At 41.7% G+C, this 72,089-nt stretch overlaps 1 protein-coding gene across 2 annotated transcripts; it reads left to right on the top strand.

Annotated features, from left to right (window-relative positions):
* Positions 1–38,524: 38,524 nt before the first annotated feature.
* On the top strand, positions 38,525–66,119 carry LOC115105364 (galactosylgalactosylxylosylprotein 3-beta-glucuronosyltransferase 1-like). 2 transcript variants are annotated; one of them, XM_065007261.1, is made up of 7 exons: positions 38,525–38,731; positions 38,821–38,933; positions 63,007–63,155; positions 63,841–64,361; positions 64,731–65,027; positions 65,500–65,605; positions 66,034–66,119. In XM_065007261.1, exons 3-6 carry the CDS (start codon positions 63,038–63,040, stop codon positions 65,584–65,586), a joined length of 1,023 nt encoding a protein of 340 aa, XP_064863333.1. In that variant the 5' UTR covers positions 38,525–38,731; positions 38,821–38,933; positions 63,007–63,037; the 3' UTR covers positions 65,587–65,605; positions 66,034–66,119. The 2 variants fall into 2 exon arrangements, with proteins under 2 accessions (XP_064863333.1, XP_029483180.1); XM_029627320.2 differs by having other exon boundaries at positions 38,525–38,933.
* The last annotated feature ends 5,970 nt before the right edge of the window (positions 66,120–72,089 follow it).

The following is a 72,089-nucleotide window of genomic DNA, read 5'->3' as shown; positions in this document are numbered from 1 at the left end:
CTGCAGTGCTAGCTAGCTTTAGCTTATGCTTTTAGTGCTCAATACATTCTCTGATCAATTGATGTCAGTTCATGCTGTAAGAGCTCTGATAGGCTGGAGGACGTCCTCCGGAAGTTGTCATAATTACTGTGTAAAACCATGAGCCTCCTAGGTTTTGTATTGAAGTCAATGTACCCAGAGGAGGATGGAAACTACCTGTCCTCCAGCTATGCCATGGCTTGCGTAGACCTTAATTGCAATACAGTGTGTTTTAATCAATAATTTGGTAACGTGAATATATTTAGTATAGTTTTATCTAAAAAGGAAACTTTTTTCATGTTTTACTATTTTTATTATTATTCCTCCTCTGAGGAGCTTCCACTGATCAATAACCTTATTCCGCTTGACCCGTTTTCTGTCTTCTATGCTACTGACGACAATGCGATTCAGTTCATAAAAAATGACTTTGGTTTCTCTTGAGTGCTTTACTGATGCTGTGGCCTCTGCTGGTTTTGGGGGTTATCATCAAAATCAATGGTTTTTCCACCAATAGCCTTTTGAAATACAATTCTTGTTGAAATCTACAGCCTTTTATGAATTGTACCCCATTGTTCCAGTTTGTTTACTTTGGTGCAGCCAGTGGTCCAAGAAGCCACTGTCTGTGTTCTGTGACAACAAAACTTGTCACGCCCTGGTCTAAGTATTTTGTGTTTTCTTCATGTATTGGGTCAGGCCAGGGTGTGGCATAGAGTTTTTGTATTGTGGTGTGTTTTGTCTTGGGATTTTGGAATGTGTGTATAGTGGGATTGTAGCTTAGTGGGGTGTTCTAGGAGAGTCTATGGCTGTCTGAAGTGGTTCTCAATCAGAGGCAGGTGTTTACCGTTGTCTCTGATTGGGAACCATATTTAGGCAGCCATATTCTTTGGTTGTATTGTGGGTGATTGTCCTGTGTGTCTTGATGTCCTGGTTAGAGGTTAGTAGACACTTGTATAGGCTGTTTTCGGTTTTCGTTTTGTAGTGTTAGTGTTTTGTTGTGTGTTACGTTTGTTTATTAAAGATGAATCACAATAGACACGCTGCAGTTTGGTCCGACTCTCCTTCACCATTAGAAAGCCGTTACAAAACTATTGTTAATATCCTTAATAAGAGTTGTTCCTTGGTTCTCTTTAATACATTTTTAAGGTGTTTCATTTAGACATGCTTCACAAATCATTTTTGGCTAAAAACCATTCATATTTCTGATCTGCAGGAGTTCCAGAAATTGAGCCCTGAGGCATTGCAAAAACGGTTTTACCTGTCCAGACTTCAAGCTCACAGTGCTAGATTAGACCCTACCCTGCAGATCTTACCTTACCGAAATGGGTTTGTCAAAAATGACATTAAAAACCTATGATTCTGCCTGGTCATATTTCTCCTCCTTTTGTGCTGCATTTTCCGTTCATGTTCTCCCTCTCAATATACAGTTAATGTTGGAAGTTAACATACACCTTAGCCAAATACATGTAAACTCAGTTTTTCACAATGCCTGACATTCAATCCTAGTAAAAATTCCCTGTTTTAGGAAAGTTAGGATCACCACTTCATTTTAAGAATGTGAAATGTCCTAATAATAGTAAAGTGAATGATTTATTTCAGCTTTTTATTTATTTCATCACATTCCCAGTGGGTCAGTTTACAGTACACTCAATTAGTATTTGCTAGCTTTGCCTTTAAAATGTTTAACTTGGGTCAAACGTTTCGGGTAGCCTTCCACAAGCTTCCCACAATAAGTTGGGTGATTTTTGTCCCATTCCTCCTGACAGAGCTGGTGTAACTGAGTCAGGTTTGTAGGCCTCGCTCGCACACATTTTTTCAGTTCTACCAACACATTTTCTATAGGATTGAGTTCAGGGTTTTGTGATGGCCCCTCCAATACCTTGCCACAACTTTGGAAGAATGCTTGGGGTCATTGTCCAGTTGGAAGACCCATTTGCGACCAAGTTTTAACTTCCTGACTGATGTCTTGAGATGTTGCTTCAATATATACAAATCATTTTCTCCCCTCTTGATGCCATCTATTTTGTAAAGTGCACCAGTCTCTCCTGCAGCAAAGCACCCCCACAACATGATGCTGCCACCCCCGTGCTTCACGGTTGGGATGGTGTTCTTCAGCTTGCAAGTCTCCCCCTTTTCCTCTGAACATAACGATGGTCATTATGGCCAAAACGTTATATTTTTGTTTCATCAGACCAGAGGACATTTCCCCGAAAAGTATGATCTTTGTCCCCATGTGCAGTTGCAAACCGTACTCTGGCTTTTTTAATGGCTTTGGAGCTGTGGCTTCTTCCTTGCTGAGTGGCCTTTCAGGTTATGTTGATATAGGACTCGCTTTATTGTGGATATAGATATATTTGTACCGGTTTCCTGCAGCATCTTCACAAGGTCCTTTGCTGGTGTTCTGGGATTGATTTGCACATTGACCTCTAGGAGACAGAACGTGTTTCCTTCCTGAGCCGTATGGCGGCTGTGTGGTCCCATGGTATTTATTCTTGCATACTATTGTTTGTACAGATGAACGTGGTACCTTCAGGCATTTGGAAATTGCTCCCAAGGATGAACCAGACTTGTGGAGGTCTACAATTGTTTTTCAGAGGTCTTGGCTGATTTCTTTTGATTTTCCCATGATGTAAAGCAAAGAGGCACTGAGTTTGAAGGTAGGCCTTGAAATACATCCATTGGTCCACCTCCAAATGACTCAAATTATGTCAATTAGCCTATCAGAAGCTTCTAAAGCCATGACATTTTTTTTCTTTTTTTGAGGCTGTTTAAAGTCATAGTCAACTTAGTGTATGTAAACTTCTGACCCGCTGGAATTGTGATACAGTGAATTCTAAGTGAAATATTCTGTCTGTAAACAATTGTTGGAAAAATGACTTGTATCATGCACAAAGTAGATGTCCTAACCATGACACTATCTCTGTTGCATGAATGAGTTTCTATGTTAAGAAAAAGTTGTTACAATTACTCTCATGTCCATTACTCATATTAAAGAATTTACTTTTTTATTGTAAACTTTTCTTGAATTTAAACTCTTCTTGAATTTTCTGAATGTAAATACCTTCCAATAATAATTACGGACTACAGCCCATTATCCTTTACCTTTAACCTCAAACCTCTTATGCCAATAACAAAGAAATGGCGATTTAACACAATGTTACTTGGAGGTAAGGAGTTTACCTCATATCTCAACATGGACATGTTTTGGGAAATAAATGTAGATAATGAAGTATGCCCAACTGTTGTCTGAGAAGCTCTTATAGCATAAATGAAAGATTATCATGTCTTACTCTTCACATTAGAAAAAGACCCATAAAGAATTAGAAAGAAAACACTGTTTAAATAGTCATGTAGACACCCTTAAACCAAAAAATTTAAGCTTGAATATAAGCACCCGATTTGCAAAGATTGCTGCCATGAAATCCAAGCAACAATATGCTGAGCAAGATGAAATTGCAGGGAAAATGTTTTCTTGGCAAATTAAGAAAGAGGAAGAGGAACGTACTATCCACAACATTTAAACCCCAGATGGTAACATAACAATGGATCCTCTGAAATTAACTCAGTCTTTAAAACATTATATCACTAACTTTATCAATCCAAAAACCAAAGTTTAAAGGAGCATATAGACAATTTCCTTAAAACCTCAACAGGATCGGTGTCCCCCAAGCAGGACGGTTGAGCTAACGTAGGCTAATGTGATTAGCATGAGGCTGTAAGTAACAAAAAAATTCCCAGGACATAGACATATAGACACAGACATGGGCAGAAAGCTTAAATTCTTGTTAATCTAACTGCACTGTCCAATTTACAGTAGCTACCGTGCAAAAGTTTGGGGTCACTTAGAAATGTCCTTGTTTTTTAAAGAAAAGCACATTTTTGGTCCATTAATATAACATCAAATTGATCAGAAATACCGTGTAGACATTGTTAATGTTGTAAATGACTATTGTAGCTGGAAACGGCAGATTTTTTTATGGAATATCTACATAGGCGTACAGAGGCCCATTATCAGCAACCATCACTCCTGTGTTCCAATGGCACGTTGTGTTAGCTAATCCAAGTTTATCATTTTAAAAGGCACATTTATGTTATATTTATGTTATGCAATTATGTTAGCACAGCTGAAAACTCTTGTCCTGATTAAAGAAGCAATAAAACTGGCCTTCTTTAGACTAGTTGAGAATCTGGAGCTTCAGCATTTGTGGGTTCGAATACAGGCTCAAAATGGCCAGAAACAAAGGACTTCCTTCTGAGAAATGAGGCCTTCCACAGGGCCTCCCACTCCTCTTTCTATTCTGGTTAGAGCAAGAGTATCTATAGCCACAGTAAAACGAGTCCTATATAGACATAACCAGAAAGGCCACTAGGAAGGAAGAAGCCACTGCTCCAAACCCGCCATAAAAAAGCCAGACTACGGTTTGCAACTGCACATGGCGACAAAGATTGTACTTTTTGGAGAAATGTCCTCTGGTCTGATGAAACAAAAATAGAACTGTTTGGCCATAATGACCATTGTTATGTTTGGAGGAAAAAGGGGGAGGCTTGCAAGCCGAAGAACACCATCCTAACCGTGAAGCATGGGGTGGCAGCATCATGTTGTTGCAGCTTTGCTGCAGAGGGACTGGTGCACTTCACAAATTAGATGGCATCATGAGGAGGAAAATTATGTGGATATATTGAAGCAACATCTCAAGACAGCAGTCCGGAAGTTAAAGCTTGGTCGCAAATGGGTCTTCCAAATGGACAATGACCCCAAGCAAACTTCCAAAGTTGTGGCAAAATGGCAACAAAGTCAAGGTATTGGAGGAGCCATCACAAAGCCCTGACCCCAATCCTACAGAAAATCTGTGGGCAGAACAAACCTGACTCAGTTACACCAGCTCTGTCAGGAGGAATGGGCCAAAATTCACCCAATTTATTGTGGGAAGCTTGTGGAAGGCTACCTGAAATGTTTGACCCAAATTCAACAATTTAAAGCCACCAAATACTAATTGAGTGTATGTAAACTTCTGACCCACTGGGAATGTGATGAAAGAAATAAAAGCTGAAATAAATCATTCTCTCTACTATTATACTGACATTTCACATTCTTAAAATAAAGTGGTGATCCTAACTGACCTAAAACAGGGAATTTTTACTGGGATTAAATGTCAGGAATTGTGGAAAACCGAGTTTAAATGTATTTGGCAAAGGTGTATGTAAACGTCTGACTTCAACTGTACATACACCTTTGCCAAATACATACACACACACACACACACACACACACACACACACACACACACACACACACACACACACATATATATGTGTGTGTGTGTGTACTGTAGCATTAACGTTCTACTTATGTACGTTCTACTTATGTTCGCTGAAACTGTCGCGGCATAATGCTACTACAGTATATGTAATGTTAGGTGTACGCGCAATGCCGTCAGGGGGGTATGTACATTTATATTTTCTAACGGTGCTATACGTTTGAGTGAGTTTTTTTTCTCGCCTGAGTTGCCTTGTTTCACTGCCACAAATAAAATTCAACCATCTAGTGTTCAGCAAAATAACATCACAACGTCAAATACAGGTAGCCTAGTCAAATAATTAACATCCAGTCACATTAACCGTTACTCTCTCGCAGGAAACCTTCACTCTTGCGCAGACATTTAGAAACGAAACATGACCATTTGAAATTTAAGCCACAGGAGTTTTTTGAGCGAGAATAAAGACATCTTTTGAGTAGTAAGACATGTATAAAAGCAACAGATACGATTAATAAGAAGGGTCCTAGAAGCGTCTTATATGGTGAGCTACCGAGTGGCTAGGACAGGCAAGCCCCATACTAATTGTGGAAGATTTAATTCTTCCTGCTGCCACGGATATGGCTGGGACAATGCTGGGGGAAAAGGACAAAAAAACTATACAGATAATGCCTTCATCAAACAACACTGTTTCATGACGCAACAATTACTGCTTCGCATACAAGCCAGTGAATTATATGCGTTACAGCTGGATGAGTCAACAGACGTGGCGGGCTTGGCACAGCTCCTGCTATATGTCCGTTACGTTTATGGGGGTCAATTAAGGAAGACATCTTCTTCTGCAAATCACTGGAAACCAGGACAATATGAGGGGATATTTGTAAAGTACTGGACAGCTTTGTGACATCAAATGGACTTTGGTGGTCAAGATGTGTTGGTATCTGTACTGATGGTGCAAAAGCCATGACATGGAGAGTTTTTTTTTAGAAAACAGTCCTCAACTGGCAGCTTCATTAAATAGTACCCGCAAAACACCAAGCTCAACGTCAACAGTGAATAGGCAACTCTGGGAGGCTGGCCTTCAAGGCAGAGTTCCTCTGTCCAGTGTCTGTGTTCTTTTGCCCATCTTCATCTTTTCTTTTTTATTGGCCAGTCTGAGATATGGCTTTTTCTTTGTAACTCTGCCTGGAAGGCGAGCATCCCGGAGTTGCCTTTTCACTGTTGAAGTTGAGACTGTTGTCTATTGAAATTATGCATTTGTTTATGCGGATACATAAATGATCAGATAATGACTACAGATCACAGGAGGTTAGTGGCACATTAATTGGGGAGGATGGGCTCGTGGTAATGGCTGGAGCAGAATAAGTGGAATGGTATTAAATACATCAAATACATGGTTTCCATGTGTTTGATGACATTCCATTTGCTACTTTCCAGCCATTATTATAAGCCGTCCTCCCTTCAGCAGCCTCCACTTCTACAGATATAATATATTTCTGAAAATATGTGGATTCGTTCATGCCTAAGTATAAAAGCTTAGATATGTCAGCATCTTAACACATACACTTTCTGGAGTTAGAATATTCTACAAATATGTAAGTGGGCGCAGCCGCATTAGGTGAGTGTCTTGAACGTACACTATAATAAAGTATGTGAACACCCCTTCAAATTAGTTGATTTGGCTATTTCAACCACACCTGTTGCTGGCAGTTGTATAAAATCAAGCACACAGCCATGCAATCTCCATAGACAAACTTTGGAAGTAGAATGGCCTTACAGAATTTTCAACGTGACACCGTCATAGGATTCCATACTTCCAACAGGGCAGTTCGTCAAATTTCTACCCTAATGGAGCTGCCACAGTCAACTGTAAATGCTGTTATTGTGAAGTGGAAACGTCTAGGAGCAATAACGGCTCAGCCATTTAGTGATAAGCTCACAGAACAGGACAACTGAATGCTGAAGCGCGAAGCGCATAAAAATCATCTGTCCTCAGTTACAACACTCACTACCGAGTTCCAAACTGCCTCCTGGAAGCAACGTCAGCACAAATACTGTTTGTCGGGAGCTTCATGAAATGGGTTTCCATGGCCGGTTTGTCAAGATCGGTGTGGAATAACTTGACTGGCCTGCACAGAGCCCTGACCTCAACTCCATTGAACACCTTTGGGATGAACTGGAACACCGACTGCAAGCCAGACCCGACCTCACTAATGCTCTTGTGACAGAATGGAATGAAGTTCCTGAGCAATGTTCCAATATCTAGTGGAAATCCTTCCCAGAAGAGTGGAGGCTGTTATAGCAGCAAAGCAGGAACCAACTCCATATTAATACCCATGATTTTTTAAATGAGATATACGATGAGCAGGTGTCCACATACTTTTGGTCATGTAGTGTATATCACCCCAGATATCTCTCTGGACTCATACAGTAGCAGGTAGATTTCATAGGTTCAGATTGCATGCATGTAGAACCTGTCCCATTACTGAGAATATCCTAGCTCCATATATTAAATTAAGGACATGCATATTTGGAGCATATCTACTCCTTATAAAAAAAAAAAATGTCAGCTATCCAGAAATACAGTACCAGTCAAAAGTTTGGACACACCTATTCATTCACCTACTCATTGTTCTTGACTGGCCTACCTGGTTAAATAAAGGTGAATTTTTAAAAAATATATAAAATTCTACAATTTTTATGTTGTAGAATAATAGTGGACACATCAAAACTATGAAATAACACTTATGGAATCATGTAGCAACCAAAAAAAACTGTTAAACAAATCAAAATATATTTCAGATTCTTCAAAGTAGCCACCCTTTGCCTTGATGACAGGTTTGCATACTCTTGGCATTCTCTCAACCAGCTTCACCTGGAATGCTTTTCCAACAGTCTTGAAGGAGTTCCCAAATTTGGGTTTCTAGCCGATGCTTGGCATTGCGCATGGTGATCTAGGCTTGTGTTCGGCTGCTCGGCCATGGAAACCCTAACTTGTTTGAAAGGTAGACATTTTTGCAAATGTATCAAAAATAAGAAACTTAAATATAACATTTACATAAGTATTCAGACCCTTTACTTAGTACTTTGTTGAAGCACCTTTGGCAGCGATTATAGCCTCAAGTCTCAAGTCTTCTTGGGTATGACGCTTCAAGCTTGGCACACCTGTATTTGGGGAGTTTCTCCCATTCTTCTCTGCAGATCCTCTCAAGCTCTGTCATGTTGGATGGGGAGTGTCGTTGAACAGCTATTTTCAGGTCTCTCCAGAGATGTTCGATCGGGTTCAAGTCCGGGCTCTAGGCTGGGCCACTCAAAGACATTAATAGACTTGTCACGATGCCACTCCTGCGTTGTGTTGGCTGAGTGGTCTGGAGCAGGTTTTCATCAAGTATCTCTCTGTACTCTGTACTTTGCTCTGTTCATTTTTCCCTCGATCCTGACTAGTCTCCCAGTCCCTGCCGCTGAAAAACATACCCACATCATGATGCTGCCACCACCATGCTTCACCGTAGGGATGGTGCCAGATTTCCTCAAGACGCCACGCTTGGAATTCAGGCCAAATAGTTCAATCTTGGTTTCATCAGACCGGAAAATGTTGTTTCTCATGATCTGAGTGTCACACCCTGACCATAGAGAGCCATTGTTTCTCTATGGTGTAGTAGGTCAGGGCGTGACTAGGGGGTGATCTAGTATTTCTATGTCTATGTTGAGTTCTAGTTTATTTTCTATGTTGGTGTTTTGTATGATTCCCAATTAGAGGCAGCTGGTAATCTTTGTCTCTAATTGGGGATCATATTTAAGTAGTTATTTTTCCCACCTGTGTTTGTGAGATCTTGTTTATGTGTAGTTGCCTGTGAGCACTACATTGTCTTCACGTTTCGTTCATTTTTTTGTTGTTGGTGCGTTTCAGTTAATAAACAAGTGGAAACCATATCACGCTGCACCTTGATCCGATAATTCTTACGATGAACGTGACAGAAGATCCCACCATAACAGGACCGAGCAGCGTGCCAAGGAGGAGAAGGGATCCTGGACTTGGGAGGAGGTCTTGGATGGGAAGGTATCCTGGACTTGGGAGGAGATCTTGGATGGGAAAGGATCCTGGACTTGGGAGGAGATCTTGGATGGGAAAGGATCCTGGACTTGGGAGGAAATCATGGCAGGACAGGATAGCCTTCCTTGGCGGCAGATGCAAGGAGAGAAGGAAGGACAGCAACGACGCCGGGGTTCGCGGCCACAAAGAAAGCCCAAAAAACAGCCCAAAAATATTTTGGAGGGGGGCACAAGGGGTGGTCAGCGGAGCCGAGGAGTGAACCAGAGCCAGTCTGGGAGAACAGGGAGAAACTGGAGGAGAGTGAACGGAGAAAGTCAGAGACTGTCAGTGAGTGGATGGAGAGAAGAGGGAGAAACTGGAGGAGAGAGAACGGAGAGAGTTGTTGAGTTGGTTGAAGATGCACAACATTTGCCCTAAGGAGCGTGTTATCAGTTTAATGCCACCTGAGTCAGCTCTCAGTACTTTACCTGAGGAGCGTGCTATCAGTCTGGTAAAACCTGTGCCGGCTCCACGCACCAGGTCTCCAGTACGCCTGCCCAGCCCTGTACGTCCTGTGCCAGCTCTCCAAACTCGCCTTGAGGAGCGTGTCATTTGTCCGGTACCATTTGTACATCCTGTGCCAGCGCCTTGCACTAGGCCTCAAGTGCGCCTTCCCAGTCTGGTACGTCCTGTGCCTGCTCCCCGCACTCGCCCTGAAGTGTGTGTCCCCAGTCCGGTACCACCTGTGCCGGCTCCATGCATCAGGCCTCCAGTGCGTATTCACAGTCCAGAGCTCCCGGCGACGGTTCCCAGTCCAGAGCTTCCGGTGACGGTTCACAGTCCAGAGCTCCCGGCGACGGTTCACAGTCCAGAGCTCCCGGCGACGGTTCACAGTCCAGAGCTTCCGGTGACGGTTTCCAGTCCAGAGCTTCCGGTGACAGTTCCCAGTCCAGAGCTTCCGGCGACGGTTCACAGTCCAGAGCTTCCGGTGACGGTTCACAGTCCAGAGCTTCCGGTGACGGTTCACAGTCCAGAGCTTCCGGTGACAGTTCCCAGTCCAGAGCTCCCGGCGACGGTTCACAGTCCAGAGCTTCCGGCCACGGTTCACAGTCCAGAGCTCCCGGCGACGGTTCACAGTCCAGAGCTTCCGGTGACGGTTTCCAGTCCAGAGCTTCCGGTGACAGTTCCCAGTCCAGAGCTTCCGGCAAAGGTCCACAGTTCAGAACCTTCTACGACGGTCCACAGTCCGGAATCTCCTACGACGGTCAACGGTTCAGAACTTCTAGACACGTCGTCCAGTCCCGCTCCATGGCAGGAGCCTTCCTCTGCGCCGATGCCCAGTCCAGGTACGGTGTTCAGTCCTTTTCCATGTTCAGAGCCTTATTCTGTGCCGGTGCCCAGTCCAGGTACGGTGTTCAGTCCAGCTCCATGGCCGGAGCCCTCCTCTGCGCCGGTGTCCAGTCCAAACACGGAGTCCAGTCCTGCTCCATGGCCCGGAGTCTTCTTCTGCGCCGGTGCTCAGTCCAGATACGGCGTCCAGTCCCGCTCCATAGCAGGAGCCTTCCTCTGCACCGATGTCCAGGTCAGGGTTGGTGTCCAGTCCCTCTCCATGGCAGGAGCCTTCCTTGACACTGAGGTCCAGTCCAGGCACAGTGTTCAGCCTGGGTCCATGGCTGGATCCGCGGGATGAGCGGGTTATTCGGCCCGCACCAGAGCCGCCACCAAAGCTGGTGGATCCGCGAGCTGAGTGGGTACTTCGCTCCGCACCGGAACCACAACCGACACTAATCACCCCCCTACCCTCCCCATTTGGTTTCAGGTTTTGCAGCCGGAGTCCGCACCTCTGGGGGGGGGGTACTATCACGCCCTGGCCATAGAGAGCCATTAGTACGTCAGGGCGGTGTAAACACTCCATTGTCTTCACGTTTCGTTCATATAAATAAATAAAACAATTCTTTATTGTTTTTTTGTGCGTTTCGGTTAATAAACATGAGGAAACCATATCACGCTGCACCTTGGTCCGATAATTCTTACGACGAACGTGACACAGAGTCTTTAGGTGCCTTTTGGCAAACTCTAGGCGGGCTGTCATGAGCCTTTTACTGAGGAGTGGCTTCCGTCTTGGCCACTCTACCATAAAGGCGTATTGGTGGAGTGCTGCAGAGATGGTTATCCTTCTGGAAGGTTCTCCCATCTCCAGAGAGGAACTCTGGAGCGCTGTCAGAGTGACCATTGGGTTCTTGGTCACCTCTGTGACCAAGGCCCTTCTTCGATTGCTCAGTTTAGCCGGACGGCCAGCTCTTGGAAGAGTCTTGATTGTTCCAATCTGCTTTCGTTTAAGAATGATGGAGGCCACTGTGTTTTTGGGGACCTTCAATGCTGCAGACATTTTTTTGTACACTTCCCCAGATCTTTGCCTCGACACAATCCTGTCTCAGAGCTCTACAGACAATTCCTTTGACCTCATGGCTATGTTTTTGCTCTGACATGCACTGTCAACTGTCAACCTTATATAGACAGGTGTGTGCCTTTCCAAATCCTATCCAATCAATTGAATTAACCACAAGTGGACTCTAATCAAGTTGTAGAAACATCTCAAGGATTATCAATGGAAACAGGATGCACCTGAGCTCCATTTCATGTCTCATAGCAAAGGGTCTGAATACTTCTGTAAATAAGGTACAGTATTTCTGTTTTTTTCATTGAATACATTTGCAAAACATTCTAAAAACCTGTTTTCGCTTAGTCATTATGGGGTATTGTGATAAATGTTTTTATTCGATCAATTTTAGAAAAAGGCTGTAACATAACAGAATGTGGAAAAGGTCAATGGGTCCGAATACTTCCTGAATGCACTGTAACTTATAGATGCCCCATGAGCTTAGTTCAAACTTCATACCCCACCAGAACCTACATTTTGTTTTACACATCTGTTTGTAAACAATGTAATTGTAAACAAACACTCTATAGCCTCAAAACATGGTTAAGACTATAATTTGTATATCATGGATGGTCAGTCCTTGTATCCGTAGCTCTCTCTATTCATTTTTGGAAACATTTACCCAGCACCATCCTTCAGCTGTTTGCCAAAACATTAGCAGGGTAACCGCTTTGTTATTGTTTGATCTCCAGATTGCCCCTTTAACATTTTGGTATTTTTTCCTTGATAATTTTAGTATTTGTAGATGTGCAACAATATTTGACATCATCCACCAGAATTATATTAATTTCACCTATTGGTAAAGTTTTGCATGGGTGTGCTTACTTCACTGCTTTCAAATGCTTGTTAACCGTCCAAGGAGCAAAACGTTTAACAACATTGAAGTAAAGAAATCAGTCATTCACACAGTATAGACTGTGGTCTTTTCTGCAATGGGGAACTGCATTGTGATTCAGATTTTTTTTCTTCTTATCAGTGTAAACCTGCTAGCACGTATCATTGATGCTGAAACATTTGAAAGAAAACCCACAGAAGAGCAATGTTGAAAAATGTTAGCAATACTTACACAATTATTTGAATTAGACACAAAGCCTTAACGTTGACCTGGAATGCCTTAATACTGGAGCCTATAACATTAATCCTTCCCATTGTAAAGCATTAGTAAGCCTTCTGTGGGGGTGTGTAATTTAAAGTTATAGTGTCAGAAGGGGAACACAACACAAGGTCACCTAAGTGTGAGCGGGTGGGGAAATGATTTACAGTAAAAGCCATAAGGTCTCTGAATCATAAAGAGGATTATGCTTGTTTGTCGTGAGAGAAGATCAATGCTGGTGTCTTGTCTTCAGATCCTCACTAAGTATGCTATAGCAATTCATTAGTGTATGATGAATTACTGTAATGCACCCTGAAAAACAACATCCTCTTGGCTCTTTAAAACATACATTTAATTACATTGGAGTAGCACAGCACTCCTCTGCATTTTCTGTCCCCATTGTCCTCTCTCAAGTACAAATATTGTCCTTTCACTCCACAGCAGAAAGTGCATTACCAGGGAGAATAAACGTCAGCAGATTCCTTACATCGTTACTACATGGCCGTCTTTTCCACCATGCTCCCTCTAGCATTGCGGCATCGGGAACGTAGCCATGTCCTTTTAAGTAGAGGTCTTTACCTTTCGGACACCACAGACTTGCATAGCTTAGTCTCTCAAAACATACTGTTAACGTAGTCAGCCAGCTATGTGTAGTTACAGTATGTGTAGTTGTATAGTATGTTATGAATCCTTTATGGACTCCATACTTCCATACTTTGTTGAAACTAATGTTGTTATTTAGGAGTCACATCGAGCCCTGCTGACAAGCAAACATCGACCATGCTGTTTTCCCCTGCTATTCATAGTCATTAAATAATGAAGGAAGGCCATTTGGTTTGTCAATAATTCATAACACGATACAAGTCATCTGTGGGCCAGAACCTTGAAGGTAGAGATGACTAAGAGCTGAAAGTCAGGTCTACCCTGGACCCACAAAAGATGGTGTGAAGACAATTACAAACTGCTGGAGTGTAAATACCCCAATCTCAAAACGAGTTTGGAAAGGGACAAAACAATAATAAGCTGTTTCGTCTAATTCTCTCTCAAGTCAGTTCACCCACGTCCTCCTCAAATGTTAAGGGCAGAATTGCTGATCCAACAAACAGCTAAATTTGATAACAGCTCAAATGGGATATGCAGACTCACAAGAGTCTTTGTATTGTCTTGCCACTGCAGTATCTTATCATACCAAAAGTGCCGCAATGCTGGCAGAGTAGATGATGCACCACTTTCCTGCCTTTACATGACATAAATCAGTGTGTGTGTGTGTGCGTGTGTGTGTGTGTGTGTGTGTGCGTGCGTGCGTAGGTGCGTGTGTGACTGACTGACTGAGTGAGTGAGTGAATGAATGAGGCCATCCCCTGAGACACCCAAAGACAAAATATCAAAGCTTCCAGGTCGGCTGAGCTTCTTATCCCTCTCATTACAATGTACCCTGCCTTGATCTCTGTCTTCTATTCCTTTTCCCTACCACTGTTTTCACCGCTCCCTTGGTAACTGGGGAATGACAAGGTGCATGATGGGTATCCCAAAAGTGACACCGTTGAACTAAGGAAAGTAAAGATAAAGATTCCTTGCCTTGAACATGCTTTCACATTACAAATAAACAATGGATACACAACTGAAACGGATACACAATCATTTCCACCATAACTTCTGCTTCTTAGCCATTAGCTGATCATAATCAAAGCTATAGCATTAAAAAGCCATTCTTCCCTCACAATCTTTAGCTACTGTATGAGAATAACTCAGTACTGATATGGGTAAAAATATATATTTCACCATCCTTAAATGAATCAAGGGATTGGCTGCTGCCAAATGCTTAACATGTGTCTCTTATCTTTCCTTTGGTTCCATGGTTTCTATTGAAAGGAGTGAGATCACTGTGTATTTGTATGGCCTTGGCCTAAATAATTCCATCACCTCTCTAGAGAGCCACATCTAGGAGATGTGTGGGTCTGTTTGCCCCCAAAACACTTACAAGATCCCTGGGAGCTTTGACCTACTTGTCGTGCTCCTGGTAAGGCAAGCTGTTCAACCATAGCCAATCCGCATATAGAGGGATTCTCTAACAATGAAGCTCTCCGTCAAAAGAAACATGCAATATTCAAGTCATAGAGCATGCCACCTTCGTGGAACTGTCATTTGCTAAATTTCAATAGCCTGCACATTGCTTTCAGAGACTATCCCCAGTGTATTGTGATATCCCCAAAAGCTATTTAGATAAGCCAATGTTTTGTGATGTTGTCTACAGCTACACCGATTGTGTAAATTACGATACCCAAATTAGTCTGATGAGGTTTCTTTCCTCTCATTTACTGACCCTTAGTACGACCATGTTTTCGCACACATCATTGTGATTTGTGTCAAAAATTGGTCCCTGGCAACACAGAGAACACAGCATTGCCTTCTGTTAATTTACAATGCAGAAACTACCATACGACCTCACATCACTCCGGATATACAGTAGTACGAAATACCTCACTCGCTCCCAGGAATGGCTAATTCTTGAAATCCCCTTTGTCACTACTGACCTAGTTAAAATAGTTTTGAGATTGTTTACGTGCCACATACCTGGAATGAATTTGAATATACTCTCAAATTAGACTCCTTAGTGCCGTTCGATCACTTCAAGACATTAGTAGACACCTGTTCAAAGAGGAATGTATGTGTTCTTATAATTGACTTCTGATGACACATATGGCTGTCATCAGAAGTCAATTATAGTGTTTTATTTGGATTGTTGTATGTTCTTGTACGTGTTTTCTTTATCTATATGCATTTTGTTTGTTGTTTATCAGGCTCACTTGAAAAAGAGACCTGGGTTTTATTGTTCGCTCCCTGTATAAATAAAGGTTAAATAAATGAAAAATACCAAAAATGTAGGGCATGTTCAGAGAACTTCAGACTGGCTTCAACAGGAAAGCTGACAGACAGCCTGCCATCATTTGTAAAGATCAATTTGCGACACATTGGTGGTCCTCTAAGGTCCCACCCAAGGATGGTATTGCAAAATATTTGAATACCTTGAGACCTTTCCCAATTCATGTGAGTCTCTTGATGCATGGCCACTGTACATGATTACTCAATGTTATACATGAAATGCATGTGTCACTTTCTTTGTTGCTGTATGATATATTGTAAGTATTATCATTATATATTATGTATCTGTTTTAACACACGTTATAAAGGCAAGTGGTTCTGAAATTATTTATGGAACAAAAACCCTCTTAAATCTCTCTCTTTTTCTCTCTCTCTCTCGCCAGGCTACCCACCCTGCTCCGTGAGCAAGTGGTACATGCCAACAGCCAACCCATTCTACAAGGGGTGGTGGTTGGTTATTGCTTCGAAGGAGAGACTCCCATATAAACACAATCACAGATGTCTTCGTCCAAGCTGTCTGCCTCTCTCTCTCCCTCTGCCAGATTCTAATCACTAGCACCAGCACTGAGAGAGATGGAGAGAGAGCAGAGAGAAAGAGGGGAGGAAGAGAGAGAAAGATAGGGGAGTGAGAGCAAGAAAGAAAGCTGAGAGAGAGCTGAGAAAGGGGGAAGAGAGAGCAAGCAAAAGAGGGAGAGAGCTAAGAGAGAGGGAGAGAGAGAGCGATAGCTGTGAAGAGAGAACAAGCAAGAGAGAGTATGTATACTACAGAATCCACTGCCTTCTCTACTATTCCCACATCTCTGTGCTTGTGAACTGGAGCAAGGAGTGAATCTCAGGAGCATGTTTTGCAGGTGTATTTTGGGACTGTCAGCTACAATGTTGGCATGAAATTAAATGAAAAAAGGCTTTGAATCTGTCTGTCTTGGAGGTGGAAAAGAGCGTGGAAACATAGCAAATGCAAACTATTTCATAGACTGAATTGGATTTAACGTAACAAGGGAAATGCTGTCAAACTGGAGTTACAATTAAACCTTAAGGTAAGTTCTAATCTCAACTTCAACAGTCGCAGTGAAGAGGGATACAGCCATGTACAGGTGTTGAACTCCTCTGTGTGTTCTGTGTTATTTTGGTGCTGTCACAAAGGGACATGTTGCAGACCAAAGTATTATGTGTCAATGGTCCAATGAGTCTGCAGGGTCAGCCTGGCCTCAAAGACAAGACGTAACATAGTAATTGTAAATCTGTGACACTCAAATTAGTATGATATGTTACATTTAGTATGGTAGAAGGGTAGAATTTACATAAACTTGTTACAAATTATGGAGTGAGCCATGATTCACCAAATAATATTTTGAAATAGGAAGCAAAGTACTTTAAACATATATTTTCATTCCAGTCTCTTCCATCTTCACTACCTGAAGTTAATTGTAAGGATTTTTTTCTAATAATAGTGTAAAATTAACAGCTATACAGAAACACTAATGTCAAGGCCTAATTACAGAGGAGGAGCTTTTAGATGCAATTAAAGTTTTCAAATCCGGGAAAACTCCAGGGCTGGAAGGCATACCAGTTCAGGTATATCAAATATTTCCTTATGTTCTCAGAACCGTGATTAACATGTTTTAACCACTCCTATAAAAATGGTAGACTATCAGATACTCAGCAAGAAGGTCTGATTTCACTGTTACTGGAACAGCACCCAGGTGGTAAATATAAAGATCCAAAAACTGGAGACCCTTTACACTAGCGTTGTGATGCCAAAATCCTAGCAAAATGAACAGCGCATAGAATTAACAAGGTATTGTCGGATATTATTCATTTTTTACATGGATGATACATTGGGGATAATATAAGACAGGTGTCACGTTCGTCATAAGGGGTAGACCAAGATGCAGCTTGACAATCTGGACCCTCTATTTCTGAAACTATCCGCCGCCATTGTCGCAACCCCTATTACCAGCCTGTTCAACCTCTCTTTCATATCGTCTGAGATCCCCAAGGATTGGAAAGCTGCCGCAGTCATCCCCCTCTTCAAAGGGGGAGACACCCTGGACCCAAACTGTTATAGACCTATATCCATCCTACCCTGCCTATCTAAGGTCTTTGAAAGCCAAGTCAACAAACAGGTCACTCACCATCTCGAATCCCACCGTACCTTCTCCGCTGTGCAATCTGGTTTCCGAGCCGGTCACGGGTGCACCTCAGCCACACTCAAGGTACTAAATGATATCATAACTGCCATCGATAAAAGACAGTACTGTGCAGCCGTCTTCATCGACCTTGCCAAGGCTTTCGACTCTGTCAATCACCATATTCTTATCGGCAGACTCAGTAGCCTCGGTTTTTCGGATGACTGCCTTGCCTGGTTCACCAATTACTTTGCAGACAGAGTTCAGTGTGTCAAATCGGAGGGCATGCTGTCCGGTCCTCTGGCAGTCTCTATGGGGGTGCCACAGGGTTCAATTCTCGGGCCGACTCTTTTCTCTGTATATATCAATGATGTTGCTCTTGCTGCGGGCGATTCCCTGATCCACCTCTACGCAGACGACACCATTCTATATACTTTCGGCTCGTCATTGGACACTGTGCTATCTAACCTCCAAACGAGCTTCAATGCCATACAGCACTCCTTCCGTGGCCTCCAACTGCTCTTAAACGCTAGTAAAACCAAATGCATGCTTTTCAACCGATCGCTGCCTGCACCCGCATGCCCGACTAGCATCACCACCCTGGATGGTTCTGACCTTGAATATGTGGACATTTATAAGTACCTAGGTGTCTGGCTAGACTGCAAACTCTCCTTTCAGACTCATATCAAACATCTCTAATCGAAAATCAAATCAAGAGTCGGCTTTCTATTCCGCAACAAAGCCTCCTTCACTCACGACGCCAAGCTTACCCTAGTAAAACTGACTATCCTACCGATCCTCGACTTCGGCGATGTCATCTACAAAATGGCTTCCAACACTCTACTCAGCAAACTGGATGCAGTCTATCACAGCGCCATCCGTTTTGTCACTAAAGCACCTTATACCACCCACCACTGCGACTTGTATGCTCTAGTCGGCTGGCCCTCGCTACATATTCGTCGCCAGACCCACTGGCTCCAGGTCATCTACAAGTCCATGCTAGGTAAAGCTCCGCCTTATCTCAGTTCACTGGTCACGATGGCAACACCCATCCGTAGCACGCGCTCCAGCAGGTGTATCTCACTGATCATCCCTAAAGCCAACACCTCATTTGGCTGCCTTTCGTTCCAGTACTCTGCTGCCTGTGACTGGAACGAACTGCAAAAATCGCTGAAGTTGGAGACTTTTATCTCCCTCACCAACTTCAAACATCAGCTATCTGAGCAGCTAACCGATCGCTGCAGCTGTACATAGTCTATTGGTAAATAGCCCACCCATTTTCACCTACCTCATTCCCATACTGTTTTTATACTGTTTTTTATTTATTTACTTTTCTGCTCTTTTGCACACCAATATCTCTACCTGTACATGACCATCTGATCATTTATCACTCCAGTGTTAATCTGCAAAATTGTAATTATTCGCCTACCTCCTCATGCCTTTTGCACACATTGTATATAGACTGCCCCTTTTTTTCTACTGTGTTATTGACTTGTTAATTGTTTACTCCATGTGTAACTCTGTGTTGTCTGTTCACACTGCTATGCTTTATCTTGGCCAGGTCGCAGTTGCAAATGAGAACTTGTTCTCAACTAGCCTACCTGGTTAAATAAAGGTGAAATAAAAATAAAATAAAAATGTTTCCATCCTTTATTTTGGAAATGAAAACTTCAAAGAACAAAACAACAAAACGAACAAACGAAACGTGCAGCTAATAATAATGCTCACAGGCAACTCTATCTACAAGATCCCACAAAGCACAATGGGAAAATGGCTACCTAAATATGATCCCCAATCAGAGACAACGATAAAAAGCTGCCTCTGATTGGGAACCATATCAGGCACCATAGAAATACAATTCCCCTAGATTACCCACCCTAAATCACACCCGACGAAACCAACATAGAGAATAAACAGCTCTCTATGGTCAGGGCGTGACAACAGGCACTGAAAACAATACAACACTATGAAAAACCTGGAAAACCAGGCCTGGTATTAAAGCTGATCTACCCCCTAGGATAAAAAAAAGAAATACAATTAAAAAAACATATAATATATCTATTGCAAATTCGTAGTATATTGTCCACAAATTCATACATACCATACAAAACGTAACATATCATACTAAATGGAGGGACATAGGGATAGACGTAACATGGTAAACATAAATCTGAGTCCAGGTTGGTGAAGCATCCATTTCAAACATAATGTATATTAAAAAAAATGTGTTGTCTAGATTTTGTGTTGCATTGTCATTTAAACACTGTGCACCAGCAAACACATTTAGAGCATTTAGAGCATGTTAGAATTAATGTTGTGCGAAAGTCTTTTTGTACACAAGTGGGCCTCCATTTTGAAACCATACCAGTCTTCATTTAACCTGATTTAATTTTGCTTTGATCAATATATTTACTTATTGATCAGAGGTATGCGGAAACAGAGATCTTGGATTAATCTGTTGAAGTTAGTTGTCAACAGAATGTATCTGCTTTTCTTTGGGGTTATTAATCATGTTGTTCTTGGTTATCTTGACATTCTAACCTGTAAATTAGACCTTAGATTCTCCCCCAGGGAATGACTCTGAAGTTATTACCATTTGAAAGGTGAAATGTCTATTTTATTCCTAACTAAACCATGACACCCATCCTGTATTCATGAGCATGTTGTGTTTCATTGTTCAACCGATGGCGGGCACAACACAAAACCTTAGATGATGTAAAACAGAATCTAAGCTACAACATATGTGAATATGGAGAAAAAAATCTGAGTTCACGCATGAAGATAAAAGAAAATAGATACTCTTTATTAAAACATTGATATTTTCAGAAATTATAAAATGCTTAGACAACCCTGTTTGTAAGCTTTTAAATGATATCAAACTCAACAGTTTATATTTTTCTGCGATGAAAACATGGATGTCTCATGGTATGCAAAATGGGTTAACTTTGAGCTCTTTTATCTCTCGATTGTTTTGGCATTCAAGTACAATAAGTCACTTTCTGAGCACTTCTACAATGGGTAATGTGTATGGAAGGTTTTGTTCAAATGGACTTAGCTAGCAGGCTAAAAGTGTAACCCAACACTTACACTGGGCAAAAGGGTCCACATCAGGGGACATCTTTACATGTTTTTGATATTCTAAAGATATTCTAAACAATTTCTAATACATGTTTTGAGTTTTCTGGATATGCACCAAATCCTGACAAATTCTTAATCCAGCTGTGTCTTTTAGATATAGCATACAGTGCCTTCAGAATGTATTCACACCCCTTGACTTTATCCACATTTTGTTGTGTTACAAAGTTGGATTAAAATGGATTTAATTATAATATTTGGTCAACAATCTACACAAAATACTCTGTAATGTCAAAGTGGGAGAAAAATTCTAACATATTAATGAAAATAAAACACTAATATATCTTGATTTGGCAGCGATCAGAGTCTTTTTGTGTACATTTCTAAGAGATTTTCACACAATTGTACAATAATTTGCCCATTATTCTGTTTATAATACTTCAAGATCTGTCATGTTGGTTGTTGATCGTTGCTAGAAAGCCATTTTCAAGTTTTGCCATAGATTTTCAAGCCAATGTAAGTCAAAACTGTAACTAGTCCACTCAGGGACATTCAATGTCGTCTTGGCAAGCAACTCCAATGTAGATTTGGCCATGTGTTTTAGGTTATTATCCTGCTAAAAGGTGAATTCGTCTCCCAGTGTCTGTTAGAAAGAAGACTGAAGCAGGTTTTCCTCTAGCATTTTACCTGTGCTTAGCTCTATTCTGTTTCATTTTATCATTAAAAAAACTCCCTTGTCCTTGCTGATGACAAGCATAACCATATCATGATGCAGCCACCGCCATGCTTGAAAATATGACGAGAGGTACTCCGTGTTGTGTTGTTGGATTTGTCGCCAAAATAATGCTTTGTATTCAGGACCAAAATTGTATTTCTTTGCCAAATTTTTGACAGTATTTCTTACATGCCTTGTTGCAAACAGGATGCATGTTTTAGAATATTTGTATTTTGTACAGGCTTCTTACTTTTCATTTTGTCATTTAGGTTAGTATTGTGGAGTAACTACAATGTTGTTGATCCATCCTCAGTTTTCTCATATCACAACCATTAAACTGCAACGGTTTTAAAAGTGAAATCCCTGAGCAGTTTCCTTCCTCTCCAGCAACTGAGTTAGGAAGTGCACCTGTATCTTTGTATTGACTGGGTGTATTGATACACCATCCAAAGCCAAATTAATAACTTCAGCATGCTCAAAGGGATATTCAGTGTCTGCTTTTTTATTTATTTTTTACACATCTACCAATCGGTGCCCATCTTTGCGATGCATTGTAAAACCTTCCTGGTCTTTGTGGTTGAATCTTTGCTTGAAATGCACTACTCAATTGAGAGACCTTACAGATAACTGTATATGTGGGGTACAGAGACAGGGTAGTCATTCAAGAATTATGCTAAACACTATTAATGCACACAGACTGAGTCCATGCAACTTATGTGATTTGTGAAACATATTTTTTACTCCTGAACGTATTTAGGCTTGCCATAACAGGGTGGTTGAATACTTTTCAGCTTTTTAATTTCTACCAACTAAATTACACTTTGACATCACATGTGTGTAGATCAGTAACACAAAATCTCAATGTAATCCATTTTAAATTCTGGCTGTAACACAACACAATGTGGAAAAAGTAAAAGGGTGTGAATACTTTCTGAAGGCACTGTATATGATATTGGGATTACTAATATCACACAAGCATTTTCTACGGACGGAAATGGACTCATTCAATATCCTGAGATATGTGACATCCTATTTTCTCTCTTCATGTTGACAAATACTGACTGTATATGTAGCATATCTGTGTTTTCTCAGCACCTTCAAGATAGGAAGCTATATTGATATGATATGCATCTCTTGGCTAAGGTCCATATCCAAATCTTGATATGTTTTTTGATATGCTGAAAATAAGGACAATTTCTGCTGCATTTCTGAGTTTTCAGTACATGCTCAATAATTTGACAAATATGAAATCCATATTTTTCTTTCATGCACATATCATTTTTGGATTCCCTCGAGATAACAGACATAGTATGACCAGATATGGACTAATTGGCTATTATGAGATAGGACTATATGGACATCCCATTTTCTCTATATGTTGACAAATACTGCCAGTAGTACAGTGCATTCGGAAAGTATTCGTTACATTACAGCCTTTTTCCCCTCATCAATCTACACACAGTACCCCATAATGACAAAGGGAAAAGAGGTTTTTAGAAATCTGGGCAAATTTATTAGAGATAAAAAACATAAATACCTAATTTACATAAGTATTCAGACCCTTTGCTATGAGACTCAAAATTGAGCTCAGGTGCATCCTGTTTCCATTGATCATCCTTGAGATGTTTCTACAACTAGATTGGAGTCCACCTGTAGAAATTAAATTGATTGGACGATGATTTGGAAAGGCACACAGCTGTCTATTTAAGGTCCCACAGTTCTCAATGAATATCAGAGCAAAAACCAACCCATGAGGTTGAAGGAATTGTCCGTAGAGCGTCGAGACATGATTGTGTCGAGACACAGGTCTGGGGAAGGATACCAAAAAATGCCTGCAGCATTGAAGGTCCCCAACTCTTCCTAGAGCTGGCCGCCCGGCAAAACGAAGCTATCGGGGAGAAGGGCCTTGGTCAGGAGGTGACCAAGAACCTGATGGTCACTCTGAGAAAGCTCCAGAGTTCCTCTGTAGAGATGGGAGTACCTTCCAGAAGGACAACCATCTCTGCAGCACTTTATGGTAGAGTGGCCAGAAGGAATTCACTCCTCAGTAAAAGGCACTTGACAGCCTGCTTGGAGTTTGCCAAAAGGCACCTAAATGACGCTGACCATGAGAAACAAGATTCTCTGTTCTGATAAAACCAAGATTGAACGCTTTGGCCTGAATGCCAAGCATAACGTCTGGAGGAAACCTGGCACCATCCCTACAGTGAAGCATGGGGGTGACAGCCTCATGCTGTGGGGATGTTTTTCAGTGGCAGGAACTGGTAAACTAGTCAGGATCGAAGGAAAGATGAACAGAGCAAAGTACAGAGAGATCCTTGATGAAACCTGCTCCAGAGCGCCCAGGACCTCTGACTGGGATGAAGGTTCACCTTCCAACAGGACAACGACCCTAAGCACACAGCCAAGACAATGCATGAATGGCTTCGGGACCAGTCTCTAAATGTCCTTGAGTGGCCCAGCTAGAGCCCGGACTTGAAATCGATCTAACATCTCTGGAGAGACCTGAAAATAGCTATGCAGCGACACTCCCCATCCAACCTGACAGAGCTTGAGAGGATCTATAGAGAAGAATGGGAGAAACTCTCCAAATACAGCTTGTTGATTCATTCCCAAGAAGACTTGAGGCTGTAATCACTGCCCAAGGTGCTTCAACAAAGTACTGAGTAAAGGGTCTGAATACCTATGTAAATGTGATATTTCAATTTTTTATTTGTAATACATTTGTAAAAAAAAAATATATATATATATTAAGTTTATACTTTGACATGATGGGGTATTGTGTTTATTGTGTTTAGATGAGGCAAAAACATTTTATTTAATCCATTTTAGAATAAGGTTGTAATGTAACAAAATCAGGAAAAAGTCAAGGGGTCTAAATACTTACCAATTGCACTGTATATTTTCTCAGCAAATATAATGCATATGCTCTTGTCTGAGGTCCTTATCAGGATTTTGATATGCTAAATAATAGGTGGTGGGCCAAAGCAAGCTACAGTATCTGCTTTTGTTTTCGAGATGTTCAGTCTCTGTCAAGGTAGGAGCTGGTTTTTACATACTGTGTATATTTATTTTGCTATTGTAACACGCGTTGGGGAGAATTCTATTGTCCCTTTCAGGAGCCCAGGCTTTTGCCGTAGATGGTAGAGTTCTCGTCTCTGGACCACACAAGCTTTAGATTGCATTCTGCTAAGGCACTTGTCTTTCTCTACATTGGTCATCTCCATTACTAACCATGCTGGGATCCTTTTGATATGCCTATGGAACCTGGGTACACAAATTCTCCTAGAGAGAAGGGGGAATACTGAAGCATGCGTTGATGACATTTCTACAGTCTCCATCAGAGGCCCTGGCTTTTGCCATAGATGGTAAAACTCTCCTTTCTGAACTGCAACATTGTAAGATTGTGCCCTCCACGGCACTTGATATACACTAAACAAAAATATAAACATAATATGCAACAATTTGAAAGATTCTACTGAGCTACAGTTCATATAAGGAAATCAGTCACTTGAAATACATTAATTAGGCACTGATCTATGGATTTCACATGACTGGAAATACAGATATGCATCTGTTGGTCACAGATACAGTACGTTCAAAATAAATGTAGGGGAATGGATAAAAAAAACAGTCAGTATCTGCTGTGACCACCATTTACCTCATGCAGCGTGACACATCTCCTTTGCATAGAGTTGATCAGGCTGTTGATTGTGGCCTGTGGAATATTGTCCCACTCCTCTTCAATGTCTGTGCAAAGTTACTGAATATACTGTATGCAGGAACTGGAACACCCTGTCGATCCAGAGCATTCCAAACATGCTCAATGTGTGAAATGTCTGGTGAGTATGCAGGCCATGGAAGAACTGGGACATTTTTAACTTCCAGGAATTGTGTACAGATCCTTGCGACATGGAGCCGCACGTTATCATGCTGAAACATGAGGTGATGGCGACGGATGAATGGCACAACAATGGGCCTCAGGATTTTGTCACAGTTTCTCTGTGCATTCAAATGTCCATCGATAAAATGAAATTGTGTTCGTTGTCCATAGCTTATGCCTGCCTATACCGTAAGCATCATCCAGGCTGTATCACATCCGGCCATGATTGGGAGTCCCATAGGGCGGCGCCCAATTGGCCCAGCGTTGTCCGGGTTTGGCCGGAGTAGGCCATCATTTGTAAATAATAATTTGTTCAAAACTGACTTGCCTAGTTAAATAAAGGTTCTATTATTTATTTTTTTAAACACCGCCACCATGAGGCACTCTATTCACAACGTCACTATCAGAAAACCGCTCACCCACACACCGCTATACACACTGTCTGCCATTTGCCAGGTATAGTTGAAACCGGGATTCATCCGTGAAGAGCACACTTCTCCAGTATGCCAGTGGCCATCGAAGGTGAGCATTTGCACACTGAAGTTGGTTACAACTCCGAACTTCAGTCAGGTCAAGACCCTGCACTCTTAAAAAAAAGGTTCCAAAAGGGTTCTTTGACTGTCCTCATAGGAGAACCCTTTTTGGGTCCAGGTAGAACCTTCTGTGAAAAGGGTTCTACGTGGAACCCAAAAGGGTTCTACCTGGAACTGAAAGGGTTCTATATGGAACCTAAAAGGGTTCCAGCAGAAGAACCCTTTTAGGTTACAGATAGCACCTTTTTTTCTAAGATTGTGGTGAGCTTCCCTGAGACACAAATTAGATTCTTTGGATGTGCAAACCCACAGTTTCATCATCTGTCCGGATGGCTGGTCTCAGACGATCCAGCAGGTGAAGAAGCCGGATGTGGAGGCCCTGGGCTAGCGTGGTTTCACGTGGTCTGCGGTTGTAAGACCGGTTAGATGTACTGCCAAATAATTCTCTAAAACGACTTTAGAGGCAATTTAGTTTAGATAATTTAACATTCAATTATTTGGCAACAGATCTGATGGACATTCCTGCAGTCAGCATTCAAATTGCACGCTCCCTCAAAACTTGAGACATCTGTGACATTGTGTTGTGTGTCTTGTGTACATATTAGAGTGGTCTTTTACTGCCCACAGCACAAGGTGCACCTGTGTAATGATCAAGCTGTTTAATCAGCTTCTTGATATGCCACACCTCTCAGGTGAATTAATTATCTTGGCAAATGAAAAATGCTCACTAACAGGGATGTAAACAAATTTGTGCACACAATTTGAGAGAAATAAGCTTTTTGTGCATTTGGAACTTTTCTGGGATCTTTTATTTCAGCTCATGAAACATGGGACCAACGCTTCACATGTTGCGTTAATATTTTTGTTCAGTATACATTGGTAAGTCAATGTATACGATCTCAACAAACCATTTCTGTACCTTGCTTTGTGCATGGGGGCATTGTCATGCTGAAACAGCCTTCCCCAAACTGTAGCCACAAAGTTGGAAGCACAGAAGAGTCTAGAATGTCATTGCATACTGTAGCATCAAGATTTCCCTTCAGTGGAACTAAGAGGCTTAGCCCGAACAATGAAAACCAGCCACAGACCATTATTCCTCCTCCACCAAACTTTAAAGTTGGCACTATGCATTGGAGCAGGTAGCAATCTCCTGGCATCCGCCACACCCAGATTCACCAGATGGTGAAGCGTGATTTATCACTTCAAAGCACGTGTTTCCACTGCTCCAGAATCCAATGGCTGCGAGCTTTACACCACTCCAGCTGACGATTGGCATTGCGCATGGTGATCTTAGGCTTGTGTGTGGCTGCTCGGCCATGGAAACCCATTTCATGAAGCTCCCGACGAACAGTTATTGTACTGACGTTGCTTCCTAAGGCAGTTTGGAACTTGGTATTTAAAAAAATATATATTTTTTTTATTCATTTCACCTTTATTTAACTAGGCCAGTTGAGAACAAGTTCTCATTTACAACTGCGACCTGGCCAAGATAAAGCAAAGCAGTGCGACAAAAACAACACAGTTACACATGGGATAAACAAATGTACAGTCAATAACACATTAGAAAAATCTGTATACAGTGTGTGCAAATGAAGTAAGGAGGTAAGACAATAAAAATGCCAATAGTGGAGAAGTAATTACAATTTAGCAATTTACACTCAAGTGATATATGTGCAGATGAGGATGTGCAAGTAGAAATACTGGTGTGCAAAAGAGCAGAAAAACAAAAGCAAATATGGGGATGAGGTAGGTAGTTGGTTGGATGGGCTATTTACAGGTGGGCTGTGTTCAGCTGCAGTAAGCTGCTCTGAGAGCTGACGCTTAAAGTTAGTGAGGTAGATATAAGTCTTCAACTTTAGCAATTCGTTCCAGTCATTGGCAGCAGAGAACTGGAAGGAAAAGCGGCCAAAGAGGTGTTGGCTTTGGGGATGACCAGTGAAATATAACTGCTGGAGCGCGTGCTACGGGTGGGTGTTGCTATGGAGACCAGTGAGCTGAGATAAGGCGGAGCTTTACCTAGCAAAGACTTATAGATGACCTGGACCTAGTGGGATTGGCAACGAATATGTAGCGATAGTGAGTGTTGCAACCGATGACAGACGATTTTTACACTCTACACGCTTCAGCCCTCAGGGGTCACGTTCTGTGACCTACCTCTTCGCGGCTGAGCTGTTGTCGCTCATAGACGTTTCCACTTCACAATAACAGCACTTACAGTTGACCGTGGCAGCTCTAGCAGGGCAGACATTTTATGAACTGACTTGTTGGAAAGGTGGCATTCTATGACAATGCCACGTTGAAAGTCACCGAGCTCTTCAGTCAGACCATTCTACTGCCAATGTTTGTGTATGGAGATTTCATGGCTGTGTGGTCGATTTTATACACCTGTCAGCAACTGGTGTAGCTAAAATAGCCAAATCCACTAATTTGAAGGGGTGACCACATACTTTTGTACATATAGTGTATATACATGAAACGTACATTATGGAAAACATGTGTCACACTTAGTCATAGTTAGTAGAACAATGAATGGATTGGCAAGATTTTTGCACCGTCAACTTTTAAAAGGTTAGTAGAAAAGTTTATAATTTGAACTAGCTATAGCTTTCGTATTCCCTCTGGATAAAGACACGCAAACCACAAGATAAAAGCACTGTACCTAGCTACAAGAATATTATTTTTTCTGCTGCAGAGTTGCAACTGTTATATTTTTATTAGGGTGCCACAAATTAATGCGTAAACGGTGTGGTTGACCTGACAACTGGATAAACCAAGTGAGAACCTGTTCAGAAAATACCTCAAAAAAGTTAAAGGGGATTTTCACACTGGCTCTTCCACAGCATATAACCATTACTATATTAAGAACATTACAATTTATTCATAAACATACAAATTACACATTTTTTGAAGGTTCTACTTCCTGTGTATTGGTTACTTTAAACCACCAACACGTAGTAATCTCAGATCTTCTCTAGGCCAACATGTTTTGTCATCATGCCCGTGTGGTGTTCTGTGTCTGGCTATGCTAATTACAAACAAGCGCAAAAATTGGTTATCTTTAACCGTTCTACCTACCAGAGATTTACCCCGATGCAGCCGGTGGCTTGAGGCTATCAAGAATGATGCTTACAATGACCAAAGACTATCAGAGGGATTTTCAGACTGAACTGAAGGGGAATACAAAGACGACATCTGGGAAGTGATGCGTTTTGCCTTCACAACAAAACAGAAGATTCTCGATTAGAGGTAGCGTAACATTAGCTAGCATTTTACCGTAGCTGGACTATATAAATCATATCGCCAGCCAGCTAACTTTTGGATACACACGCTCAATCAATTTAGCCTATGCCGTGGTAGTCACTGCTAGACAACTAGTAATCATCTGCAGAGTAAACATCTTTGTTTGTTATATTTTTGACTAAAGTTCGCTAACGTAAGTATGCTAACTTTAGCAAAGAAGAGTGGCTCTATCTGGTAGCCATCTATTCCACCCTTGTCTGGAAAACACTGTTACTAAAAATGGAATTGTCAATTTAGCTAACTCACTCTCTGTTGGTAGCAATGATGAACGTATATACATCGTCTATGGTTGATTAGTTTGTTCTCAGCTGGCTAACAATCTTGCTGCCAATTTAGTGATGCTAGCTAGCTAATAGCAAGCTGACAACATTGAAATGTCCATGTGCTAAGCTAGCCAGTCTAATAGAGATCAATACAATTAGTAGGGTGGTTTAATTGTGTGTTTTGTGGCATGTGTTTCCAATCATTAGCTCTGCACAAGGTGAAGGTAAGTTGGCTAAAATGTTTACAAGCTGATGGCTGAGACAGCTCAATTTAGAGTAAGCATGGCATAAACATGAATTGTGTGGTGTTTGAATGGGTTTGTGTTTGTGTTATGGGGTTACATGTGGTTAGATGTAGCCTGAGGAGTACCTTCCAGACCATCAATTTAGTCTACCCCTTTTCTCTTTTTACTGTTTCTCTTTGTAAAACTCAGGTTATCTGGAGTCTTTCCACAGTGCCCTGCTGAAAAATACCCCAAAGCAGTGGCATTTTGGGTACACGAGCATGAGGGAGGGGGCACACCTTGCTGTTATGGGGCACAACAAGAGTGTGGGACAAAAACGAGTAAGGGACACTGAAAGGTATAAAATCAAGACTACAGCAGTAATGACACAACCACCTCATTCTTCACTCTGCAGATTCTCAACACACAATACAAAGACTAAAATCTCCTGTCATGAGCTACTATTGACAAGAATGATCTGTTGAAGTCAATGGAATGGAGGAGGTTTACAGATAAGTCTTTGAGATGAGGAAGGGGGGTTTGTTTGTGCACAGTTGTGCTTAGAGATAGTAAATGTATTGTTGTGTATGATAAAGATTGAAAGGTGCCATTTCTCCCTTTTCCCATAAACAACAATATATACTGTGTAAGAACTGTTCACCCATGACTGTGTGGCCATGCACGCCTCCAACTCAATCATCTAGTTTGCAGGCAACACTACAGTGGTAGACTTGATTACCAACAACGACGAGATGGAATACAGGGAGGAGGTGAGGGCCCTCGGAGTGTGGTGTCAGGAAAATAACCTCACACTCAACGTCAACAAAACAAAGGAGATGATCGTGCACTTCAGGAAACAGCAGAGGGAGCACCCCCCTATCTACATCAATGGGACAGTAGTGGAGAACGTGGAATTTTTTAAGTTCCTCAGTGTACATATTACGGACAAATTTAAATGGTCCACCCACCCAGACAGAGTGGTGAAGAAGGCGCAACCACGCCTCTTCAAACTCTAACCATGACTACACAATCGTATGGCTCTCCAGAGGGTAGTGCGGTCTGCACAACGCTTCACCTGGGGGCAAACTACCTGCCCTCCAGGACACCTACATCACCCGATGTCACTGCCTGTTCACCCCGCTATCATTGAGAAGGTTATGTCAGTACAGGTGCGACCGAGAGACTGAAAAACAGCTTCTATCTCAAGGCCATCAGACTGTTAAACAGCCATCACAAACAGTGGCTGCTGCCAACATACTGACTCAAATCTCTAGTCAATTTATTAATTGGATGTAATACTTGTATCGCAAGTCACTTTAAACAATGCCACTTTATATGATGATTACATACCCTACATTACTCATCTCCTATGTACTGTACTCTATACCATCTACTGCATCTTGCCTATTGTCGCACGGCCATCGTAGTACATATTGTTATACATCCCTTTACACTTGTATGTGTATAAGGTACAGTGGGGCAAAAAAGTATTTAGTCAGCCACCAATTGTGCATGTTATCTCACTTAAAAAGATGAGAGAGGCCTGTAATTTTCATCATAGGTACACATCAACTATGACAGAAAAAAATCCAGAAAATTACATTGTAGGATTTTAATTAATTTATTAGCAAATTATGGTGGAAAATAAGTATTTGGTCACCTACAAACAAGCACGATTTCTGGCTCTCACAGACCTATAACTTCTTCTTTCAGAGGCTCCTCTGTCCTCCACTCGTTACCTGTATTAATGGCACCTGTTTGAACTTGTTATCAGTATAAAAGACAGCTGTCCACAACCTCAAACAGTCCCACTCCAAACTCCACTATGGCCAAGACCAAAGAGCTGTCAAAGGACACCAGAAACAAAATTGTAGACCTGCAGCAGGCTGGGAAGACTGAATCTGCAATAGGTAAGCAGCTTGGGTTGAAGAAATCAACTGTGGGAGCAATTATTAGGAAGTGGAAGTTTAACAAGACCACTGATAATCTCCCTCGATCTGGGGCTCCACGCAAGATCTCACCCCGTAGGGTCAAAATGATCACAAGAACGGTGAGCAAAAATCCCAGAACCACACAGGGGGACCTAGTGAATGACCTGCAGAGAGCTGGGACCAAAGTAACAAAGCCTACCATCAGCAAGGGCATTGAAGATTAAACGTGGCTGGGTCCTTCAGCATGACAATGATCCCAAACACACCGCCCGGGCAACGAAGGAGTGGCTTCGTAAGAAGCATTTCAAGGTCCTGGAGTGGCCTAGCCAGTCTCCAGATCTCAACCTCATAGAAAATCTTTGGAGGGAGTTGAAAGTCCGTGTTGCCCAGCAACAGCGCCAAAACATCACTGCTCTAGAGGAGATCTGCATCGAGGAATGGGCCAAAATACCAGCAACAGTGTGTGAAAACCTTGTGAAGGCTTACAGAAAACGTTTGACTTCTGTCATTGCTAACAAAGGGTATATAATAAAGTCTTGAGATAAACTTTTGTTATTGACCAAATACTTATTTTCCACCATAATTTGCTAATAAATTAATTAAAATCCTACAATGTAATTTTCTCATTTTGTCTGTCATAGTTGAAGTGTACCTATGATGAAAATTACAGGCCTCTCTCATCTTATTAAGTGGGTGAACTTGCACAATTGGTGGCTGACTAAATACCCTTTTGCCCCACTGTAGTTGTTGTGAAATTGTTAGATTACTTGTTAAATATTACTGCACTGTCGGAACTAGAAGTACAAGCATTTCACTACACTCGCATTAACATCTGCTAACCATGTGTATGTGACCAATAAAAATTTATTTGAACTGCCCTCCATGGACTTTTCACACATTCTGCAGCCCCCCAGCCCATTCACGTTGACTTATCTTTCCTCTCAAAAGCAGTTCCCAATATTGTCTCTAAACAATACAAAGGTATGCTCCCCTACGTCCCTTCCACAAAAAGTGTCAAATGGTAGCACTGTAAACATGTCATTCCAGGAGACGGCAATACCAGCAAAGGTACTGCAAGAGGTCCAAACAGTTGGTTGTTAAGAGGGTCAACGAGCCCTACATCACTTCCGGCAGAGTCTTATCCAGCTGTGCGTACACCGCAGACAGGACAAGACCATGCCACCACAAGCACAAAGAGTCTGAACATCCACAGCCCATCATGCCAAACACCATTGCCAGTGTGCCAAAGCCAGATAAAGAACGGTGTGTCTCAGTGTGTGGATATTTTCTATATATAAGCTGTTCTGATGCTTGGATTTCAGGCAAACAAGTTCAATCTTGGTTTCATTAGACCAGAGAATCTTGTTTCTCATGGTCTGACTGTCCTTTAGGTGCCTTTTGGCAAACTCCAAGCGGGCTGTCATGTGCCTTTTACTGAGGAGTGGCTTCTATCTGGCCACTCCACCATAAAGGCCTGATTCACCTCCCTGAAGAAGGCCCTTCTACCCCCGATTGCTCAGTTTGGCCGGGCAGACAGCTGTATGAAGAGTCTTGGTGTTTCCAAACTTATTTCATTTAAGAATGATGGGGGCAACTGTGTTCTTGGGGACCTTTTTGACACAATCCTGTCTCTGAGATCTATGGACAATTCATTTGACCTCATGGCTTGGTTTTTGCTCTGACATGCATTGTCAACTGTGGGACCTTATGTAGACAGGTGTGTGCCTTTCCAAATCATGTCCAATCAATTACATTTTCTACAGGTGGACTCCAAGCAAGTTGTCGAAACATCTCAAGGATGATCAATGGAAACAGGATGCACCTGAGCTCAATTTCAGGTCTCATAGTAAAGGGTCTGAAAACTTGTGTAAATAATGACAAAGCTGTTTTTGCTTTGTAATTATGGGGTATTGTGTGTAGATTGATGATTTTTTATTTAATACATTTATAATAAGGCTGTAATATAACAAAATGTGGAAAAGGGGAAGGGGTCTGAATGCTTTCCGAATGCACTGTGTGTGTGTGTGTGTGTGTGTGTGTGTGTGTGTGTGTGTGTGTGTGTGTGTGTGTGTAAATATACAGTTGAGGTCGGAAGTTTACAAACACTTAGGTTGGAGTCATTAAAACTTGTTTTTCAACCACTCCACAAATTTCTTGATAACAAACTATACTTTTGGCAAGTCAGTTAGGATCTACATTGTGCATGACACAAGTAATCTTTCCAACAATTGTTTACAGACAGAATATTTAACTTAGAATTCACTGTATCACAATTCCAGCAGGTCAGAAGTTTACATACACTAAGTTGACTGTGCCTTTAACCAGCTTGGAAAATTCCTGAAAATTATGTAATGGCTTTAGAAGCTTCTGATGTATTTCAAGGCCTACCTTCAAACTCAGTGCCTCTTTGCTTGACATCATGGGAAAATCATAAGAAATCAGCCAAGACCTCAGAAAAAAAATTGTAGACCTCCACAAGTCTGGTTCATGCTTGGGAGCAATTTCCAAATGCCTGAAGGTACCACGTTCATCTGTACAAACAATAGTACGCAAGTATAAACACCATGGGACCACACAGCCGTCATACCTCTCAGGAAGGAGACGTGTTCTGTCTCCTAGAGAGGAACGTACTTTGGTGCAAGCGGTGCAAATCAATCATAGAACAACAGCAAAGGACCTTGTGAAGATGCTAGAGGAAACAGGTACAAAAGAATCTATAGCCACAGTAAAACAAGTCCTATATCGACATCGAGTCCTTCCCTGCACAGCAAGGAAGAAGCTACTGCTCCAAAACCGCCATAAAACAGCCAGACTACGGTTTGCAACTGCACATGGGGACAAAAATCATACTTTTTGGAGAAATTTCCTCTGGTCTGATGAAACAAAAATAGAACTGTTTGGCCATAATGACAATTGTTATGTTTGGAGGAAAAAGGGGGAGGCTTGCAAGCCGAAGAACACCATCCCAACCGTGAAGCACGGGGGAGGCAGCATCACGTTGTGGGGGTACTTTGCTGCAGGAGGGACTGGTGCAGTTCACAAAATAGATGGCATCATGGGGCGGGAAAATTATTTGGATATATTGAAGCAACATCTCAAGACATCAGTCAGGAAGTTAAAGCTTGGTCGCAAATGGGTCTCCAAATCGACAATGACCCCCAAACATACTTCCAAAGTTGTGGCAAAAGGGCTTAAGGACAACAAAGTCAAGGTATTGGAGTGGCCATCACAAAGCCCTGACCTCAATCCTATAGAAATTTTGTGGGCAGAACTGAAAAAGTGTGTGTGAGCAAGGAGGCCTTCAAACCTGACTCAGATACACCAGCTCTATCAGGAGGAATGGGCCAAAATTCACCGAACTTATTGTGGGAAGCTTGTGGAAGGCTACCCAAAACGTTTGACCCAAGTTAAACAATTAAATGGCAATGCTACCAAATACTAATTGAGTGTATGTAAAATTCCCACTGGGAATGTGATGAAAGCAATGAAAGCTGAAATAAATCACTCTCTACTATTATATTGACATTTCACATTCTTAAAATAAGGTGGTGATCCTAACTGACCATAGACAGGGAATTTTTACAAGGATTAAATGTCAGAAATTGTGAAAAACTGAGTTTAAATGTATTTGGCTAAGGTGTATGTAAACTTCCGAAACATGACTCTCTCAGGATCTGCTGTCGGAGTCGATACAGCCTCCAGGATTCTTTGTGAGTCACGGCGACAGAAATAAACAACTCTCCGGGAAAAAGAAGGGCGGGGTTTGTATGTTTCATGATTAATGACTCATGGTGTAATTGAAACAACATACAGGAATTCAAGTCATTTTGTTCACCTGACCTAGAATTCCTCATAATCAAATGCAGAGAATTCTCGTCGGTTATTGTTACAGCCGTGTATATCCCCCCTAAAGCTGATACCACGACGGCGCTCAAAGAACTTCACTGGACTATGCAAACTGGAAACCCAATATCCTGAGGATACATTTATTGTAGCTGTGGATTTTAACAAAGCAAATTTGATTTTAGCAACTTTGCAGATACTTTTAGGTACTTAGCATTTTAGCAAACCCTTCCCCTAAACCTTTAACTCTAACCCTAATCTTTACCATTTAACCTAACTCATAACTCTAACCCTAGCTAATGTTAGCCACCTAGCTATTTGCCATTTGCTTACCTTTATTTAACTAGTCAAGTCAGTTAAAAACAAACTCCTATTTACGATGATAGCCTACCCCAGCCAAACCCAGACGATGCTGGGACAAATGTGCACCGTTCTATGGGACTCCTAATACAGTCTGGAGTCGAACCAGGGTGTCTGTAGTGATGCCTCTAGCACTGCTGGGCAATGCCTTAGACCGCTGCGCCACCCGGGAGCCCAATATACTGTACATTTTCAAAATCCGTAACATATTGCACGAATTGCAATTCGTAACATATTGTATGAATTGCAATATGTAACTGTCACGACTTTCCGCCGAAGTCGGCTCCTCTCCTTGTTCGGGCGACGTTCCATCGCCGCTCCATTTTTCATGTTTCCATTTGTTTTGTCTTGTTCCATACACACCTGGTTTTCATTCCCTAATCACACCGCATGTATTTAGTCCTCTGTTCCCCTTCATGTCTTTGTGTGAAATTGTTTAATGTTATGTGAGTATTGTCACGCGCTAGAATGTTGTTTGTGTTCCGTGTTTTGGGAACGTTTATGTACTTATATGCTTTCGTTTGGACCAGAAAAAAAGTGCGCCTGTTAACTACACTCTGCTCTCCTGCACCTGACTTCGCCTCCAGTACACACCTGTAACAGAATTTCACAACTACCATGGATTCAGCAGGAGCAGGTACTCCAGTTAGAGGAGTAGTAACATATTATATGAATTGTAATTCGTAACATATCATACGAAATGGATGATGGACATCCACAAATTAATAAATATCATACAAAGGTAACATACCATACTAATATTATTTTCCCGGATTGATGCAAATTGATTCGGTGCCGCCCCTTTAAATAGCCTCGTTATTGTTGTTTTATTATTACTCTTGAATTTTTTTCACTTTAGTTTATTTAGTAAGTATTTTCTTAACTATTATTTTCCTTAAAACTGCATTGGCGCATGAACCGCTAGCTGGACACCTACGACAACATCCGGTGAAATTACAGAGCCCGAAATTCAAAATACAAATATCGTGAAAATACAAGTGTCATACATAATTTAAAAGCACAACTTCTTGTTAATCCCACTGTGAATTTAGTTAAACTACCATACTGCAAAATGTAGTTAAATTACTAGTGGAATTACATGTAGTGAAACTACAACCCAAAACTGGTTGGAATATAAAGCTTTAATCAAGCGAAGCTGTTCTCGCACACTGATGTTTACAAAGCCTTTTTTAATTAAATGAAATGACAACATTTGTTGAAGATTGTATTATCTTAGTTAAACTACCATACTGCAAAATGTAGTTAAATTACTAGTGGAATTACATGTAGTGAAACTACAACCCAAAACTGGTTGGAATTATAAAGCTTTAATCAAGCGAAGCTGTTCTCGCACACTGATGTTTACAAAGCCTTTTTTTATGAAATGAAATGACAACATTTGTTGAAGATTGTATTATCTTTTGGAATGAGGAAATAAGACACACTTGTCATTCAAAAGGAACCAACATGCAGAATCAGATTTAGGAGTTTTTCAAGGACACCCACCTCTCTGTCATCAAGTGTATGTACTCTTATTTTTTAGCTACTTTCCACCATATCCCATCATGACCCTTAAAGTTAAATGCTCTTAAAGTTCAATTTTCTTCCAATATCTTCCTTGAAAAAGGAGGAGGGGATGCATACCTTTTCAAGAAATTGATGCTGTCTCTCTCACCTGTCAGATAAAAGTAATTTCTCTCTCAACTGTCAGAAACAAAAGAATAATAAAAAAATATCACCTGTTGTTTTTTGAGACAAATTCTGAAGAATTTGAACAAATGCTTTATTTTCTGAAGAGGCCATTGAGTCCAGTGTATACACCATTTAATACAATATTCTGGGTGCTCTTTAATTTCACATTGCCATTTTCAGACGCTGTCTATAGACTGATTCAGCCTTTGATTCACTCTGTAATACAGTAGCTTTGATCTCGACTGGTCTTTCACAGGGCAGGGAGTTCGCAGACACTTCCTCCTCTTCCAAAACACCTGCTGCATGCACTCCTCAGAGAAACAACTGCATTCTAATCCCCCTGCCAAAAGTATTTAGCTAATTTCCTGTTTGACTACCACTCTCAACATGTTCCTCAATCCAATATAGAAATGTCTCACTGTACTGCCTCTCAAATAGCCTTTTTTTTAACAATCTGGGCAACTTCTTATATTAGAGGTTTATGTTTACCATGTCAAATAGGTGGCAATTCAGGGGCTTAAGGATGTCCACTCAGAATGTGGCCCTTTCATAAGGTCAAGTCTCGTCAGGAAATGAAAGCGAATGAAAAGAAATGGCATGACTGTCTGTCTGACTGCCCATGTGACTGTTGATTGTAAGGCAGATAAATTACCTGAATGTTATGTATCACTTATGCATCATAGTTATATAATACCTCATCCCCAAGCAAAAATCCCATTCGGAGGGCTGTTACATTTTTATAGGATTTATCCCATTGTCCCACCATGTGCCCCCCCCAGCCCCACCCTTTCTGTCAGCTTTCAACAATCCCAGCCTTTGTTTTTGGAATGAGAAGCAGCATTCTTCCAGAAGGATGACCTCTTCTGTCTCCACAGGGACTGGCACTGAGGACACGACCCTGCTGCCCGTGGATTGGATACATTGCGCTACCCAGATCAGCCTATTCAGACTCATAGCTCCTCAGTGGGGCAAATCACTTTGTGTAGTTCACTGGGGAAAGAGGAGGAAGCTGACTTTATGGGTCCCTTTCAACAAGTTGGAAATCGCAAATTCAACAATGAGAGGTTTGGAAGGAATCAGTGGCTAACAGCAAGCATTTCAAAGCAACCACTAGCCTGCTTTCAGTGGAGTGGCTGTGTGTGTTTTTTTTCAGAGATTCCACCCTAAATACAGAGAATGCCAGACTTTGATGACAAAGTTTGATGACAAAATTTGCCCACAAAGGACCACCGTGCCACCTTCCTGTTTAAGTGAGCACAGCACAAGGTGAGTCCAAAAATGTCTTGTAACTTTATGCTGCTGCATAAATGATGTAATATGCAAGGGATACATGTATACTGTAGGTAAGAAAGTAATACTATGTGTATGTTGTGTAGTAAGCTGTTAGTAGCCCATGTGCCTCACCCTAATAATTTGGTCTATTTTCACTAACACATTGTTCGTGGCCGGTGTGTGTGCTTGTCTGCAGACTTTTGTACAGCTTTGACAGTGCTACTGTATAGTAGTGGTGACGCTTGGCTTGCACGTGCAAATTGAGCACACACAACATTCTATAATAGAATTGTGTTATTTGAAGTGTCAAATTAAAAGCTGATTTAACATGTCAAATAGTGTTATTTGACGTGTATCTTTTTTGACATGCGAAAACCCAAATGGTGTTCAATGTGCCTCACCCTAATAATTTGGTCTATTTTCACTTCTTAATTTCACCTACTGTTCTAACTTGGTGGTGCACATGTAGCCTATAACCTGTTTTAGAGAAATGTAATCATCAAATGTAAGAGCTTCCATTGTCTGCTTATATATGTCCCTTTTATTTATCCTACGGTTGTGGCTTGGTGTACGCAAAGGACTGTAAGAACGGCCCATGTTCTGAATTCTGTCGCGGTACATTTCAAAAGTGCTGTACAAATAGTTATATTGACTTGCTCATTAATGTCTTAATCGAAATTATGGATTGCCTCTTATCCCCTTGTCGTCCTCTTATGCCATAGTTTGTGCATCTCAATTGTCAGTAGAAACCACATTTGTGTAAGAAAGTCAGCCATATCAGCTAAGTTTTTTAAATGGCAGTAAATGAGGCTGAATTAACTGTTTCACTGCCAGACTAGGCTCCTCTGATAACCAGGTGTAGCAGTGGTAAGGTGTTGGGATTGCTGTTGGGACTCTGCTGCTGGGACAGCTTTATATAGGCCCTAACAGTTTGTGGGCACTGTTTGTCACCATTATAGTGCAATTAATGTATTGTTTAGTGTTGTGTTGTGTAGTGGCTTTGTTGGCATGCATCCCACTTTTTCTATTTTTGCCCCACCAAGATTTACATGCTAAAATCGCCACTGACCATTGGTGATAACAATGAGATAAGACTCAAGAACTGTCAGAAAAGTTAAGAAACTTTTTTTTTTGCCAGTCCTGAACCCAGACAGCTGTCAGTACAGGGTCTGCTACGATTATTTCATTACTGGTAAGTCAAATCTGATCAATTTCGAGTTTAGTTTAGCTGTTATGTTAATCAGATGTTAACACTGTATACAGTACATTTGCCAAAATTAGCTAGCTAGACCATGAAAAGGGGAGATGCAAATTAAATTTAAAAAATAAAAAATATCATATAATAAACACATTTTTTTAAATTAATTAAACTGGACATAGGACAACCTGCCTTGTTGACTATTGGTTGCTCCAGCCCAACAATTGATGTAATCTTTATATGAAACGAAAACACCTGAATGAATTAAACACAACCATACACTTAAGTCCCCTGATGGTATAGGTGACCTGAAGAAGTGATATACAGTACTAACATCAGGAGTGCTTCTCATTTGTTTATGCACTGTAGGTTCACCAGCTGACCCCTATCAAGACACCCATGTCGACTGGATTCCCACTGTAAAGATGAGCAATGCTGCAGCAGCAACAGTTTCTGCTTCTACTTCGTCCTTTCCCAGCTATGAAAGGAGACATCCTTCAGTTATACGAGATGGTTGTCGTATGTTGTACTTTGGACTAGCTGAATGATTCTGTTGTGCCATTTGAGTAGAGAGCACCTTCACCTTGTCGTCAAGACAGAAGTGCCCCCTTAAATCATATGAATGTATAAAATGTATTTTGAAAAGTGTTAAAGACTATTGTTCATGACATTGTAAACATTCTGTACTTTAATAAAACACTATATTTTTGTATGGGTGAAATTAAAAGTATTGTTCTCTCTGCTTTACCTAGCCCCATTGAATAGAAAGTGTTTCTTATAGCCCAACTATTTTATTTATTTTACAATTTATACACATTTAGCATAGACAATGTAATTGTTGTGATAGTCTTAAGCAAACCATCTTCATTAACACTGTAGCACCTCTCAGTGCCACTCAGACCTTCTACGAGAAAAGTATCTGGCATTGAAATTGGTAGTAGTAGTTGTATGTTTTAAGCTAAGGATCCCATCATCTCCTTCCAGACATTTCACCGCCTAGATTACAACGGTTGGATTTTAACTAAACAATTTAATGTCAGCACAAGGCATGTACAAAATCCAGTGTAATGATTAGCCTCATATACATTGTCAACTGGTATCATTTTTAAATTGAGAACATATAGCTGAACAATATGTAAACCATGTGTAAGTTAAGCTTCTCTGCTTCAGATGCACAATGGCAAAGGCTGCATTGCAAATGCCCATAAGGCTAATGCCATCATACTGTAGGCCAGTGGTTCCCAACACCAGTCCTCGAGTACCTCCAACAGTACATTTTATTCTAGTCCTGGACAAACACACCTGATTCAACTTATCAACTAATCATCAGGCCCTCTGAGTTGAATCAGGTACAATGCATTCGGGAAGTATTCAGAACCCTTGACTTTTTAACATTTTGTTATGTTACAGCCTTATTCTAAAATGTATGAAATATTTTTTCAATCTACAAATATTTTTTCAATCTCATCAATCTACACACAATACATCATAATGACAAAACAGGTTTTTAGACATTTTGGCAAATGTATTAAAAAATATATATAATAAATACCATAATTTACGTAAGTACCCTTTGTTATGAGAATGAACATTAAGGTCAGGTGCATCCTGTTTCCATTGATCATCCTTGAGTTGTTTCTACAACTTGATTGGAGTCCACCTGTGGTAAATTCAATTGATTGGACATGATTTGGAAAGGCACGCACCTGTCTATATAAGGTTGACAGTGTATGGCAGATCAAAGCCATGAGGTCGAAGGAATTGTCTGTAGAGCGCTGAGACAGGATTGTGTCGAGGCACTAACTCGTATCTAAAGGATAGACATTTTAGTAACATGTAGGCTGTTTTTTACTTAAGCATAATTTTAGGTGAACGAAAAAAGTCAATACCATACCTTGATCCCTGATCTATGGGGAAACAGACTTCTGTTCCAGCCCAGAAATAGTACACTTGATTATTAACTAATAAGGTTTGATACATTGAATCAGGTGTGTTCATGCTGGGCTGGAACATAAGCATGCACACCCAGCAGGGTTGGCCTGCTCCAGTTTTAATAGGTTTATACATTTTTGTGTGACTTTTAAACTATATTTTTGTTCACCAAATGTGCTAACATATAATTATACTCAAATAAGACAGTACTGAATTGCTAGTTATATAGCTCTGTCTTCAGTTTCTCACTAGGGAATGGAACTGAAGAATATCTTCATAATGTCCTCCCATAGTTACCTGCCCTATACAGAGTAGCCTTGTCTCCCTTCTCTGACAGCTGGAACTGCTAGCTAATCCTTTCACCCTCTTCCGTGGCTGTTAGCTACCTAGCTACAAATGCATTTAGAGTTACAACGATAAATACATCAAGAAGCTAACCAGCTAATATGACGTTAGCAAGCTGGTGACATTTAATTCACTTAGCTAGCTATACATTATAAAAAGTTAACTAGTGAACATTACATATCAGCTCATGAGTTAGCCTGCACACTATGTTTCTGTAGAAAGCTAGCTAGCTAATAATAATTTTTGATCATTTTCAAAACATTTACTTTCTTGAATAGGTTCTCCCAATTCCTCTGTTTTCTGTGTCCTTAAAAAAACGAAATAATGGGCAATCTTCCGAAGTTTCCAGTGGTAGCAAAAGGCAGCCAGCCATGTGGACGATTGGATAACTTCCAACAGGCTGACTTTGGTCTTCCAACATGGCGCCTGGTGCATTTTGCTAGCTGATTTGTGATGCAACCACAAGCTCTCTATAGAAAATTACTATCAAACAACAATGGAACATTCTATTGGGTATTTGGTTACTCTTTGCCATTAGATCAAATGATTTACCTAGACTGATTAAATCATTTACCTAGACTGACTCATTAAAAAAAAACAATGTTGCAAAGTGCAGAACTATTTGTTTTAGGGAAATTGGTCATACTGGGAAAAAATACAATTCCAAGAGATCCAAATCTGATAGTGTATTGGTTATTTAATTGCCACCAGTAATAGTGTGTTGTATAGCAATACTCAGCATGCTAATATGAAAGGTGTGCTCTGCCCTGTGTTGAGTTGCCACAGCATCTTAGCACAAGGATGTAGGTAAATATCTCTAAAAAAAAACATGGGTGATTATAAGCTCTTCTGTCCCTTGCTGTGGAGACTTGCTTCCATTCAGCCGCAAGAGCATTAGTGAAATCCAGCACTGATGTTGGGCGATTAGGCCTGGCACGCAGTCGGCGTTCCAATTCATCCAAAAGGTGAATTGGGTTGAGGTCAGAGCTCCGTGCAAACTGACTTGTTAGAAAGGTGCCACGTTGAAAGTCAGAGGTCTTCAGTAAAGCCATGCTACTGCCAATGTTTGTCTTTGAAGATTTCATGGCTGTGTGTTCAATTTTATATACCTGTCAGCAACGGGTGTGGCTGAAATAGCCAAATTCACTCATTTGAAGGTGTGTCCACATACTTTTGTATATATAGTGTACATGTCCGCACATACACACAACAAGTAGGTCACATGGGGGAGAAGCATTGTTCCATGAGGTGTTGCTTTATTTGTTTTTTATAAACCAGGTTAGCTGTTCACTTGCGCTATATAAGATGGAAGGCAGTTCCATGCACTCGTGGCTCTGTATTCCTTGGATTTGTTCTGGACCTGGGGGCTGTGAAAAGACCTCTAGTGGCATTTCTGGTGGGGTTAGTGTGTTTCAGTGCTGTGTGTAAATTGTCTACTCAAACAAATAGTCTAGACTAGAGATTGCTCAGTGTGATGACATTAAGCTGTAAAACATGAATGCATTCATGATTAGGATACATGTATAAGCAAGATGACATTTTGTGATTCCTCTGTCTCCATTCCACCCATATTGTATAATAAGCATGAACTCAAGATTGTAGTGAATGCCTCCAGTGACGATATGTTAATGAGTTTAGTCATGTTTAATGTATTTTTCTGCCATGTGTTCTACTGTATACTCCAACCAGTCATCAAATTGACTATATAGTTCATTCATAGTATTACCACCGTTCACAGCAGTGGCAATATGGCCGCCTTGAGAAGTGTCCACATTCATTTGATGGATCCAAAGAAATAGATTCATTCATGACCTTAGTATTTATGAGAGACACACGAGGAGATGTGCTAATCCATTTCGCCATCTTGAAAATCCCATCTTATTTGATGTATCTAGGCATCATTCCATTTGGAGAGGTGGTGGGGATATGTCTCTGAAGGTAAATAATCAATCTGTGTGATTTAATTGGATTTCAGGAGTTCAGTTGCTGGTAAAGCAAAGCTCAAATCTTTCTTGCATAGTCAGGTTTTCATAGATAAGTTATTTAATCAGTAAGTTTAGTGATGAGGATGGACACATGCTAATGGTTCTATCAAGATAAACCTGTTCAGTTTTATATCATATGTATAGCATGGTTGGTGTGAATAACATACAGAAACCTTCTCAGGTCTCACAAGAGAAAAGCAGTCCTCTATCAACTACCCAGTCAAGGTGTTCACCGTATAGAACATTCACCATGTTGATATCTTGACTTTGGTCTTGACCAGTTATAAAGACTAATCAAGTACATTCTCAAGGATCAATAGTTATATGTGAGTGAATCATATTGATTACATGGAGATAAAGCAGCACCACAGAAGAATACTCTTTTGTGTTGCTTTTCTAGGTCTCGATAAATTAATGGCACATTGTGTCTGATTTATGAGTCTCCGGTCTGTATTTGTGCATTCTCAGCATTTGATTAAAAGACATGCAAACGTTTCGCCGACTGAACCACTCTATCCAACCAGAGTTTATGGCTGGCCTGGTTACAGTAATTGGGGACATTTCCACATGTAACAAGGCCAACCCCAGTGGGGCCCATTAGTAAGGATCCCTGCTTCCTCCAGTGTGGTTAATGGTTTGGTCCCTGTCCAGCTCCTTCATAGTGTATGAGCGCGTGCGTGTGAGGCTCTTTGTGATGTCTCTGTCACCATGGAGCTCGCAGTGAGACTCGCCGCCAGTCCCTCAAATCAATGGCAGTCAGAGGACAAACTCCAGAGTTGCCAAGTCCTGGAGCTGCCAAGCATTTGGAAAGGTTTTAATGGACTTGCACGAAGATCATTGACTGGTCTGATTGCAATATCTGTAGTACATATCAACCAGATTCAGTCTGCACATTTACTATATCTAGGTGCCACAGAGCTGAAAAGAGTGTAACGATACATTGAAATCACTAGTGAGTGCACAGAAGGTGCAGTGAGCATTTATAAATATCAATACAGTAAGGGTAACAACGGAGTAATAGCAAAAATGAATTTAAATAACTCCAATATTGTCTGGGTTAAGTTGTCTTATTGTCAGATAAATCAAATATGATTTTTCTTAGGGGGGTTCTCATTCATCACAATCTCCCCAGAGAGAGGATTTGTATTGTGTGATGTGCTTTGGTATTCTTCTGCTCCTCAGAAAAGCTTTGCATGTAAAACAAGCTGAGCTCACATCATGAATATAAACATTTAATGTATCTACACAGGGATGGCTCTCTGCTTGTCTGGCTTTTTAAGCTCAAGACTTTCAATAAGAGTTTCTTTACAGATCCTTATTTTTAATAATACCCTTATTATGACCAGTGGCTAGCTTTGGAAATGTGTCTGAATGATAAAATAAGGGGCATGTGTTTGAGTGCGTGCATGTCTGCATATGCGTGTACCATACACTGGGTGTACAAAACATTAGGAACTATTTCCATGACATAGACTGACCAGGTGAATCCAGGTGAAAGCTATGATCCCTTGATGATGTCACCTGTTAAATCCACTTCAATCAGTGTAGATGAAGGGGAGGAGACCGGTTAAAGAAGGATTTTTTTTTAGCCTTGAGACAATTGAGACATGGATTGTGTATTGTAACGGTTTTGACTTGAGGTTATTATTTATAGGGGTGCCAGGTAGGTTGTGCCTACCAGAGAAAACATTGGTTTCTCCTTTTAGTTTGGGTGGGAATGAGTCCCATCTGGTCCGTCAAGTCTACACCAATACAAAGGACTCATGTAAAAGTCAGGATGGAAATAAACTTTTCATAAACCCTTAAAACATTGGAAAGAACTTCCAAAACAACTATATTCTTTTGCGTGGGTTGTATTAACAACATCAATGATTACACACACATATAATATAACACAATGAATTCTGGTTCCTCCAGAAATGTCCTGTACCACGGGCCTAAAAAGAGTCCTCCTGCCCGGTAGAGTTCAGGGAACTCAAGTGACTTCTGTCACGCAATGTTGCGTAAACCCAGTATTAAACATACCATCAATATAACAATTATTTTACCACAGAACTTAAAGCGTATCAACTCTTACTAAGTCCTCAACTACAACTAACTACAACTAACTACATAAATCATCACAGTATACCTCACATCAAAACAAATGAAATACCGTATACAAAAAGGTTGTAGTCAGTCGGTCAGTCAGACAATCCAGTAAGTCCACGGACGCAAAGAGTGGATCCGATCCTGGGTAAACTCTCTTAGGCTACAAAACACATGTTTAATGGCAACACAACAAACGGAATAGAGAAGCTTCGGAACTGAGGGTTGAACACATCCTCAGTCACGTCTCCATCACAACCCCACTTTTGCGCAGCTGATGCTGGCTATTTAATTGGGAATTAAAGGGAAAGCGTCCTATTGGAAGGAGCTGCACTGAGACGGTTCAGAAAAATTCAGGGCCGTCACACACCCCCTCCCCTGGAAAAAGCCGACCATTGCCCTGGAAGGCACATCTTGGTCGGGGAAACCGAGAAAGGTCTCCTCATCACTTTCCTCTACAAAAATATTCATTACTTTTTGGAGCTCACGCTCCTCAGCTGAGGGGTCACAGGCCTTAAAGTGTGAGACTTCTGGGTCTGGGAATCCGACAAAAGTCTCCTCACTTTCCTCTTCAACGATATCCAGGACCTTGCGGCGCTCAATCGCCTCCAATTCCTCAGCCGAGGGGTAACAGGCCTTAAGGCGTGAGACATGGACAATGCGCATATCTTCACCTGTGTCCTCTTTCACCACTCGGTAGTTCAAAGGGCCCATCTGGTCCACAATCCTATATGGTCCTTGCCATTTAGGAGCGAGCTTGGCCGAGACGAATTGTTCAGCTTTCGAGTAAGGATGAGAGCGAAGCCACACCCGATCACGAAGCTGAAACTGCATGTCTCGTCTGTTCTTATCATAATTTCTCTTCTGCTTGAGTCAAGCCTGGATCATGTTCTTTGAGACAAGAGCTCTCAAGTCATGGAGATGGACTACCTGGTCATAGCAAGCAGCGTCTGGAGTAAGCTGCTGGGGCTGTAGCACCATATCCAAGGGTCCTCGGAGAGGACGACTTAGGTTCAGCTCTGCAGGTGTGACTCCAGTGGACTCTTGCACAGCAGAATTCAGGGCAAATCGAAACTCGTGAAGGTGCTTGTCCCAGTGTTTGTGCTGGGTCCCTACATAGGAAGCAATCATTGTCTTCAAGGTTCGATTTACTCTCTCAGTGAGATTGGTCTGTGGGTGATAGGCCGTGGTCAACTTCTGTCTCAGGTTCCATCTTTGGCAGGTCTCCTCAAAGAGATCAGAGACAAATTGGGAACCTCGATCAGACAGGATGTAATCAGGCACTCCCCAGCGAGTCAGGATCTCTTTCGTAAGGATGTTAGAGACAGTCCTTGCTGTGGCCTGACGCAGGGAAAAGAGCTCCACCCACTTTGAATAGTAATCAACAAAAACAAGCATATACACATTCTGATTGGAGCTTCTAGGAAATGGACCCATCAAATCCACTCCTAACATTTCCCAAGGTCGGGTAACCACCGTTTGCTGCAACTTGCCAGCAGGCTTTCTACCTTCTGGTTTGTACATTTGACAAACCTGACAGTTTCGGATGTGTGACTTCACATCCATGCTCAGATGTGGCCAGTACAGTAATGCTTGCAACCGCTTGTAGGTTTTGAACCTGCCCAAATGACCAGCTAATGGGTCTTCATGGAAATGTTGAATCAGTTGAAGGCGTAGAGTTTCAGGTATGTACATTTGGTAGAGTGTTCTGTGAGGTAGTTGTACAACTCGGTAGACTTTGTCTTCAATGATGGTCAGCTTTGTGGTAGGATTGACCATCTTTTCTCCATCCTCCAGGATAGTCTGGTACAAAGCCTGTACTTCTGGATCATCCTGTTGGGCTTTCCATATGGCCTCATCAGAAATGGGAAAGTCCGTTTTGGGAGAGTCTCGACTGCTTGACAGGACAGTAGCACATGTAATATGAGGGCCACCGTTATCACAAGCAGGAGCTCTGGACAAGGCATCTGGAACATTGTTGTATTTTCCTTTCCTGTATTCCACTGCAAAGGTGAACTCTTGCAACCGTAGAGCCCATCTTATGAGTCTGGTAGTTGGTTTGTTGGTCTTGAACACCCACACAAGGGAGGAATGGTCAGTGACCACAGTGAAGTGTCTACCCTCCAGGTAGTACCTCCACTTTTCCAAAGCCCAGACAACTGCAAGGCACTCTTGCTCGGTTGTGGAGTAGTTCCGTTCTGCTCCATTCAATGTCCGACTGGCGAACGCTAGCACTTCTTCAGTGCCAAGTCCAGTCTGTTGGACTAGGACAGCACCAAGTCCAACATCACTTGCATCAGTGTAAACAACAAAAGGGCAATCAAAGTTGGGATGACCTAAAATGGGAGGTGTGACGAGATGTCGTTTCAGGGTTTCAAAGGAGGTCTGGCACTCTGCCGTCCATTGGAATTTCGCTCCTTTTCGCTTCAACGCGATGAGGGGTTCTTCCACCTGGGAGAAGTTCGACACAAACCGATGGTACCATCCAGCCATACCAAGGAACCATTGAAGGGCCTTGAGTGTGGTTGGCACAGGGAAGTCTTGTACAGCCTTTGTCTTTTCAGGATCCACATGAATGCCGTCGAAAGACACAATATGGCCAAGGAACTTCAGGGAGGTTTGGCAGAAGTTGCTCTTCTTCATATTCAAGGTCAGACCAGCTTCTCGTAGCTTGTCCAACACTGCTTGAAGATCTTGAAAGTGTCTTTCTCTGTTCTGAGAGTAGATAATTATATCGTCCAGGTAGACGAAACAGATCTTCCCTTTGAGCTCACCTAACGCAATCTCCATGAGTCTTTGGAAAGTGGCAGGGGCATTCTTTAATCCAAAGGGCATCACCTTAAAGGAAAACAAGCCCTCAGCACAGACAAAAGCAGTCTTGTCCTTGCTTTCCTGGTCCATCTCAACCTGCCAATAACCACTATTGAGGTCAAGGGTAGTGAACACAACAGCGCCAGACAATGACTCCAGGATCTCATGGATGGTGGGAAGAGGATAGGCATCAGTCTGGGAAACATTGTTGGTCTTCCTATAGTCCACACAAAATCTAAGACCACCAGTCTTTTTTGGGATGAGGACAACAGGCGCAGCCCAGGGAGAGGAGGAACGTTCTATTATATTTTGTGTCAACATATCATTAATGATTCCCTTTTGGATGATTAGCTTCGCTGGGGACAAACGATATGGCTTTTGCTTGATCGGCATTTCCTGTGTAAGGAATATTTTGTGCTTCAGGAGCCCGGTGCGTCCTAGCTTTGAAGTACATACATCAGCATTATTCTGCAGCTGTTCCAACAGCCTTAACTCCTCTGGCTGTTCCAGCTGAGCTCTTCTCACAGCCTGTAAAAGGAGATCGTCAGAAGGATTATCGAGGGTTAGTGGTACCGGAGCAATGGCAGAGAAGACATTTGAACCCCAATCATGTAACTTCATAGCTTCTGATTGGAAGAAATGCTTCTTGCTCGGATTGTATGGAAACCAGTAGCAATTGTGTGCGATATCAATCTGGACACCACTGAAGTACATGAAATCAATTCCCAACACGACAGGAAAAGCAAGGTTCCTGGTTTGTAGGATAACAGAAGGAATCATATAGGAGCGGTTACACAGGCGGAACTCTACCTCACTCCATCCAAGTGGTCGTCTAGCCTCACCATCAGCCAGATAGAGTGGACCTTCTGTCCACGGCTTCAAGTTGTATTGTGGACCGTTAACCTCCTTCCACAGTTTCTCATTGAGCAGTGTGTAGGATGACCCGGTATCCAAGATGGCTCTTCCTGTCCATGGGCCTATGGACAGGGGTAACACCAGTTGGTGCGGTATTAACTGAAAGGAAGGGGATGTCGATGGGGGGGCGTAGGCAGTGACTCTTGGGGTTTCAGCTCTGGTTAAAGCACCCAGAGTAGGATGGTCATTCCTGCGAAGAGAGTTAGGTGTGTTGGCCTGTTGTGATTTGTGGTTTCTGGAAGGGTTTACTTGATACGGTCTTGGACATGTAGCTGAAGAATGTCCCTTTTGGCTACATCTCCAACAGAACATGAGAGGGGTCTTGGCTGGAGACTCTGGCTGCTGTTGTTAAACTCTCTTAGGCTACAAAACACACGTTTAACGGCAACAAAACAAATGGAATAGAGAAGCTTCGGAACTGAGGGTTGAACACATCCTCAGTCACGTCTCCATCACAACCCCACTTTTGCGCAGCTGATGCTGGCTATTTAATTGGGAATTAAAGGGAAAGCGTCCTATTGGAAGGAGCTGCACTGAGACGGTTCAGAAAAATTCAGGGCCGTCACAGTATGTGTGCCATTCAGAGGGTGAATGGGCAAGACAAAAAAATTGAAGTCCCTTTGAACAGGGTATGGTACTGTAGTAGGTGCCGGGCCAGGCGCACCGGTTTGTGTCAAGAACTGCAAGGCTGCTGGGTTTTTCACACTTTTCCATGTGTTTTCCATGTGTATCAAGAATGGTCCACCACCCAAAGGATATGCAGACAAATTGATACAACTGCGGGAAGCATTGGAGTCAACATGGGCCAGCATCACTGTGGAATGCTTTCGACACCTTGTAGAGTCCATGCCCCGACGAATTGAGGATGTTCTGAGAGGTGGGGTGCAACTCAATATTGGGAAGGAGTTCCGCATGTTTGGTATAACATGTGAACGCAGCATGTGAAGTGTTGGTCCCATCTTTCATGACCTTAAATGCACAAAAGCATATCTCTCAAATGTTTTGTACACATGTGTGTACATCCCTGTTAGTGAGCATTTCTCCTTTTCCAAGATAATCCATCCACCTGACGGTGTGGCATACCAAGAAGCTGATTTAAACAGCATGGTAATTACACAGGTGCACCTTGTGCTGGAGACACTAAAAGGCTACTCTAAAATGTGCAGCTTTGTCACACAACACAATGCCACAGATGTCTCAAGTTGAGGGAGTGTGCAATTGGCATGCTGACTGCAGAAAAGTCCACCAGAGTTGTTGCCAGAGAATGTTTGAATGTTAATTTCTCTACCGTAAGCTGCTTCCAATGTCGTTGTAGAGAATTTGGCAGTACGTCCAACCGGCCTCACAACCGCAGACCTAGTCTTACCACGCCTACCAGTACATCAACATCTGGCTTCTGCACCTGCGGGATGGTTTGAGACGAGCCACCTGGACAGCTCATAAAACTGTGTGTTTGCACAACCTAAGTATTTCAGCACAACTATAAGAATCCATCTCAGGGAAGCTCATCTGCATGCTCATCATCCTCAACCAGGGTCTTGACCTGACAGCAGTTTGGCGTTGTAACCAACTTCAGTGGGCAAATGCTCACCTTCAATGGCCACTGGCAAGCTGGAGAAGTGTGCCCTTCACGGATGAATCCAGTTTCAACTGTATCAGGCAGATGGCAGACAGCATGTATGGAATCGTGTGGGCAAGTGGTTTGCTGATGTCAACATTGTGAACACAGTGCCCCAGGGTGGCGGTGGGGTTATGGTATTGGCAGGCATGAGCTACGGACAATGAACACAATTGCATTTTATCAATTGCAATTTGAATTGATCCTGAGGCCCTTTATCATGCCATTAATTTGCCGCCTTCACCTCATGTTTCAGGATGATAATGCACAGCCCCATGTCGCAAGGATCTGTACACAATTCCTGGAAGCTGAAAATATCCCAGTTCTTACATGGCCTGCTTACTTACCAGACATGTTATCCATTGAGCATGTTTGGGATCCTCTGGATTGACGTGTACGACAGCGTGTTCCAGTTCACAGCAATATCCAGAATCTTCCCACAGCCATTGAATCAGTTGGACAACATTCAACAGGTCACAAACATCAGCCTGATCAACTCTTTGCGAAGGACATGCAAATGGTTGTCGCACCAGATACTGACTAGTTTTGTGATCCACATACCTACCTTTTTTTAAGGTACTGTATCTGTGACCAAATGATGCATATCTGTATTCCCAGTCATGTGTTATCCATAGATTAGGGCCTTATTTATTTTATTTGACTGATTTCCTTATTTGAACTGTAACTCAAATCTTTGAAATTGTTGCATGTTTATTTTTGTTCAGTATTGTTGGACATAAGACTGTAAAAACACCAGAAAATCAGCTCCAAGTGGTTTACATTTGTGGTTCAGGATAAACATAAATACTTTACTGAGAAACGGTAGCCACAGGATCACAGTACACTAGAAAAATAACAAACACTAAGTCTCGGTTTGTTGTTTATTGGTTTTGTTGCTAAGGATTACACGATGCGGTTAATCTTTACGGCTGGGACTGCAAGTTTGTGTTCCATTTTTTTGCGAGGATTCCACGAGTGCTAGCTGGCTGTACTACAGACACCTTTCGTCGTCGTGGGAAGACTCATTGTTATCTTTTCGGAAAACAACTGGTTGCAGTAAAGAGCCAACCTGGATACAAAGGAGATCGTGATGGAAATCGACGAGTACCAACAGCTTTACACTAAGGAGGAACAACATACTCCATCATGGAAAGATCCGACGACCTCACTTAATAACTTCAACCCAACAAAAATAGAAAACAGATTAGTCCACAGACACGGACGATTTACTTACCGTTGAAGTAGAGGCTAGTGCTCTGGCTGGAATCCATTCAACACTGGAAAAGTTGTGTGAAGAGGTAGCAGGGCTGAGGGGGGAGTTTGGAGTTTAGCCAGAGTGAAATTCTCACACTCCAAGGAGAGAATAAGGCTCTCACAGCCAAGGTAAAAATCCACGATTCCAACATGGATTGTCTACTCAGGGAAAACAGGGTGATGAAGGAGTTGCTACTAGACATACAAAGTCGTAGCATGCGTGAAAATCGATTTTTTTTCCCAGGAAGACACATCCAATAATCCAGAGGGCGCAATCAGAGAACTCATGCAATCCGCCTTGAAACTTCATAAAGAGACTGTAAACAAGGTGGCTTTCCACCGAGTACACAGACTTGGAGCTCGGAGCGACAAGACCAAGGGTCCCCGACTGATCATCACAAAATTTGAACACTACCAATTAAAGGATCAAAAGCAGGGGAAGGGAGCTTAAAGGGACCAAATCCGGTCTAAATGATCCATTTCCAAGGGAGATAAACGAAGGTCGTGAAAGACTGTATCCGGTACAAAGGCAACAAAGGGAGAAGGGTAAGCATGCCTTTCTCATTGTGGACAACCTCTTTATAGATGGACAGCTATTCCGAGACAGCTCCATAACACCATGGCTGTACTAAATTCTACAGGGACTTCAGGTTACGAAAAAAAGAAAGTATGGGAACTGTAAAAATATCTGAACACTATGAAGTGGATATGAACACACACATACTCAGTTACATGCTCGCTTACACATACAGACTTATATATACACACACACACCTGATCTCGCTCTCCTCTCTCTCTCTTCTCTCTTCTCTATTGTTGAACTGTTTTATAATTTAATATGTTTGTTTATCTATTTTTTTATGTATTTGTCTACAAGTTTATATATGTTTACAACAAGCAAGGGGAAGATATCAGAATAGGGGCATTGGGGAATGATAACATGTTGACCGGAATACATTTGTACTGTAGTGAAGCCTTCTCTAGAGTAATGCAAGGTGACTTTCATGATCATGTGAAACGTCAATTCCTATGGAAATGCTGGGATGTGTTTTTCAATGATGTTAAAGGTAATTATGATGCAACTATGACGGTGATACGATATGGATTACAATTATCATCATGAATATTAAGGCTATACGCACTACATGTTACATACATAGATACTCAACCATGCACATTGGAGGAGTTATTATTTGCATTTTATTGCATTCAATAAGTATTTGATCACCTACCAACCAGTAAGAATTCCGGCTCTCACAGACCTGTTAGTTTTTCTTTAAGAAGTCCTCCTGTTCTCCACTCATTACCTGTATTAACTGCCCCTGTTTGAACTTGTTACCTGTATAAAAGACACCTGTCCACACACTCAATCAAACAGACTCCAACCTCTCCACAATGGCCAAGACCAGACAGCTGTATAAGGACATCAGGTATAAAATTGTAGACCTGCACAAGGCTGGGATGGGCTACAGGACAATAGGCAAGCAGCTTGGTGAGAAGGCAACAACTGTTGGCGCAATTATTAGAAAATGGAAGAAGTTCAAGATGACGGTCAATCACCCTCGGTCTGGGGCTCCATGCAAGATCTCACCACGTGGGCATCAATGATCATGAGGAAGGTGAGGGATCAGCCGAGAACTACACGGCAGGACCTGGTCAATGACCTGAAGAGAGCTGGGACCACAGTCTCAAAGAAAACCATTAGTAATACACTACGCCGTCATGGATTAAAATCCTGCAGCGCACGCAAGGTCCCCCTGTTCAAGCCAACGCATGTCCAGGCCCGTCTGAAGTTTGCCAATGACCATCTGGATGATCCAGAGGAGGAATGGGAGAAGGTCATGTGGTCTGATGAGACAAAAATAGAGCTTTTTGGTCTAAACTCCACTCGCCGTATTTGGAGGAAGAAGAAGGATGAATACAACACCAAGAACACCATTCCAACCGTGAAGCATGGAGGTGGAAACATAATTCTTTGGGGATGCTTTTCTGCAAAGGGGACAGGACGACTGCACCGTATTGAGGGGAGAATGGATGGGGCCATGTATCGCGAGATCTTGGCCAACAACCTCCTTCCCTCAGTAAGAGCATTGAAGATGGGTCGTGGCTGGGTCTTCCAGCATGACAACGACCTGAAACACACAGCCAGGGCAACTAAGGATTGGCTCCGTAAGAAGCATTTCAAGGTCCTGGAGTGGCCTAGCCAGTCTCCAGACCTGAACCCAATAGAACATCTTTGCAGGGTACTGAAAGTCCATATTGCCCAGCGACAGCCCCGAAACTTGAAGGATCTGGAAAAGGTCTGTATGGAGGAGTGGGCCAAAATCCCTGCTGCAGTGTGTGTAAACCTGGTCAAGAACTACAGGAAACATATGATCTCTGTAATTGCAAACAAAGGATTCTGAACCAAATATTAAGTTCTGCTTTTCTGATGTATCAAATACTTATGTCATGCAATAAAATGCAAATTAATTACTTAAAAATCATACAATGTGATTTTCTGGATTTTTGTTTTAGATTCCGTCTTTCACAGTTGAAGTGTACCTATGATAAAAATTACAGACCTCTACATGCTTTGTAAGTAGGAAAACCTGCAAAATTGGCAGTGTATCAAATACTTGTTCTCCCCACTGTATAAGCACAGCACATATAAGCCTGGGATATCAACCATTCAAAGTTGGCCTTAGTGTGTGAGTGACCATAGAATAGTCTTAGTGAGTGACCATAGAATTCTATAAGAGTGACCTTACTGAGTAAAGTATGTCATTGTCACGACTTAACACAGTCAAAAAGTCACAATTATTTCCAAACCCTGCCCATTTCCACAATTTATCTTTTTAAAATGTGATATTAAATCTAACCCTAACTATTGAATGGCAAGTTTGATGCGTTGGTCCGACAGACCTTCCGTGTATTTGGGCGGAAAAGTCTGGGAATGAGATGTAGGTGTAATGTGACTAACATGACATCACTTTAGAGCGTTTGCCATCCTTCAGCACGTCACCCCGACTAGCATCACCACCCTGGATGGTTCCGACATAGAATATGTGGACATCTATAAGTACCTAGGTGTCTGGCTAGACTGTAAACTCTCCTTCCAGACTCATATCAAACATCTCCAATCTAAAATCAAATCTAGAGTCGGCTTTCTATTCCGCAACAAAGCCTCCTTCACTCACGCCGCCAAACTTACTCTAGTAAAACTGACTATCCTACCGATCCTCGATTTTGGCGATGTCATCTACAAAATAGCTTCCAATACTCTACTCAGCAAACTGGATGCAGTTTATCACAGTGCCATCCGTTTTGTTACTAAAGCACCTTATGCCACCCACCACTGCGACCTGTATGCTCTAGTCCGCTGGTCCTCGCTACATATTCGTCGCCAGACCCACTGGCTCCAGGTCATCTACAAGTCCATGCTAGGTAAAGCTCCGCCTTATCTCAGTTCACTGGTCACGATGACAACACCCACGTAGCACGCGCTCCAGCAGGTGTATCTCACTGATCATCCCTAAAGCCAACACCTCATTTGGCCAACTTTCCTTCCAGTTCTCTGCTGCCTGTGACTGGAACGAATTGCAAAAATCGCTGAAATTGGAGACTTTTATCTCCCTCACCAACTTTAAACATCTGCTATCTGAGCAGCAAACCGATCGCTGCAGCTCTACATAGTCCATCGGTAAATAGCCCACCCAATTTACCTACCTCATCCCCATACTGTTTTTATTTATTTACTTTTCTGCTCTTTTGCACACCAGTATCTCTGCCTGCACATGACCATCTGATCATTTATCACTCCAGTGTTAATCTGCTAAATTGTAATTATTCGCCTACCTCCTCATGCTTTTTGCACACAATGTATATAGACTCTTTTTTCTTTTTTCTACTGTGTTATTGACTTGTTTATTGTTTACTCCATGTGTAACTCTGTGTTGTTGTCTGTTCACACTGCTATGCTTTATCTTGGCCAGGTCGCAGTTGTAAATGAGAACTTGTTCTCAACTAGCCTACCTGGTTAAATAAAGATGAAATAAAAAATAAAAAATGTAACTGTTCCACGAAAATGCGCATATAAAAATAATACTAACTGGCATGCAGATCGGTAGAAATGGTTGGCTAAATTGTAAGCTTCCCCAAACGTCAAACTCATGAGCTGCCTATAGTCTTTACTATAAGACCCATTAAAAAAAGGTGAACGCGCAATCAACGGTCCGTCCAACTGATTCATTCTGGCGCCGGGCCCTGCAGAACAGTCCATTGGGTGGTGGGCCATTCTTGGTACACAAACTGGTGTGCCTGGAATCTACTACCATACCCCATTCAAAGACACTTACATCTTTTCTTTTGTCAGCGGGGGTGTAGGGTTTGAGCATAGCCTGAAGGTCGGGAGGGGCAGTTACTCTTGCTGCTCCGTAGGCAAGTACCATGGTCTTGTAGTGAAAAAGAGCAGGTGTTAATGTTTTGTATACTCAGTGTATAATGCACATTTTTATTTATTTATTTAACCAGGTAGGCAAGTTGAGAACAAGTTCTCATTTACAATTGCGACCTGGCCAAGATAAAGCAAAGCAGTTCAACACATACAACAACACAGAGTTACACATGGAGTAAAACAAACATACAGTCAATAATACAGTAGAAAAATAAGTCTATATACTATGTGAGCAAATGAGATGAGATAAGGGAGGTAAAGGCAAAAAAAGGCCATGGTGGCAAAGTAAATACAATATAGCAAGTAAAACACTTGAATGGTAGATTTGCAGTGGAAGAATGTGCAAAGTAGAAATAAAAAGAATGGGGTGCAAAGAAGCAAAATAAATAAATAAATAAAATAAATACAGTAGGGAAAGAGGTAGTTGTTTGGGCTAAATTATAGGTGGGCTATGTACAGGTGCAGTAATCTGTGAGCTGCTCTGACAGTTGGTGCTTAAAGCTAGTGAGGGACATAAGTGTGTCCAGTTACAGAGATTTTTGTAGTTCGTTCCAGTCATTGGCAGCAGAGAACTGGAAGGAGAGGCGGCCAAAGAAATAATTGGTTTTGGGGGTGACCAGAGAGATATACCTGCTGGAGCTCGTGCTACAGGTGGGTGATGCTATGGTGACCAGCGAGATGAGATAAGGGGGGACTTTACCTAGCAGGGTCTTGTAGATGCCATGGAGCCAGTGGGTTTGGCGACGAGTATGAAGCGAGGGCCAGCCAACGAGAGCGTACAGGTCGCAATGGTGGGTAGTATATGGGGCTTTGGTGACAAAACGAATTGCACTGTGATAGACTGCATCCAATTTGTTGAGTAGGGTATTGGAGGCTATTTTGTAAATGACATCGCCGAAGTCGAGGATTGGTAGGATGGTCAGTTTTACAAGGGTATGTTTGGCAGCATGAGTGAAGGATGCTTTGTTGCGAAATAGGAAGCCAATTCTAGATTTAACTTTGGATTGGAGATGTTTGATGTGGGTCTGGAAGGAGAGTTTACAGTCTAATCCGACACCTAGGTATTTGTAGTTGTCCACGTATTCTAAGTCAGAGCCATCCAGAGTAGTGATGTTGGACAGGCGGGCAGGTGCAGGCAGCGATCGGTTGAAGAGCATGCATTTAGTTTTACTTGTATTTAAGAGCAATTGGAGGACATGGAAGGAGAGTTGTGTGGCATTGTATGACATTGTCTCAGGAAAGTCTGGGTGGGCAATATACAGTATAGAAAAGGTGAAATTGTTTGCACACAAAAAAAGGAGGAATTCAGGAGACCAGGGGAGTCTCTCAAATTGAATTTAATTTAATTTACCTTGAATATTGCAGCCCATTTTTTTGTAGGCTATTAGCCAGACAAAACCCGCTGAGTTCAATAATAAATAGTGACTGGATTTATCTTCAAGTTGACTACTTCTTTCCTCATTGTTAGATTATTTGATGTGTAATTTTTATAAAACATGTTATAAATAGCAACTAAATAGCAGCTAAATACAGTATACAGTATACTGTACATTATGCATACACTGCATGATGAAACAATCCCTAGTAAGCTAGTGCTTTGAGGGTGGACTGACTATGATTAATTTAGGCATTAATAGACTGGTTTTACACACAACTTTCTATCCAAGCTGGGAGAAAGCGTGAGGATGGGTCATGCCGGACAGTTGTATATTCCAAAAAATCTATTGGTAGCTGATTAGTATGCGTTTGCATCAAACGTTTATTTTATATCTGAAATGTTTGAATTTCCAACTTTAATTACTAAACAAGTAATTACATTGTTGCCAGCAGTATGAAATGGCAGCATTGCGACACCATGTATAGCTTTGTGAAATGTTAGGCTTAACACATTTATCCATTAGCTAAAGCAAAGCTATACATGCCGTAGCACAACTGAAAGCCTATCAACAACTGAAAGCCAATAGGCATGCAGCCGCATAGACATGTCTCAATTCCAGCACCATGGACAGCGATTGCTAGTCTATTTTGTGTGGCTGTCTGGCTGACACATTTTATTTTAGGGAGGGGGAAGGGGGCCAAACAACAACCTTGCGGGAGTCCAGATAAACTGCATTATGCCAGTGCTCTGACACCGCCTGGTATAGAGGTCCTCGATGGCAGGGAGTGATGTGGACACCGAGGAACTTAAAGCTCTCAACCCTCTCCACTACAGGCCTGTCAATGTGACCCTGAGGGGCTCACATGTTAAGGATCAGTATGGCGAATGTTTGGTTGCCTACACGCACCACCTGGGAAGGACCTTCAGGACGTCCAGGATCCAGTTGCAGAGGGAGGTGTTCAGTCCCAGGGTCATGAGCTTAGTGATGAGCTTGGAGGGCACTATGGTGTTGAACAGCATTCTCACATAGGTGTTCCTTTTATCCAAGTCGGAAAGGGAAGTGTGGAGTGCAATAGAGATTGCATCATGTGGATCTGTTGGGGCGGTATGCAAATTGGAGTGGGTACAGGGTGTCTGGGATGATGGTGTTAATGTGAGCCATGACCAGCCTTTCAAAGCATTTCATGCTTACAGATGTGCTACGGGGCGATAGTCACTTAGACAGGTTACCATGTCATTCTTGAGCACAGGGACTATGGTGGTCTGCTTGAAACATGTAGGTATTACAGACTGGGCCAGGGAGAGGTTGAAAATATACTTGAACACACTTGCCAGCTGGTCAGTGAATGCTCTGAGTTCTCATCCTGGTAATATTTCTGGCCCCATGGCCTTGTAAATGTTAACCTGTTTAAAGGTGCTACTCACATTGGCTACGGAGAGCGAGAACACACAGTCATCTGCAGTGGTGGAAAAAGTCCTCAATTGTCATACTTGAGTAAAAGATACCTTAATAGAAAATGACTAGTCGTAAAAGTGAAAGTCACCCAGTGAAATAGTACTTAAAGAAGGTGTTTGGTTTTAAATATACTTAAGTATCAAAAGGACATTTAATTGCTCAAAAATAAAAAGTACATTATTTTCTTTAGGAATATAAAAGTTGTAAAAAATATAAATAGCACAGTAAAGTACAGATACTCCACAAAAATAATTAAGTAAAAATACTTTAAAGTACAACTTAAGAACTTTACACAACTGGTCATCCAGAACTGCTGGTGATCTCATGCATGGTTGAGTGTTGTTTGTCTAGAAGTGAGCATAGAAGGCATTTAGCTGGTTTGGAAGGCTTGCATCACTGGGCAGCTTGCAACTGGGTTTCCCTTTGTAATCTGTGATAGTTTGCAAGCCCTGCCACATCCTACAAGCATCAGAACCGGCGTAGTAGGATTCAATCTTAGTTCTGTATTGCCTCTTTGACTGTTTGATGTCTTTTCGGAGGTCATAGCAGGATTTCTTATAAGCGTCTGGATTAGTGTCCTGCTCCTTGAAAGCAGAAGCTCTAGCCTTTAGCTTAGTGCGGATGTTGCCTATAATCCATGGCTTTTGGATGGGATATGTATGCAAGGTCACAAAAAATGTAAATAGTATGATCTGCAGCTTATTATGAGGTATTCTAGCTCAATGCAGCAAAAACTCAAGACTTGCTTAACATTAGAGATCGCACACCAGCTGTTGTTAACAAAGATAAACCCCTCTCAGCTTACCCGAGACTGGTGTCCGATCTTGACGATGCATGGAAAAGCCAGTGAGTTGTATACACGTATATCATGCATGTCATTGTTCAGCCACAACTTTTTTTGCAGATCATTTAGCAATGTGAGGTATTCTTTATGTAGTGTTCAAGTATGCTTTTCTATAAGGTAGAAATAAGAAAAAAGCTTGCAGCTGTCTCTGACATATTTTCTGGTGTGCAATGGCTTTGATGGGAAAGCAGGTTCCTTAGCAAACGCTTTATCTTTGCAGAACCAGTCTCGGAGCGACAGCTCCTTAATGGAGGGTTAAGCATGTGGCTAATTCACACGTGATCATCCATTAGATGAGCTACTGTAGCTCCACCACGGGTCAACCCCTCCATTCTTTGACTATGAGCTGGCTAAATATACAGTGCATTTGGAAAGTATTCAGACCCCTTGACTTTTTACACATTTTGTTACGTAACAGCCTTGTTCAAAAATTGATTACATTTTTTAAAAATCCTCAGCAATCTACACACAATACCCCATAAGGAAAAAAAGAGAAAACAGTTGGTTTTTTTGCAAATGTATTCAAATAAAAAATGGAGATACGATATTTACATAATTACACAGACCCTTTGCTATGAGACAGATGCATCCTGTTTCCATTGATCATCATTGAGATGATTCTACAACTTGATTGGATTTACCTGTGGTAAATTCAATTGATTGGACATGATTTGAAAAGGCACACACCTGTCAATATAACGTTGCACAGTTGACAGTGCATGTCAGAGCAAAAACCAAGCCATGAATGAGGTCAAAGGAATTGTCCGTAGAGCTCCAAGACAGGATTGTGTCGAGGAACAGATATTGGGAAGGGTCCCAAAAAATGTCAGCAGCATTGAAGGTCCCCAAGAACACAGTGGCCTCCATCATTTTTAAATGGAAGAAGTTTGGAACCAGCAAGACTTCCTAGAGCTGGCCACCCGGCCAAACTGAGCAATCGGGGGAGAAGGGCCTGATTTTCAGTGGAAAGGACTGGGAGACAGGATCGAGGGAAAGATGAACGGAGCAAAGTACAGAGATTGTTGATGAATACCTGCTCCAGAGCGCTCAGGACCTCAGACTGGGTTGAAGGTTCACCTTCCAACAGGACAATGACCCTAAGCACACAGCCAAGACAACGAAGGAGTGGCCTCGGGACAAGTCTCTAAATGTCCTTGAGTGGCCCAGACAGAGTCCGGACTTGAACCTGATCGAACATCTCTGGAGAGACTTGAAAATAGCTGTACAGCATCCAATCTGACAGAGCTTGAGAAGATCTGCAGAGAAGAATGAGAGAAACTCCAAATACAGGTGTGCCAAGCTTGTAGCATCATACCCAAGACTTGATGCTGTACTCGCTGCCAAAGGTGCTGCCCAAAGTATTGAGTAAAGGGTCTGAGTACTTATGTACTTATTAGCAAAAATGAATAAAAACCTGTTTTTGCTTTGTCATTATGAGGTATTGTGTGTAGATTTTTTTTTAAACTCTCGTCAATTTTAGAATAAGGCTGTAATGTAACAAAATGTGGAAAAAGTCAAGGGGTCTGAATAGTTTCCGAAGGCACTGTAGTCTGTTTGAAAAGTGGAGGATCGCTTTCCCCCATTCTATAAGTTCAACGCTTTATACTGAAGCCATTGTTCAGAAATCCATCCAGAAATAACACCTGGTATTTACCTTAAAGGCACAATGTCTAAAATATTCTGCTGTTAAGGTTCTCAATTAATGATAAAATGGTCACCCATTGATTCTTGAAGAATATAACTAATAAATGCTACATGAGCTGAGTATAATTGTGTTACCCTTTCTTAACCAAAAATGTGTGTTGCAGGTAATGACGTGGCTCAGGTTTGACCCCGGAGATGCCGAAGAGACGAGACATTCTGGCCATCGTGTTGATCGTGTTGCCTTGGACGCTACTTATCACTGTTTGGCATCAGAGTGCCATCACCCCTCTGCTAGCTGCTCGAAAGTGTAAAGGTCATTCCTCAAATTCCCCATGTAGGGGGTTTTATGGTTAGTCTCTTGAGCAGAGGAGCACGTTTGGTTTACTTATATCTATGCTTATTCTGGGATGCTCCATTTAATATAGTACACTTAAAAAGAACGTCTACACATGATTTCCCAGATTAATTTTTTACATTTTCCCACCACTTAACTTTTTATCAGAATATGCTGCATTGTCTATTACAAGACTTTTAACACAATGGCAAAAGGTTTTTGTTCATAATGAGCTAAACACTTCATCAGTGTATGAAAGAAAATATTGTCATTTTGTGAGACCGTGGCATGAGGCCGCTATCAATTTGAGCACTATCAGTAGAAAATTGATTGTCCACAATATTAATTTCTCTAATCGTATTCACACCTTTTAACTGACTTATATTAGTCTGACATCTAATTCATTACTTTTTAAGTTAGTGATGAGTATATTATGTTTATCACAAGGAGCTTACATGTCTAACAAAAGTGTATGGAGTTAGATTTCAGAACGACACATTCATTAAAACTTTTGACTGAAATCTAACTCTACAACAGACTAAGAAGACTATTTGCACAATTAGATGCCTCCTCCCTCTCTACGAAGGCCATCTCTATGGAAACATACAGTTCCTATACAGTCTATAAGCATTTATTATACCAAAAACTTCTTTCCCCATCTCAGATGACAGACATGAGAGTCTGCGAGACTCCCGGAACACCTTCACCCTCAAGGAGCCCTGCACCTCAGAGAACAACAAGGACATTGTGGAGGTTGTGCGCACCGAGTACGTCTACAGCCGCCAGCCACCCTGGTCTGATGTCCTCCCCACCCTCCACGTCATCACCCCAACCTACAGCCGGCCGGTCCAGAAGGCAGAGCTGACCCGGCTGGCCAACACCTTCCTCCACGTGCCCAACCTGCACTGGATCCTGGTTGAGGACTCTCAGCGACAAACCCTGCTAGTCACCAGGCTCCTTCAGGAAACAGGCCTGAACTACACCCACCTTAATGTGGAGACACCCAGGAACTATAAGCTGCGTGGGGATATGAGGGACCCCAGGATACCCCGGGGAACCATGCAGAGGAACCTGGCTCTGCGCTGGCTTAGAGAGACCTTCAGCCCCAACAACAGCAACAGCCAGCCTGGTATCGTCTACTTTGCAGACGATGATAACACCTATAGTCTGGATTTGTTTGAGGAGGTGAGTGGAACAAGGAGAGATGTTGTGCAGTACAGAATTGTTTCCTCTTTAGCTACCAAAACAGGCAAAATGTTTGGTTTCAGTGCACAGTAGTATAATTAAATAAAGAGCATGGCTCCTTACAATATGCCACTAGATAAATGCACAGCCTCAACACATAGGCATCACTTGACACCTGCCATAAACAAAGTTTATAAACATGAATTCTGATATTTGCATATGATACAAATTAAAATAACTATTTCCTTACATAAAATCATATATCGGAAAATGAATACTTATTGATCCTTCTCCACCCATAGAATTACATAGAGCACTAATATCATAGGATCTCCATGGGCTCTACCCTCTCTCTCCTTCCTCGTCTAGATGCGTTCAACAAGGAAGGTGTCTGTGTGGCCTGTAGCCTTTGTGGGCGGCCTGCGGTACGAGTCCCCAAAAGTCAATACCCTGGGCAAGGTTTACGGCTGGAAGACTGTGTTTGACCCCAACCGACCCTTTGCCATAGACATGGCTGGGTTTGCGGTGAACCTCCGCCTCATTCTCTTTAAGCCTCAGGCCTACTTCAAGCTGCGGGGAGTCAAGGGAGGGTACCAGGAGAGCAGCTTACTGCGGGAGCTGGTCACCCTCAGCGACTTGGAGCCCAAGGCTGCTAATTGCACTAAGGTAAGGAACTAACAGTTGCCCTGTGTGGCTCAACTAATAGAGTATGTTGCTTGCAATGCTAGGGTTGTGGGTTTGATTCCCACTGGGTCAGGCTGGTCTCATAGATGTAACATAGGAAATGAAAATCCAGGACAATCAAATTAGTATGATTAGTTTAATATGGTTACATAAGACAGATGTTACTTCAGGCAAAAATTAAAGAAAGGTGGTTGGTCGCTGTGGATAATAGCCGTATAATGCAAATGTCTGGCAACCCAAAGGTTGAGTGTTCGAAACTCCTCACGGGCAACTACTTACATGTTTTGCTTCTTTGCAACTACTTAGCATGTTAGCTAACCTCAACCTTAACTCATAGCCTTAACCCCTAAGCCTAACCCATAGCCTAGCTAACATTAAAGCGGTATAAAAATACTTTCAACTACTTTCAACTAACTTGTCCACCATTTTTACTTGAACCCCCCGCCCCAAACAGGTACTTGTATGGCACACTAGGACAGAGAAGCCTGTCCTGGTGAACGAGGGAAAGAAAGGATTTACGGACTCCAACGTGGAGATATGAAACTTATTTTGGGTCACAGGTAATTTGAAAGTTATTGTGTCTGGGATTAATTAAGTTTGCAAAATTCCGGTACCTTTCCCAAAGTTCCCAGGTTTTGCAGATGTTACCGGAATTTTGCAACCCTATGTCTGAGTGCCAACCTGGCTATCTGAACCCCTGTGAGCTTATTATTTCCACCAAAGGTTTTAATATTGTATTATTATTCATAGTATAAAGCTTTGCCGAATCTGTCTGAATTTGTATAACAGGGATGTTATGATTTCATCTCATAACTTGACAGAAGATCCCTACAAAAGATAGATAGTTTTATTAATGCGGTTTTGTCTTTAGTTTCTTCTCATTTGCCTAAACTATTCTATCCGTGGTTGGTAGTAATGATGGAATAATTGTTGATTACGTATTTTCTTTACACATCTCCTAAGCCCATATATCATTGTGTTATTGCAGGTTATATATGGCTGGGATTCCAAACGGACTGACAAAAGACAAGCTCCGGGCAAGCAGGATCAGGGTGAAATATATATTTACTGTAATATGACTGTAAAGGAAGTAAGACAGCCTTATTGTCTACTACAAGCAGTACACAGCTACGTATCAATACAGGCATAGAATATCAAAGCACAGATTCATGGAGGATGGTGATACTGTATCTAGCTAAGCGCTTTACTGATGCATCAATGGAAGACGCCCACAAGGAGCTTGCCAGTCGCCAGAGTGCAACTGAAGCAAAAGACTGTCGGCGGTTCAAACAACAGGATGGCTTCATACAGTGGTCAACAGGAAGCGGCCTTAACCCAGCTGACACAAACCAACATGATCGTAACCAGGCACTGGACCAAACTGAATCAATCAGGGGCCCCGAATGGCTTTTGTCTGTTGGTGATTAGGCTCCTTTTGTTGTGGAGCGGACTGTACTTGGGGTGCAGAACAGAGCTGGATAAAGTAGTTCTTGTCTGACTGGAGTCAGGATTGACTGACAGACTGATCTGGAAAGGACATGAACCCTTCCCATGTCCCATTGTAAAACACTGAGCTATTCAGACAGGTCTGCTCCCTCATACCTATCACTAATTAGAACACGTCTCACACACATACACGTCTGTACACAAACATCCGCACGCATACACGCACAGAGTAATCAGTGTAGGAACAATGATTTAGCATAACCCCCGTACTGTAATGCCAGCTTTTATTTGCTGTTGCATCTTTTACTGATCATATAACACTATATCAGCACTTTCAGATCAGGGTCTGTTGTCTGTTACAGTTTCTCAATCACGTACAAGCATTTTTTTTAACAATCGATTTTCAAAACAGAGTTCACAAGACAGAACTCTGTGGCTTTTCGCAAAACAGTCAATGGTTGCCTTACCAAAATGTATTTGCCTTCTCAAATTATAAATACATTAACTCAAAACTAAAATTATACATTCAAAATTGCTAATAAATTGCTAATAAATTCATCAAAACAACACGACTGCCTGCAAAAAGATGAACACAAATATACTTATCTCGAGTCCAAGTAGACTCGAGAAAAAAATCCCAGTAGATCAATAGATTTTCCTTGCAGTTACTAAATCATGATGATCAAAATTGTAAGTCCAACTATCCAAAAGTGCAGAATTATGTGCAATTACTCTCCTTTTATGCATATTTCACCAAACAATTTCATACACATTAAATTAAATATATTCCTGATAAGAAACAAAATTAGCACATTGTGTGCAGGATTCATCGATATCATCACAATCCAATTCCATTCCATAGTCAATACATAACTATGAGCAAACCAGGCTTTGTAGACTCCATTGGTGCACAGAAACACAATCCAAAATAGAAATAAGGAAAGGTGAATACAATGGAAGAATACAACTGGTATGAATGTATAGGGAGGCCTCAAAGCAAAACCTCTATAACAATAGGGTCAGTATCTCCTGTAAAATCTAACACGAAACCCAAACCGGCTGCGCGCGTGCACCATCGTGCGCCATCGTGCATACATTTATTTTGTCCCCCCACACCTAATGCAATCATGACACACAGGTTAAAAAATTCAAAACAAACTCTGAACCAATTATATTAATTTGGGGACAGGTTGAAAATCATTAAACATTTATTGAAATGTAGCTAGTTAGCTTGCACTTGCGAGCTAATTTCTCCTATTTAGCTAGCTTGCTGTTGCTAGCTAATTTGTCCTGGGATATAAACATTGAGTTGTTATTTTACCTGAAATGCACAAGGTCCTCTACTCCGCCAATTAATCCACACATAAAATGGTCAACTGAATCGTTTCTAGTCAATCTCTCTTCCTTCCAGGCTTTTTCTTCTCTTTATATTGCGATTGGCAACTTTCATAAATTAGGTGCATTACCGCCACTGACCTCGTTCGTCTTTCAGTCACCCACGTGGGCATAACCAATGAGGAGATGGCACGTGGGTACCTGCTTCTATAAACCAATGAGGAGATGGGAGAGGCAGGACTTGCAGCGCGATCTGCGTCAGAAATAGAACTGATTTCTATTTTAGCCCTTGGCAACAAAGACGCTCATAGGCGCATGCGTGCAGTTTTTATTTTGCAACGCTCTCTCACGTGACGCGAGCGGTGGGGTCAGCCTGTAAGATATGTAAGTCAGATACACCAGCAAAGAAATTATCAGAAGTTCTGTAAATGTATTTGAGCATTTGATCATTGATTTTCTGCTATAGTGTGTTTCAACACCGATTAAAAAATTCCTTGTATGCGATTGAGAAAAACACATTTTGGAGTGAAATACGCATCACATTTTTTCACCTCTCCAACAGACAATTAGGTAAGGACATTTTCCAATGAAACTAGAGCTAGTCAATTAAATATGATTATATAATATGATATAATATAATATGAAATATGATTCACAACACATACTACATCAGTCACAGGATAAATGCCTTCCCTCGATATGCCATTTTCTAACCAGTCTGGACCCCAAATGGCACTTAATGATCTTTGATCTGATATTCAAAAGTAAACAGAGGGAATGTCTGCTTTGTAGACAACCACTGCAATTACACAAATTTACCCCACATGTCAATGTCTCTTTTTTTCCCTTGTTTGACATGGTTTATTGCGACTAATGGCTGATATTTACATTTTTTTTCAAGCATTGGTTTCCCTTTTTATAAAGTAAATCCTATACAGTCCTGGTCTCAGGGAAGACCAAATATTGAAGTGCAAACATACAGCACAGTAACTCATATTTGCCAATATGTTACATGATAAATATCACAACTAAAACTGACTAAGCCTGTCAATCAGTGGTCAGATGATACAGGTGTAATGTTTCATTTGGAAGTTTATTTTTTTAAATGTATTTAACTAGGCAAGTCCTCTTTAGGATCCACCCTTTAAAAAAAAATGTTTAGCCTAAAATGACATACCCAAATCTAACTGCCTGTAGCTCAGGACCTGAAGCAAGGATATGCATATTCTTTATACCATTTGAAAGGAAACATTTGGAAGTTTGTGAAAAATGTGAAATTAATGTAGGATAATATAACATATTAGATTTGGTAAAAGATATATACAATACAAATTAAAAAAACGTGTTCTTTTGTACTATCATCTAAGAAAGGCCATAATGTATTATTCCAGCTCAGGCGCAGTTTAGATTTTGGGCAGTAGATGGCAGCAGTGTTTGTGCAAAGTTTTATACTCATCCAATTAACCATTGCATTTCTGTTCAAATGTGCCAAATTGGTTTATTAATCACTTTTCAAGTTCATAACTGTGCACTCTCCTCAAATAATAGCATGGTATTCTTTCACTAATAACTACTGTAAATTGGACAGTGCAGTTAGATTAACAAGAATTTAAGCTTTCTGCCAATATCAGATATGTCTATGTCCTGAGAAATGTTCTTGTTACTTACCTCATGCTAATCACATTAGCCTACGTTAGCTCATCCGTCCCGTGGGGGACTCAACGATCCTGTAGAGGTTTAAGAACAAACTCTTATTTACAATGACGCCTACACCGGCCAAAGCCGGACAACACTGAGGCTCCTGAGTGGCGCAGCGGTCTAATGCACTGCATCTCAGGACTCGAGGTGTCACCACAGACACCCTGGTTTGATTCCAGGCTGTTTCCCAACTGTCTGTGATTGATAGTCCCATAAGGCAGCACCCAATTGGCCTAGTGTTGTCCAGATTTGGCAGGTGTAGACAGTCATTGTAAATAAGAAATTGTTCTTAACTGACTTGCCTAGTTAAATAAAGGTTAAACAAAAAATAGTGTGTCGCCCTATGGGACTCCCAATCACGGCCGGTTGTGAAACAGCCTGGAATTGAACCAGGGTGTTTGTAGTGACGCCTCTAGCACTGCGAAGCAATGCGCTGGACCACTCCAGAATGCTTTCATTTACATCATGACACACACAGAAAGTGATGATTTGTTAGTCTACACGATGATTCCAGTTGAAAATATGTTTTGTTAGGCTGGGATATATAGTTCTAGTTCCTTGTTTCAATAAATAAACCATTTCATGTCAATAAAATGGAAATAAATACTCGACTCAAGATGGATGAGGTGAGTTACCCCCATAAAATGTTCAGCACTTTGGGGCCCAGAGAAAAAACAATGTGAAAATGCGATCCACTCATTATTACTGTCGATCAAAAGTACAGTAGCTTTGGAATGCAGTCACTGATTGTCCACAGCCATGCCCAGATCAGGAGTCTCTTCAAACATCTTAGTCAGCTTTCTGCTCCTCAAACACAATGAGCTGCATGATGATGATGAAGAAACAAATAAAGGTAATTTAAAGATAGAGACTAAGTAAACAACTTTGTGAAACTAAGACTTGTCATTAGCATGTATTAATGTTAAAAAATATATAAAAAATCTAGACCCCTTTTACTCCACACACACAGAGACATGTACAAAGCTCTCCCTCGCCCTGCATTTGGCATATCTGACCATAATTGTATCCTCCTGATTCCTGCTTCAAGCAAAAACTAAAGCAGGAAGCACCAGTGACTCGCACCATAAAGAAGTGGTCAGATGAAGCAGATGCTAAGCTACAGGACTGCTTTGCAAGGACATACTGGAATATGTTCCAGGATTCTTCTGATGGCATACCAACATCAGACACTGGCTTCATCAATAAGTTAATCGATGACGTCGTTTCCACAGTGACCGTACGTACATACCGCAAACCAGAAGCCATGGATTACAGACAACATCCGCACTGAGCTAAAGGGTAGAGCTGCCGCTTTCAAGGAGCGGGACTCTAACCCGGAAGTTTATAAGAAAACATGCTATGCTATGCCCTCCTGCTATGCCCTCCGACGAACCATCAAACAGGCAAAGCGTCAATACAGGACTAATATTGAATCGTACTACACCGGCTCCGACGCTCGTCAGATATGGCAGGGCTTGCAAACTATTACAGACTACAAAAGGGAAGCACAGCCGTGAGTTTTCCAGTGACAAGTATAACAGATGAACTAAATAACTTCTATGCTCGTTTCAAGTAACACTGAAGCATGCATGAGAGCATCAGCTGTTCCGGACGACTGTGATCACGCTTTCCATAGCCGATGTGAGTAAGACCTTTAAACAGGTCAACATTCACAAGGCCGCTGGGCCAGACGGATTACCAGGATGTGTACTGCGAGCAAGAGCTGACCAGTTTGCAAGTGCATTCCCTGACATTTGCAACCTATCCCTGACTGAGTCTGTAATACCAACATGTTTGAAGCAGACCATCATAGTCCCTGTGCCAAAGAACACTAAGGTAACCTGCCTTAATAACTACCAACCAGTAGCTCTCACGTTTGTAGCCATGAAGTGCTTTGAAAGGCTGGTCATGGCTCATATCTGTCACAGTCATACGCTGGACCTAGTTTTGTCCCATGGAATAAATGTTGTGGATCTTAATGTTTTTCCTCATAATCCTGGACTATCGGACCACCATTTTATTACGTTTGCAATTGCAACAAATAATCTGCTCAGACCCCAACCAAGGAACATCAAAAGTCGTGCTATAAATTCACAGACAACACAAAGATTCCTTGATGCCCTTCCAGACTCCCTCTGCCTACCCAAGGACGCCAGAGGACAAAAATCCGTTAACCACCTAACTGAGTATCTCAATTTAACCTTGCGCAATACCCTAGATGCAGTTGCACCCCTAAAAACTAAAAAAATGTCTCATAAGAAACTAGCTCCCTGGTACACAGAAAATACCCGAGCTCTGAAGCAAGCTTCCAGAAAATTGGAACGGAGGCGCCACACCAAACTGGAAGTCTTCCGACTAGCTTGGAAGGACGGTACCGTGCAGTACCGAAGAGCCCTTACTGCTGCTCGATCATCCTATTTTTCTAACTTAATTGAGGAAAATAAGAACAATCCGAAATTCCTTTTTGATACTGTCGCAAAAGCTAACTAAAAGCAGCATTCCCCAAGAGAGGATGACTTTCACTTTAGCAGTGATAAATTCATGAACTTCTTTGAGGAAAAGATT

The sequence above is a fragment of the Oncorhynchus nerka genome, linkage group LG22 (genome assembly GCF_034236695.1).
Source record: "Oncorhynchus nerka isolate Pitt River linkage group LG22, Oner_Uvic_2.0, whole genome shotgun sequence".
NCBI classification, from domain to species: Eukaryota; Metazoa; Chordata; class Actinopteri; order Salmoniformes; family Salmonidae; genus Oncorhynchus; species Oncorhynchus nerka.
The sequence above is the reverse complement of the archived record's forward strand: the minus strand, read 5'-3'. Positions and strand labels throughout refer to the sequence as shown.

Bases quoted from the DNA above. Each gene is read 5' to 3' on its own strand.
- LOC115105364 (XM_065007261.1), top strand. From the start codon at position 63,038: ATGCCGAAGAGACGAGACATTCTGGCCATCGTGTTGATCGTGTTGCCT. The intron at 63,156-63,840 runs GTCATTCCTCAA...TCCCCATCTCAG, and splicing joins AGCTGCTCGAAAGTGTAAAG to ATGACAGACATGAGAGTCTG. The intron at 64,362-64,730 runs GTGAGTGGAACA...TTCCTCGTCTAG, and splicing joins GTCTGGATTTGTTTGAGGAG to ATGCGTTCAACAAGGAAGGT.